At 40.0% G+C, this 60,948-nt stretch overlaps 1 protein-coding gene across 1 annotated transcript; it reads right to left on the bottom strand.

Annotated features, from left to right (window-relative positions):
• Positions 1-12,420: 12,420 nt before the first annotated feature.
• rsu1 (Ras suppressor protein 1) lies at positions 12,421-59,841 on the bottom strand. The gene is made up of 9 exons (XM_041066019.1): positions 59,447-59,841; positions 59,208-59,329; positions 58,951-59,001; positions 54,004-54,124; positions 51,517-51,635; positions 40,165-40,247; positions 38,442-38,556; positions 37,280-37,412; positions 12,421-13,252 (listed from the first exon to the last, which is right to left on the bottom strand). The coding sequence occupies exons 2-9, from the start codon at positions 59,314-59,316 to the stop codon at positions 13,150-13,152; spliced, it is 834 nt and encodes a 277-aa protein (XP_040921953.1). The 5' UTR covers positions 59,317-59,329; positions 59,447-59,841; the 3' UTR covers positions 12,421-13,149.
• Between the last annotated feature and the right edge of the window lie 1,107 nt (positions 59,842-60,948).

Genomic DNA, 60,948 nt, shown 5'->3' on the forward strand with positions numbered 1-60,948 from the left:
GCAACCTGGCTCACAGATATTATTGAATGGTGCACATCAGGGGGATTTAGAAGTGGGTATACGCAATTCTGACTGAAAAATAAGTGGACTACACCACTGCACAGGAGCATACACAGATGAGTAAAAAATTGGGGAGTCACAAGGGGAGCAACAGGAGCATGGTCATCTGTATATGGGGAACAATGGGGAATAATGTACGGGACAGAGGGACTTATACCTTTGAGGTTTAGTGTGGTGCCAAGGACAACCACAGTTGCAAATGGGCTGTGCTCTGACAGAGAGCTTCGTGAGAGACAGAGTAAGGGAGCGTGCATGTATGAGTGTGTGTATGTGGGAGAGCAGCATGGGGAACGATGCAGGAGTGTGCATGTGGCAGAGTAGAGGTGTGTGTGTAGGAGATAGTGGAGCTGTGTCTGTGTGTGAGGGATAGAGTTGGGAGGGGGTGAGTGAGATACAGAAGCAAACAGAGAATCAGGTCTAGGATAAGCAGAACATAAAACAGAACACAATAGGATTTGCACAATTAGAAAAAATGTACAAGCATATTGCACAAAATCTGACACTACACTGTGTCCTTTAAAAGCAGGCAAAAAAATGTTTTTTAAAAATAATTTTTAGAGGTAAAACTATTAACTATATTTTACAAGAAAAGCAAAATGGCATAAAGTAAATTATTGCCCTCAAAAAGAAACATTATTTTGTGAGCAGTGAAAATGTCTATGTTCCTCTATCCTAATCTGCATGTTAATCTCATGACTAAAATATATCTTGTGACCCCTGTGGAGGCCAAGTGGAAACCACTGGTTTAATGAGTTAGAAAAAAAAAGACTTTCATGTGCAGTACCAGAAGGTTAGAAACAAAGAAAAACTCAAATGGGGAATCTGGTGACTTCAGATATTTCAGAAAAGCCAGGAGCCAACTTACGTGTGTATAACTGAGTGCAGCGCTATGAATGTCTTCCAGGAGGTATTGTCTATAAATGTGTGCTGATATCCTGATATTTAAACTACTAATGTGTCTTTCCCTCTCATTTTAAAGTGCATTTTAACAAATAAAGCCCCTTTCAGACATGGAAGATACTTAGTGACTTGTTCAAATATGATATTTCACATGATATGATTAGATATTTCTCAGCTAGGTGGCAGCACAACTGGAACACAGTTTATTTCTCCAACACAGGAATATCTAATCATTTTCATGCTTCATATATCCTGCTGTGCCTCATTTCTCTGCTATATGTGCAAATGAGTTCAAATCAAATCAGGCTTTATTGTCACTTTGCCATACATACAACTGCAGTGCAGACAAAATGAGACAGCGTTTCCTGGGGTCAGGAGAGTGAAGGTCAACATAGAGAAATAAAATAATAATAAAATAGTAATAATAATAAAATAGCAGCAACTGTCAATAAAGTGCCAGTGCTGTGCATAAGAGTGACTCGATCGTAGGTTAAGGCGGGTGGGCGTCTTGTAAAGAAAAAAACTTTCACTCTCGCTGGGTCCCCGTGGGGCCGCTGCGTCCATGCGCGCCGCCATCTTGCCAGTCAGTTCACCTTCACAAAGTGAGCTAGTTAGAAAGTAAAAGTCAGGATATCTTTGCTTTAGCTGCACATTTTTAAAAAAGTCTATCTCTGTGTACTAAATATTAAATCAAACTACTGAGTTCCATAATTCAAAAGTGTTGTTCTGCTTGTGAAGCCTTTCATTTCCCATGACAACAGCAACCACACAATACTTGCAACAGTAAAGTCAGTGCTCCCGTTGATTACAAAGTAAACTTTTTGGTTTTTGCGTATTTTGTGAGCTATTCTGGTCCATAGAGAATTCCATGGTTACCAGCTGCTCCAGAAGTTCTCTGATTGTTTTTTTTTTTTTTTTAATTCATGTATATTCTATTCTATTCTATGTAATATAACAAAATAGAAGGCAGAAGACTGGGTTAAACAACAGTGAATGTGTCACAACATACAGACATTAAGACAGCAATAATCAAAATGTTGTTCAGGTAACCAAATTGTACATTCCGCTGTCAGATGCAGTATAAATGATACTGCATTGCAAAATGATACTGCAATGATACAGCCTAATTGGCTGGTCTTGGTTAAACATGTCACCTCTCCAAGACTGAGGCACCCAGTATGAACACTTAAAATGTTTATGTCACGCATTTATTTACCCATCAAACTAAAAAACTTTGTTTCTTGTAACTATATTACCACGTCTTCTAAATTGTTTGATCGCCTCAACTGAAGCAACATAGAAGGGGCAAAAAACAAAAAAGGAAAGAAAAATGATCTAAGAAGTGGAGGTGAGCTGCGTCATGTGGAGGTAGAGTTTGCAAAGCAAGCCCCTGGCTGTCATTCCCAACCCCAGAGGTGAGGTAGAGCAACCCAATGGCAGGCCCAGACAGTGGGGGCAAGATGACATCCCAGTCATTCCTGAATTATAATATAGGTCCTGCTTTAGTGGTTATTGTGATTATTGATAGCATTGTTGCAGTCACCAACAGGACTTCATTTTGACAAAGTTACTGCAATGGAGTGGGCCTATCTGTAGCTAAACGTCATACCCAGGATTCCCCCCAGATCTCTAGGGAGCTGGTCCGCTGTTGGTTGGATTTTTTTTGTCGTTGTTAGTGTTTGTGTTAGGTAGTTGGTTTGCTTGTCCCTTTTTCTCTTTTTCTTTTTTTCCTTTTTTTTTTTTGGATGGCTCTGAAAACCCCATGGATGCAAGAGAAGATATTTAAGTATTCATTAATGATATTTACATTGTTAATATTTACTCTATATATATAAGTTAGGTATTATTAATAATTACTAATAGTCATTAAATTAAAAAAAGGCATATGATTTGTTAAAGGAAGAGTATTGTAGTACTGATGGATTGGCTGAAGCAGTAGTAACAATGTTAGCAAGACAATGCAGATAAAAACAACACAGTGAAGCAATGAGTTTGTGAATCAACCTCAAAAATGAGTGGAGTAAATGGATATCGGGATTTGCTGTGAGTAAAGCATGGCTGTACAGTTATTGAAGAAAATGCATTTAGAGCACGAGGAAAATTTTTATTTGATTATGTTTGTATGATTTGGGATGATTATTTAACTGTAATGGAAAGTCAGGCAAAAACAAAAAACTTGCTGGATATTGATTCAAATGTCTTAATGTAATTTGAGATCATTTACCTGTGGTTGGTGGTGTTGAAGAAATCATTCAAAGTCCTCTTCAGAGGTTTCCTGTAGTGGAGTGTTTAACTGTATACCAGTAAACTGTAAGCTTACAGACAGACAGTGGGTCTGAGAAAGTAAGCCAGCTAATCACAATGGCAAGGTAACACATTTATACAGTGAACCAGAATTCAGACATTAGGATCTGGTATGCACTTTACAATGACAAAGGGAGTGATAAAAAGGGTTAGAACAGGAGGGGGCAGCAAGCAGTTCCCCAAATGATACTTGATTATCACCAAGTGTTACACTGGGGTTCAAATAATTTCATCAGTATCAGTAGGTTGTAACACTTTAACACTGGTTAAAATGTGTATTCTGCATCAGTAGACAAACAAAAGAGGTAGTAATGGTAAACATAAGGACTACAAGGAGTTAAACACTGGTAACCAAAGTGTTGTATTCTCTAGTTAGATTTTTGTTAAATGTAGACAGGTTTACAATGGAAATGTAGTCAATTAGTAGATTTTTCCAATGAGTAATATATATTTTTAATAGGTATTTTCTTCTTAATTTTCAGTTCATGAGGATAGTTTTCTCTGTTGTAGTTAGAGCCTTTAGAAATAACCTACCAGACAATCTGTCTAGGTTATCTGCTGATGTTTCCCCGAGTAGGCTGAGGGAGGGGGATGGCGGGATGTGAGAGCCCAGGAGGAGAAATATAAAGGCAGTGATTTCACACCAAATGTGTTGGATGAGAGTACAGCGCCAGATAGAATAGAAGTAGGTGTCAGTGGTGTTTTGTGTGCAGTTAGAGCAGGTTTAAACATTTTTGACCATATGATCATAGTGTTATCCGGGGCTGGACTGGGACAAAAAAAAGGCCCTGGCATTTTTGGCTTAGACCGGCCCCTCATAATTAGCGGTGCACAACGGACTAGTTTATGCATGTGTTCCCCAAAGCAATATTTTTTACTTTTGTTACGTCTTGGCCTAGGGGAAACCATGGCGCAACATTAAAAGGAAAAATTCCAGCTCCCAAAAACCACCAGCAAACTCGCAGTAACTACACATTCAATGGTTTATTTAAAATGGATCTTGCACACAAGGTCAGGAGCACGTTGGCTGGCAGTCCACCTGGAAGTGGAGAGAGGAGAGCCCCCAGTAAATGACAGCTTCAAATATTTGGAATAGATTTCAGAAATACTATAACATATTCAGGAAATTATACTCACAACTCAATTTGCTTCAAATGAACTCAAGAAGTAAGGCAACCTTTCACGACTGAAAGAGTAAGAGGATCCTTAAATAAAAATAAAAACATGAAAATAAAAACAGCTTTATGGCCTGTGTTTAGCAAGTCAATATGCTACATATACACACCAAACCAAGGAAAAAAAGACCTTTACATACTACATACATAAAACAACCTTTAGATATGGAGGAAAACAGAGAAAGGGATATTATGGATATTGGTTGAGTGAAATTAAAGCATTACAAAGATTACTAACTAAGGCACATAAAAGTATTGTGCATTTAGTTGGTGAATCATGATTTATGACCTCTGAATATCTATGACAAAATAATCCCAAAAAGAAATTGCATCCTAAAAGAATGACAGACATATAAACAATGAAATTGTCATTAAATGTTCATTTAAAAAAAAAAAATCAGATTGATCTCTACTCACTTCCCCAGAAACCAAATGCCTGTCAATCTCGTGAACAATGCTGAATGAGGATGAGGATAAAAACAGTAAGTAACAGAAAAGGATACAATAAGTGTTGATGGAAAAAATAACTACAAATGTGTTTATTTCAAACAAAACAATTAAATGAATTTTCATACTTATATTGCTTACTTTGTGAAAACAGTCAACAAAACCTGAGAGACAGGGGCTTCCTAAGCGGAAATAAGAGGAATCCATGAAAGGCAGATGTTTTGTGAGTCCCACGACAAATTTTATGTCATTTTGAACATTTCACTGAATAATATAATTGGTGTTAATATTAAAAATATCCTCTCACCTTAGTATAGTAGGAGCTTCTGAAGGAGTTCACTTTTCTCTGCAACTCTGTCAATGACAGTGTCTGTGTCCAAACCCATAAGAATGTCCTTTTCTGCGCCCATCAACATGAAAGCCTCTAACTTGCTTGCAGATAAGCTTCTCCTCAGTCTGCTTTTGATGAATTTAAGGGTCGAAAATGACCGTTCACAGGCTACCTGTGTCACTGAGAGGGTCAGTAAATACTTGTATGCAAGAGCAAGATGATGATATGCATCTGTGAGCAAGTTGAATCTGAGGAGAATTTGGTAGCAACATGGGGCAGTTTTTGCAAGAGGCACAGCTTTTGATGATAATTTTCATGACCTCCTTGTTTCCTCCACAGTCCTGGATGCATATTTTTCCAGTGGTGATCATTTCAGCATTTCCCACTGGCTTGCCAAGCTTTGCAGTTCTGACTGCAGGTTGTAAACTGTTGTTGAACTGTCAAATTTAATCAAGCACCTGCTGAGATCTTGGAGTGCAGAATCAGGAAGAGCACTGGTTTTGATTTGTGGAAAGTTTTTGGGGTCCAGAAATGATAAGTCTGCATATAGACTGCCATGTACCAGGAATCTTCTCTGAATGGCCTCAATAACTGTGTCCATTATTGGGTTGTGGACCTTTACCTCATAGGTTTTAATGCATCACTTGATGTTTCATCCTGAGACATCTCTCCTGGCATGGATTTCTTCTTTTTCAGTCTCCTCTGAGGTAGTGAAGGCTCCACCTCCGTGTCCATCTCCTCATCCTGCTCTTCGAGCTTTTCATTTGCCCAATTGACAAAATTGTCTGCTGCATCCTTGACTGCCTTGAAATCCCTTGCCATCTGTTTTAGGGCCTCATGTGTAGAGATCACCATCCTGTGGGCAGAGAGGATGTCCATCCTTCCTGTTTGCAGGTACTTTGACAATGGTGTTGTCTGCTCAAATATTCTCATGAGTAATTGAGCTGTAAGGATCATCTCATGTCTGAGAAGGCCATCTTTGTATCCCCTTGCTTTGGTCCGAACATTGCCTTTTACTGTCTTCTGCTCTTGAATGGCTGAAAGTGTACACAAAACATCAATGTAGAGACAGTCCTGGGGTTTTCCGAATGAGCCAAACATCTCCTTTAAAACGTCCACCAATGTGTCTCTCCAATGGGTGCTATGCACCTATGTCTGTTGCTGTGGCTTTCTTTCTCCCATATGTCCATCCTCTGATGAGATTCCCTGATGAACACTGCTGTTTCACTCAGAAGATGAAAAAGTGATCCACTCTCAATCACAATTTCAGTGGTGTCAGAGAGAACCAGATTCAGGACATGTGCATAGCACCACACATGAACATGGTGAGGGTACTGTGATGCTAAGAGTGAAAAGAAGCCTCTGTACCTTCCTTGCATGTTGGCAGCCCCATCTGTGGCATTTCCAATACAGAGGCTTTTGTCCAAGTTAAGACTGTCGAGAACATCACTCAGCAACTGAACAAATGACTCTCCTGTAGATGCACTGCATCTTACCACTGCAACAAGCCTCTCATTTATGATATCAGTCACATACCTGAGGACAACTGAGCACTGGTCTTGTACTGTAATGTCTTGTGTGGTGTCCCGATGGACAGAAAACATTCCAGCTTTTAGGACTTCGGTGGCAATGTTGTCTTTGATCAACTTTTGTATTGTGCCAATCACTGAGTTGACAGTTGATTTAGACAGTAGAGTGACAAGGGAACCTCTGCCTCTTGAGCCTGATGCCGATTCATGGAGTTTTTTGCTTTTGTCAATTACTTCACTGAGATGCTCTTTCAAGGCCACATTCCCAGTAAAGTGATCAGCTCCAAAAAATTACCATGGTCAAGGCTATTGTCCTCCAAAGTATAAGCAGCCTCATTCTCTTCCTGTCTGTAGCTCAGGCCCCTCTTCCCTATTACTCTGACAACTTCCACAACACGATCTAAGACCTGGCGACTCCTCTTGATCTGCTCTCTGTGAACAGTTAGCTGTCTTCCCCTAAGTAGACTGTTTATGTCTGCTTTTGAGCAGTTTAAAAAATAAGCTTCAGCACAAGCTCTATGCGCTACGCTTTTTTCATGCTCTTCAGCTCTCTGGTGGACATGTCTCCAGTCTGACATTCCAGTTAGGAATGTGCTGGAATCATTTGGCTTGCTAAAGGCCAAGCATACAAAACAAAATAAAGCATGACGTTGATTACAGTACGTCAGCCACTTCCTGCTTGTGCCATCTTTGTTGGGGAACACCTTCTTCACTACAGGGTTTGTAGCATCTTGCTTTGGGTGGTAAAAATATTTGGAACTACCTGGAAAAACTGTGCAACTATCTAAACCATCAAAACATTTAGTATCTTTAGGTTACATTTTTATTTTTTGATAATAATCAGAAAAATCTCACACTAACTGCAGTGATACTGTAGAAAAAAACTCGCACTGAACGAAAACAAAACACTATTTAAGGCAACTGCTGCGACAGGAAATAACATTATTCATTGCTCACCATTCTCATGTAATTCTACACGATTCACGCAGGTCACCTGTTTTGGTTTCAAAACGGCGAATTTCACCGAAAGGTGAGTGATTTTCATGCCTGTCCATCACCTAAAAGTCCCGGTATTATCCTAACATTACTACCTGCTTACCTGTTGTACCTGTGCTACACTTCCCTGGTCACTCTGTCCCTCGGGTTCCCTGTCAACAGTCTCTGGCTGCTTCTCTCCCTGTTCACCTTCAACCTGGGCTGCAGAGGACGTGGAGGCTACAGCAGCCCCTCCAAAGAATATGTCTGTTATTTTAGCACATTTTGCAGCGTCTATAGCGAGATTTTTTAATCTTTTAGCCCGCAGCTTCTCCGCACCTCCTTTCTTCCGTTTCTCCATGTTTCCACGCTCAACACTATGAAACTGGCAGGGATCAGTGCAGAGAAAGGGGTGGGGCCGCTCTCGTAAGCTACTATATCCTGATTGATTTAGTCCACATCTATATTGAAGATGGACCAATGGGCCACCCCCTCTAAATTGTGGGCCGGTCTCTAAGTTAAAAAAAACAAAAAACAAAAAAAAACAACAGCATCGGCCCCTGACTGTCGGCCCACCGGGAAAATGCCCGGTATGCCCGATTACCAGTCCAGGCCTGGTGCTATCAAGACTTTTGTGCAGAGTTGGATCCAGACGTAGTCACTGGGGTTGTTGTCACTTCAGTGATGATATGGATATTGTTATGCCAGACTGCATTAATTTAAAAAAATCTGGGTAATTCCAGATGGGGGTTAAAACTGATGGTAAAAATGTGTGTAATCTTCAAGCTGTTGCTTTTGTACAAGACTCAATAATAATAATGTCAACCTTTAATCAATCCTCAGTATCTACATGCAGTTTACACTAAAAGGCTATTGCTAACAAATGGTGCAAACTTAGCTTGGTAACTTTCAGGGGGATTCTGGGGTACACTGTATTTTGCAGCCAGGGTGATTGATTTTTGTTAATGGTTTAATATTATGTTGATACACCACTAAATAAAAGATCAATAAAATAAAAATCAACAAATTTCACCCTGGCCTCCTGACACCTTTACTCTTAGTAAAGTTGAAAGGATTTGGAAGGAAATTCATGGCTACTTTTCCTGCCAGAAGTTTGTTTATAACTGAACGCAATTTCTTCCAGTAGTCAGGTGGAGGAAGAAGAGGTAACATAAAAAGAGCAAAATTTAACAGAGGAAGTACATTCATCTTAATTATTGTTACTGAAATTTAGTTCTTCTCAGTCAGATGTAATGGCATGATGATCATAGTGTTCATGGGCTGTTGTATGTCCCTTTTTTCTATTATTATAGAAAAAAAAAGTTGAAGTATGCTCCAAAACATATCTTAATGTGGAGAAGTGCTGTCAAAGCCTGTGACCCAGCTTTGCTGCAGTGCACAGATATTAGCGATAGCCCTGCTCCTCTAACCAATCAGAGAAGGCAAAGTCCAGGGTGGGAGCTCATGGCTGTCAACCAATATGTAAACATGCTTCTGATCTACTACTCCTCACTGAAGCTTCAAGGCAGTATTAGCTGCTGGAAGATTTCTTTACAGCTTACTCACAGGCTAGCAAACTCCTCCCTTCCTTTGGTAGATCTTCTGAAATTAAACCTAGAAACAAATGCTGTCCGTCAAAACTAAAGCAGGGGGATTTACATCGAGGATCTTAAACATATCAGAAAACCCCTTCCCAAAGCTCATGCCACCCAGTAAATATAACCACTTGACCCGATCAAATGCTTTTTCAGCATTCAAGAACAGAATAGTGTAAGAGGTAATCCATGTTAATGAAGCAGTTCACTCTATGTGCCACAGCCCAGTTAGTTATGTAAAATGCAATGCTCATGTTGTGAGTACAGTATTTTCATTCTCTATATGTTCATTACTTGATTGATTAAGGCTTTTATTGTGAAAAATCAGAGAGAGAGAGGGATAGTTCCGGGGTGGGGAAAGGGAAGAGGAAGTGTATTCGGGTGGCAGTTCGGTGTTTTATAGAGTGGACTAAAAGTTATGAGAAAGAGCTCGAGTGTCTGCATGTTCTCTTATGAACCCACACAACTCTACACCCAAAACTCTTATAATAGCACTGAAATAACACGGAACAGCTATTTTGAACATAAATGCAATAATCTCTGTACATTATCTGACACCAGGTATTGCGCGGGTCAGATCAAGAGATCCCTAGTGGATAAGGTTTGAAAGTTTGGCATTAATTTGATCATTACTCTTAGTCCAAACAGCAACCCAGATACTTTTGATACATCTGGCAGACAAAGGATGAGTCCGCTGAGTTCATGAAACCCTTTTAAAACAATGACAATATATAGGAGGTACTTACAAGGGCTCTACACTGTTTATTGTTTTAACAAGGGCTAAAAATGAAGCAAGCAGTAAGAACCTTAACTAGATGAAATTGATCATGACAGCCAGGGAATATGGCTGCTGGTGAGAGCAGGGATAGTTACCAGAGGTGGCATGCAGCTTCACCACACACCAGTGCCCGATACACACAGACACGTACAGCAGCCTAAACACAATACTGGGACAACCCAACACAACAGGCTGCATTTTGTCCACGAGCAGGTCACAGTCACTGCTGGACCTGCGGTGCACAAAATACTGAAACAACACAAAGAAAGGTCAAAGCACTGAACAAGTTCACATCAGTATACAGAGATAATCCTATTCACAAGCAAAACTTCATGCTCCTTCTTGGGGGAAGGCCTTGTAGTATAAGCACTGGTGAGGCCTCACTATAACAGTTAGCCTTAGGGTATGGGCCTACATGAAACCAAAGAAAAGATACTAGAATGGCTAGCACCAAATATCAATACAGAATACATAAAAAACTCAGCAAAATCTAGCACAAACAAAAGTGCCACCAGCATAAATCACCAATACTATGGGCAAAGAGCTGCAATCATGTAGTAGTAATCATGTGAAGTAATGTCCATAATTTGCAATACTAAATGAAAACTTTACATACCCCTTCACCAGCTAAGTCATCTATATTGTTTCATCTTTTCTAACGACAATAAAAATTATGGCATACCCACTATGTCAATGATTCTAAAATATAATACCCCAGGGTTATTTCATTTCATGCAGTCCTAGTGAACTAGTACCACGATCAATAACCAAGAAGTGGGAGGAGCTACAAGCTGCATAATACTGTGGTGGCTCAGAAAGACTTCCACTGCTGGGCTACATGTGTCTCTAGTCTGGTAACCAGGACTTAAACTTTAATGTCTGCATCTAAGAGAGAGACTGGTTGACAACTTGCATAATTTCAAGGCTCTCTATTATTCTTTAGCAATGGGGAGATGACAGTGACAGAGATCCCTTTTGAATGGCAAAGTTAGCCATGGCTAATACTGGGCATCCAAGTAGTGACCAAGAAGATTAATAAAATTCAGGTGGGATACCATCTATGCCAGCGGATTTATCTCTGTTCATAGTTGATATGGCATTCCTGAGTTTATCCACGGTAACAGAGGCCTCTAATGACGCTATCATATATGTAGGTACAGTGAGTCTAAAAGGCTTTACTGTCCTGATTGTAAGGAATCCTTGATGATTGATGATTTCATCATGACTGATAGAAATGATAGCAAAAACTGTAAGAAAAGACCCCAAATGTGAAAGCTGAATATTAAATCAAACCTTTACAGACAGATGTTTTTAGCAGTACATGGTCTGTAAATGTGCTTTGGTCATTTAGTAAAGCAGCAGCTGTAAATTAGCAGCTTATCCTGTGGTGGGGCTTTCTTCTCTGCCTTGTGTCACCACCCTCATTAAAGTGGCACAGTGCAGCCCCCCCTTAGACAATCAAACCTGCCGTAACACAGGCCAGCTATAAATCACCTCATGAAAATCAATGGGCTTTAGTTAGCCTGGGACTCATTGCGTCCTTGGAAAGGTGTGAGATGAATTGAGATGAAGTGAGAATAAAACAGCAACAGCATCAAAAGGAATGGAGTACAAAAACACCAGAGTGGAGCAATGACCATAAATAGCCTAAGTTTAAGGGTGGAGGTGATAGTTATGTAGTGATGACAGGTCACTGATTCATTCTGAGTTTTCCAAAGCTGACCAGTATTCATTTTGCATAATAATGAATTGTATGATGGTGGTGGTGTTTAGGTTTGTTTTTTTTTTTCATCTTTTATTCTTATTATCAACACTGATGTTATCTCATAATGTCACTGTTCCTCTCTACTAGTAAAAAGGGTGTGTGATGCATCTTGATTAATGTCCTTTTAGTTATAATAATCCAGTGTAAACAATAAACAAATAAAAACAGTCAGCAATGAAGCATAGTCTCCACAGGCAGCCATTCTGGTGACATAAATGGACTAAGGGCCCAATGTGTAATCTTTAGGAATCAGTCTGTATTAGAACCAGTCTAGACTTGTAGGCAATAAAAACCCAACCCATATTAAAAATAAATAAATAAAAACAACAACCCATATATCATATTTCAGCACAACAATTCTGTCCTGTGATGTCCCTGAGTTGAGGGAACTGTACTCAGTGTGACAAAGTAAAATAAGAACAACACTCTAATGTTCAAAATGACAATTGGGATAGTAATAGTAAGTTATATTCAAACCATGAACATAACTGTAACAGAGACACAGCACACTTTTTAGGCTTTTATGGTACTGTATATTTATGCAAAATGAATGATACGAGAGAAGATTGTGATTGTTTTATTTGAAATCACTGCAGACAGCACAATGAACATTCTGTATATTTTGCCCTGTGATAAAATTACACTCATGCATTTTTGCAACAAGCTGAAATGTGATTGACACTTGGCAATACTTTAAAACATTAACTTCACAAGGAGAAAGTAGAATTGAAGGTAAAGTGAGAGGTACATTTGGGAGTCATAGTCTCTATTCAGGAAATACAGAAACAAGACAGTGAGGGGTACTATAGTAATTAAACTGAGTAAATAAAGTAAATCTCCAAAGTATTTGTTATCAAATACTGTGTAAAACATTAAAAATAACTGTACATCATTATAAATATGACTTCCTGGATGAAGCTGAACTCCCCTGTGTTCAGTGTTCCTTTCGATATCATTGCAGTTTAACAGTGTCACCAGCGTTGCCTTGCAGGGCTTCTTGATACTAATATAAAATTTGAAGTTACAATACCTCTCTTTACCATCTGGGGCCAACAGCATTTTAAGCAAATGTCTTTTTTTTTTTTAGCACCAAGACTCAAGCATTTAAGAAGAGTTGAAAAAACATCCATCTGTACTCACCTTTGGAGAAATACAGTCAGAACAGTATTCAACAGTACATATTTAGAAAAAAACTTGATAAATTTCCATATAATACAAAAAACAGAAAAAAAAGGCACAAGCAGGGAGGTTGGTTGGCTGAGCGAGCATTCATTTCCATCCTCTGTCTTCTCACTTGTTCTTGGCAGCCAGAGGTTTACGGCTTATCTTCTTACTTTTATCATTGCTCTTCTTTGGAGGTTCTGGGTTGGCCTGCATGTGTCTGCCATAGAGACTGAGGAGGAGGACAGGGGAGAGAAGAGATGAGACTTCTTTCAGTATACACACACATATATCTGTGTCTGTATGGTTCCTAAAAATCTCCCCTGAAATGCTTATGACACATCACAATATTGCGGGACAAATGATATACAGATGATACTGCTATTCAAAGATTTTTATCAGGACCAAAAAATGTAATAAGAATATGAATGTCCAAAATAAAATTTGTGGAATCCGGTTAGTAGGCTCTTAATCTACAGTCATGGAAAAAATTATTAGACCACCCTTGTTTTCTTCAATTTCTTGTTCATTTTAATGCCTGGTACCACTAAAGGTACATTTGCTTGGACAAATATAATGATAACAACAAAAATAGCTCATAAGAGTTTAATTTAAGAGCCATTTTCCATGGTTTTCTTGATAATAACCAAAATCACTTAGGTTCCTACATCAATAGCTATGGCATTGTAGTGCCAAAAACAGTGCTTTTAGGCATTCCATGTTTTCTTTTCTGTCTGTTTTAGTCACATGATATACACAGGAGTTAGTACTTGATTGCATAACCATTGTTTCTGATGACTGCAGCCATGCGTCTTGGCATGCTCTCCACCAGCTTCTGCTGTCACAGCAGCCCATTCCTGTTGCACAAACTCAAACAAATTTGCTTTGTTTTGGGGCTTGTTGTTCTCCATTTTTAGTTTGATGATTTTCCAGAGGTTTTCAATTGGATTTAGATCTGGTGATTGAGCAACATGGCTGCGTTTGTTGCTTCACATTTTTTGTTGTGTTCATTGTATTCTTCAGGTAATATACCTTTAGTGGTACCAGGCATTAAAATGAACAAGAAACTCTTCCTAGTGATATTCTCTTATTTGGTGTTTTGATGATGGTTTTGGAGAGCTTTGTCTTACACATTGATCCAAAATGTGGACTGGTGACTATGAAGGACATAGAATATGATTAACATCATTTTCATACCAAACCATTCAGTGAACCCACATGCCCTATGGGAGCGTCATCACTAATTTTTCAGATTTTTGCCACCCATCTGTATTTTCTGTTGCTGATGTACAGTCATTAGACCCTGCTAGCAGGGCAAAAGACAGGGCAGGGCAAAAGACAAGCTTTGAATGGATTAGTCAAGACTTCCAGTGGTCTGGTCTACAAAACTGAAATTCAAATGACACTCTTACATCACAGTCTTCCTCTCTGCTGTACATCCTGATGCTCTGTGTGTTCCACACACTCTAGAAAGCTAAAGATGCTGCTTCTGTTTGTATTTTTATGGACAACTCTGTCAAGGCTGTTAGAGCAGGGCTGGCCTCTGGCAAAGCAGGAGGTGGCTGTTAAGAGCACAAACCAACCAACCAACAAAACTGACTGTTTGGTTGTGAGCTTGAAGGGGGTACGCATGTGATTTGAGAGGGAAGCAATGTATTTTATACATCAGTCAGTCTGTTAATGTTTCTATCGATGTAACACCTCAAATAAAGCCATAGAAATAACTTAAATGTCTGCTGCTGTATTTAGATGTGATCAGACACAGGCAAACGATAAGCTTTGACATCAAAACTGCTGCTTCCTCTTTGTACTGAATCTACTCTCTGGTGTCTGCACATGCACAGCCACACAGAACCACAGATTTAACTCAACAGCTGCATGTAAGATAAATGTCAAAAGTGTGGTCAACGACATTACTGGCATACAATCACTGTGACAGTTTAACTGGAACAAAAAGAGAGACACCAAATATTAATACAGAATACATATGGTCATCAACAGTGAACTCATACACAGTTATTGAGTCTAGGCCAGTAATGGTGGTCAACATTCACTGTGTTGATTACTGCTGAGGAGTAGACAAGAAGAAAAATGTCCTCAGCCTACCCACCTCCCAACCACCCGCCAAACACAGCCACGGGCGCGCGCACAGACAGACACAGACAGACAGACAGACAGACAGACAGACAGACAGACACACACACACACACACACACACAGACACACACAGACACACACTCCTCACCCCACCTCTGTCTGTCACTTTTCCTCTCCCATGGGTGTCTCTTGCCCACATAGAAGCGAGAGTGCTCGTTGGAGTGGAAAAGACGTTTTCTTTTGCTCAGCCTCTCTGTGCTCCTCCCTGCAGCCTGTTTTACAGATAATTGTGTCTTCGTTTTTCCTCCTCTTACTGTACTTCAATGCTTAGCTTGGGTTTAAAGGACCAGTGTGTGGGATTTAGGGGATCTCTAGGCAAAAACGGAATAACATATTTCTAATTATGTTTTTGTTTGTGTATAATCACTAGAAACTAAGGGTTGTGTTTTTGTTAGGTTAGGATAGGTTAGAATGAGCCCTTCGTATCTACACAGGCATGGGTCCTCTTCCACAGACCCCGTCATGATGCACCACAAAGTTTCTAAAGTAGCACAGAACGGACAAACCACACACTAACTCTAAAGACGGCCTTTTGCATTTTTACATCACGTAAAGGCCTTTGGAGATTCTCCTCTCTGCACTCACTGCTAGATGCCACTAAATCCTACACACTGGTCCTTAAAAACAAGCTCACTGAAAACAGAAAAATGTTGGCGCATTTCAATGGCGTGAAAGACCAGGATCCAGCAATCAGATTATAGACATTATGATCAGACAGTAATTGTTTAGTATTTGTATAGCTTGTCGGTGGTAGGTCAAAGCCTTGGTTAAATACAACTTAAGGGAAACTTTCTTTTTAAACAGGTGTCTCAATGTATCACAGGCAGCTGTAATTAGCTCGTCCAGAAACTTCTTTGACCAAATTAGTATGGTATGGTAATGTATGGTGCTACAAAAATGTTGGCAAGAGGAAAACTAAATAAAAATTTCAAAAAATCTCTGTCAGACTGTGTAAGTGATTCTACAGACACTATGCTTTTTATAGTCTATGCTGGATACTCATACACATACACACACACCGCACACACTCAGGATGTTTATATACAAATCCACAGTGGTGGAAAACTGTCAGTCTATGACTTAAGTGTCTTGTATTCTCTCCTCTCTCTGCCTCTATCCCATGTCAACACTGTCAACTGGGAATTAAATGCTGCCAAACTCCTTAATATCTGCCACCCATCAAAACCACAGCAGGCCTACAGCACAGGGACAGACAGAGGGAACAGAGAGAGGAAAGGAGAGACAGAGATATACCAAGTGGAGGAACTGTTATCATGGAGGAGTCAACAACAGCATTTTTACATTAAAGAATTCTTGCTTTATAGGTGGCTGTCCTCTCTTTGTTCGCATGCACTAAGACTGTTCACCTTAAAAAAAACACAGCCACCCTCCAACTCTGTGTAAGTGTTAACATTACTCTCAGCCATCTTGGTTTATTTCCCAGATTCCTCCTTCATAGCGATATAAATGATATAATGTCTTCTTAACAAAGACAAGGAGACATCGCTGTTCCTGCTTTTTGAATCCTTATGTGTGAATGCTGTATCTTACTAACGTTGGTTATCCCTTGACTTTTCCTTTAGCACCACCATGAGGTCAATATTTCTATTCATGGTCAATTCAATCCCATGAAGCTGATGATCCTTTAACTTTTCATTTATCATAATCATAATCATAATCTCCACATTTTGGTTTATGACCAAATATTTTAAAAATTGAGGGCATTCCTTTCAGCTGCAGCTGTAGTTTTTGTGTATAATATTTAGCAAATGTTAGCATGCAAACACATTAGACTAATGTGGGCGTGAACATGGTAAATATAACCTTCTAAACATAAGCATGTTAGCATTTCACTGTTAGCATGTTAGCATGCCCACATTAGCGTTTACCTGTGCCTAAGGACCAGGTTATAGTAGAAAAGAACTGGTTTGTATGCCATGTTGTCTGACTACGCTGGAAATGAAAGGATTTTATAGCTGTTGTGAACTGCTACACTTCAAAGCTGGGTAAAAAGCTAGCCGGTTCCAAAATTATTTGACATTTGTCAAGAACTTCTGATGAAGCATACTGCCAGCAACTGACTCTCACTCTGATAGCGTGTATATACCGGAGGATTTTTAAGCATGTCTTTCAGTCTTTTGTCTCACGTGTCTGATGGAACAGATACACATCTGTTTCAATCAATTCAGCTGTCTACACATGCTAGGTGTAGCACATGTTAGCAAAAGCTAGCAAAGCACCGATCCACCCCAGTTCCCCAGGTGCCCCAGTAGGCAGCCCTCTGCCGCAGTGTCTTTAGTGCATGTGCATGCTTTGTTCACTTGGTGTGGGTAAAATGCAGAGAGTAATTTAGTAATTTATTAATTTCCCCTGGTTGGGAACAACTTGAGGGACAATAAAGGATTAAAATTAAAAGTATATTTTTAGGCTTTCAGTCTATTTTCTCCTTTTTTAACTACAGTATTTTGGCTCTGTGCCAAAACACAGATGACCTACACTGAATACTGTGCATCAAAAAAAAGAAAAAAGAAAAGGAAACTTGCATCACAAAAAGGGAAAACCCTATTACAGACATCACACATTATATATAAATGAGATCAGTTGAGCTATGCTGTCATTGACAGCCATGATCTGTTTTTTCAGAAACAACAATAAGCAGCTAAGGTTGACTAGTACCGAATGTTTAATCAGGTTTTCATCATGAAACTATGTAAATAAGTGCAATAACTTTACTAACCTTGCTCAATGCAGGCAAACACTTTATACTGACAGATCCTGAGTAACAACTGACAAATTCATAAAATGAAACAAACTAGTGCAGTGCCCGTTCAATATGTGCCTGTTGGTTGGGGAGGGTGATGATTGCTTGGCCTGCATTTATCCAGCTTGCAGCTGTTTTTAAAAGGATCAAACCCTGACAGGTGCGCACTGTAAACTTTCTGGGTGCTGCACTACCCTCCTTGTGTCATTCTGCCTTTTTCTTTATGTCAAAACGTAGAAGAGCAATGTTTGAAGCTTACTTGAGAAGCACTCATCCAAAAAAAACTTCACAGTTGACACCGCACTTCCATGCGTTCTATGCAATACATCCGCAAAGTTTGAAGTTGATAGGAGTGGTTGATAAAAAAAATCTAAATTTAGAGATTCCTCTAAATTGTAAGATGACCATTGCACTATTTGCTCCTCCAACATCTGACATCTGACTGCATTCTCATTTGTAAAGCCTTATCTAAGTTACAGAAAAATTGAACATCCTTATTTCAGTTCAGAGCTAATATTACACTAAACCACAGAATAAGATATGGTGTCTTTAAATGTTCACACCAATTCTAAACAGGTTTCCAGTAACATGCACACAGACACTCATTACTCTGAGAGAGTTCTACTTCCTCATGCCTTTTATATATGTGAATGTGAACACGTCACTTTGTGACTGACTCGTTTTCTTGTTATAATGTGTATATATAATTTTTTATCAGGCTTCTGTTGCAAAGAGCTTTTGATTAAAGACAAATGGAACTCTAAAAACACTAAAATGAATCTGCAATTTCTTCATATATCTTCATAATTTCTGTAAGGACATAATTACATCAAAAACATATTTATATTTTGTCAATAAATGCCATGCCATTACAGCTGTTTGTGTGTGAATTGGAGGTGGCATGGTGTAGTGAACAGATAGCAGAGATGATGGAGGAGATCAGCACTGTGGTGACTGATTGTGTGTGCTCCTTTTAAGAAAAGAAAGATTATTCATTTAGTCAATAAGTGGCCAATGCAGCCCACTTGGTGCTGTCATAACAAGCTAGTGTTCGCATAATTGTGGGTCCGCAGCATTGATGGATGAGTGGAGGAAAGAAGAATGTGGAGAGAATAGGAGGAGCAGGGGAGGGGAATGATCAGTCGGTGTCTCATAGAGGAAAAAATAAATCAATGTGAGGAGGGGAGAATAATGCAGTCTAATTGATGATGGAGTGATCAGTCAAAAAAAAAATCAGGGCGTCACTGTTTATTAATGGTTTTTAATCATTTCTTTCCATGAGTAATATGTATAGTATGTGTTGCTCTAATGTTAAATCATACACTTATGCACCATCTTTTGTCTGACAGTTGAGAACTGACATGGAAGCGAGCATGAACAGAATACTGAGGGCAATAAGAGAATGAGGAGAACTACTACATTTTATTCCAATACTGAGTAACATGACCAGAAAGGGACTAAAGCAAACAATCCCTTTTAAATACAGTAGAGGCTGATGTTTCTTAAGGATAAAAAAATGGGGGGGGGGGGGGGGGGTTAGGGTTAGATCATGTTTTCATGTAATTTTTGATAACAGAGTATATATCTGATTACAGGTCAGTTTATCTCATATTAACAACTGACTCAGGTCTGGAATTGATTTAGGAATTTATAGGCATTTTTAAACTTTTACTAACTTGTTGTTTGTGAAATATAGAATATATGCCATATGGAATATTGTGTGGTGTTAGTTAGGGAATGTGTGGCTGCAGTACGCCTACTGAATTTTGGATGGACAGCGCACCGCACAGGACCCCCAGTCATCAGAGAATATTTTACAAATTGCTTATGTGGATATGCTCACACATACATAAAAGCCACTACTGCAAATATTTTAGACATGACTGCAAGTGGCAAAATGCAAAACTTATTATAATAACCCACTTGATGTGACAGAAAGAAAATGTGTTCTTCTAGAGGAGTTTGGACTTTTGCTGAGATCCCCCCAGATTTGATGGATCTCAGGACAGCCTGGATGATTTTACCATTAGACTTGAAATCTGTGATTAACAGCTTTCCATTGTGATGTGATCACAGATCGTCAATTACTTTTAGATCCTGACCAATCCTGTTGTGGTGTCTGGAGATTTAAATTAATGAATTATTTTAATGAAGTTGTTGCTGCTGTGCCATCTATGTGTAAAATTACTCACAGCCCCTCTCTCCAATCAGAGCCTCTAGATGGAACATTCCTGCTGCTGTATGATGACTACAGGTGTTTAATCAACTACCCAGAAGAGCTCAAACATTCTTCAAGTGGGAAAATCACTTATCAAACAGAACATTAGTACTGATGTTTCTATGGTACAAAGGGGCACCACATTATTATTGAGTGACGTGTGGATGATACTATTGGTAAAAGTCTTGTATTTTGATGCACATCACTCTGCGGTAGATGAATAAAATGATGAAACCATAAGAATTAAAAAGTATGAAGTGATTTTGGAGAGGTCTGTGTGCATGTGGGTTTGCCAACTTAGGACACAAAACTTTGTGCTGCCTCTGGGACAAGAGGTGGTTTGAACTGCGCTAAATGTATGACAAGCTGATCACCTGTATAAATGCTTAAAATGATATTTATAGTTTTTAAAATCTAAAATACAGTTCAATGAGCTTCATTTATGACTGATTTAGGTAGCGCTAGCTCTTTTCTAATCATGTCACTGTGCACTGTATGTTGTCTTTGTGGATAAACAGGTGTGTTGTGTGTTGTGCTTTTAAATTAATTTGCTTTGTTTACCTTCTGCACGGTTATCCCTGTGTCATTCTACTCACTATGTACACAATCTGAGACCTGGAATAAGCGCTGGCGTCTTCCTATCCTATCTTAATCTTACTGAGAGAACACCAATGACCAAAATGGTTTCATTATGCTTTTATACAAGCAATACAGAGCACTAACAGCTAGTTACAGATCAACATAAAGATTTCCCATTTCTTTTAAGTGTGTGTGTATGTGTGTGTGTTCAAGTGCAGCTCCAGTGATGAACTGTTAGGGCCAATTAAATGCAGAAGAAGAGAGGTGAATGGATTCAGATTCCTGATGATGTCTTTATGGAGTTCTGCTATTCCTTACGGCTTAATTAATCACAGCAAAGTTCTGTGTGTGTGTAAAGAGATTGAAAGTTGGTATTTGCTTTCCTTTACCAGTGTGTGTGTGTTACAAAGTTCAAAATATGTATGTGTGAGTGCGTATGTGATAAATGCGCAGGGAGGCCAAAGGCCATTGATCTGATGGGGGCCTTTCTCTCTCAGCCACCTCATCTTCACCAGAGCTGCCAAGCAATTTAGTAGCTTCCTTTGCAGGCAGAGAAATATTAGTAGGAAAGAGAAAAGGGAGGAAAGAAAGAGCAGTGAAGATAAGGAAGGGAGTAAGGAGCGGGGGAGGAAAGGCACTTGAAGAGAAAGCAAAGGAGTAGAAATGATCCTAATTAAGATTCATGACAAACAACTGGGGCTTTTAGCCAATGGTGGCAAAGCCCTCTGCCCTCATCGTTAGTTAGTTACATTTCCTGCTGACCCATGAGTACTCTGAGGGATGTGTGTGTATATGTGAGTGTTATTTTATACATAACTTAAATCACAAACCTCTTCAAGCTTAGTTAACAAACACAGATACACACACAGAGTCCACACTTTTGACTGCATTTGACCTCCAGGTCCTTCCCTGGCAATACACAGAAGGAGCCAACAGTCTAAGATCAGATTAGTTTTAGCTAATCTGTCATTAAATATCTAAAATTTTGGATTGTACATACCAGATTATATGCTCTGAACTACCCACAATACCTGCAGGTTTTCTGTTTTTAAAGAGGATCTGAGATCTGAAGCTAACCTTTATTCTTAACTGGATATATTGTACAGGAGTAAATTCCACCATATAAACTTGTATTAGTATATTAGTATATTTAGTATTGAGCCTTTCCATAGTGCAACAAACATGTATATTAAAACCATTATTATATGTAGAACTTGATTTCTGACTTTGGAACTTATCAATGGCAGTATCAAGAAAAGCACCAGGGCAAACAACAATGCATGCTGTTCCTAGTTTAATAACATACCGCCTTCATTACCTTGTCTGCATCTCTACAGTCAGACCAAACCTCTAGGAAACTATCAAATTTCATACTTGTAAACGCTGTAATGTACGCACTCATAGCAGAGATAAGCTGTAGACTCAAACAGCACATACTTTTAACAGATTTAGATCTTAGTAACACACTGAGGGGAACTATGTTCAAGCTAATACAGCAGAACAGTCTTACAGCAAACATCCTGCATCTCCAACAAGACAAGGAAGCAGTTATGGATGTGATAATCAATTGACCACAAATCATTATATGCTGATGCTTGAAATACTGTATATCTTTGGTGATTGGCTGATCATTATTTGTGCTTTTGTGCCACAGAAACAGTTTATTGAGCTGTATTCAGGACATTTGATGGACATTTTAAGATGTCACTTGGTCAAGACTAGAGGGCAACTGCAAACACCAAACAGTAGGAAGTATTTACTCCTTGTTACTGCTGCTACAAACGAATTTCCCCACGGGGATTAATAAAGTATCTCTATCTATCTATCTATCTATCTATTTCTACCATTCACTTTTAAACAAGTTTTCGGTTCTTAATATGAATTCCAGCTACAATGTGTAATTTTAGTTAACTGAAACCACTCACCACCCTGTTAGAAAATTGTTAATGTTAACCAAAATAACAGATTGCTGATTGCTTCTTAACAAAAGGTGACATTTATATATTTAAACTTAACAGACCTTCCACATGAAACGAACAACTCATCTGGGAAATAAGCTTCCAGCCTTGATTTGTATGGGAAATTGAGCCTTCACCATCTGTGTGAAACTCATACAGTATATTCAGTGGCACAGATGTTCCAGAAATACTAAGTTCTGTTTCTGCTAGGTAATAATGGAAATCCACCCTAACAAATACAACACACATATAACAACACTGATTAATGATAGTTGTTCTGACAATTAAATAACGTACAGAGGTCCCCTCTACTACAGGCTCCTTTAGGCTCCAGATACTATTGATTATGGCAAGATGAGAGACAGACAGAGGTCAGAGGCCATGACTGTTAACAGACGACACAGGGAGAAAGAAATAAACTTGTCAAACAGAGCTAGAGGGTGTGCTAGGGATAACAAGAGAAAAGAACCTATGGGGTATCTGGAAAAAAATAAAGACACAAACAGTGGGAATAAAAAGAACCAATGTGTTCTTCGTTAACGGACAGTGTGAGAGACAGGCTTTAAAGCCTGAAAGGTTCCCACAAGGCTGAAATTGTGGACTCCTCAGTGCCAACATGACATGCCAGTACAATCAACTTATAAACTCGTACACAGATGTATAGATATTTCATATATTTTATTAAAATCATTTTCTAACATCTCTGGCGACCCTTGGAGTCCAGTGGTCCCTTGGCCTTGATTCTTATGTAATGGCCTTGAAACTATATGTAAAAAACTCCTTATTTGGAAATGGTCCTAGAGGTAAATACAAATAGTCAGTGTTTATATGCTTGTATTTTGTAAAGTACAAGGAAAAGTCCTGATGTGTCTGCAAAACATGAACTTATAATGAAAATAGAAGAGGCAGCTAAAGACAGAAACACTCTTGATTTCCCAAAATTTTAGACAGACGTTTCTCAGATTATCTGGCACACTTCAGATCTTTCATCACATGTGACAGACAGAACATACCTCCAACACATAATACTGAATAGAGAATTACTTTTGCTTATGTGTAAACTGCCTTTAGACTGTATCTGATGCTTCTTGTCAGCAACTGCAAAGGAGAATGTCTCTTTCTGTTAATGATGGGAACTACAAAAATACCACTGAATTAATATCAGAACAAGATACAGAGGCTGAAAGCAGAACTTGTTCAAAAGCTGCACTTGAGCAATGACTTCTCTTAAAACAATGGCAGAGGAAAGTTTGCAGTTTATATAACAACTGTTATACTATTGTTAAACAACTGACCTTTAAAGATAAATGATGAATGATGTATATACACATACTTAGAACAAAACAGAACCGAAATGTGATTAATATAATGTGAGATAAGCAGCATCGTACTTGGTGTGTGTCATGTTCAGATCCTGGTGAATGGTGCATTTGCTTATGTATGTGTTAGCATACATATAAGCTATATAAGGCATCCTTAGTAACAATGAATTTGAAAGAATGTGAATATGAAAGAACTAGCACCCCATATTGGAGGATCCCATTAAATTGTATCATATTATGTGCAACAGGTAATATGATACAATTACATGGGATCCTCCAATATGCTGATATTTGACCTTGTGTGTGTGTGTCTCGCCTTAACGTTTTATTGTCTTTATTGTTCTTCTTTTATTATTGTGCTGTTGTTTTAATAGTAAGACAAAGGCAAATTTCCTGCCATAGTGCAACAATAAAGCTTTATTCCATTCTATTTTTGTGTGCATTTCTGGAGAAGCATAGTTTCAACTTAGAATAGGAGCCAATCCACAGCCTGTGTTGACAGCTGTATTAATTAAAATGGTGCATCTGTTCTGTCAGACGCGCATAAGATAGATGACTAAAAACACATCTGAAATGCTTCCTGTGTAGACACACCTTTCGGGTCAAATGTTTCTAGCAAAGCACTAGAACAGCATCCAGTGTATGTTGTGTAAAAGCACTGAGTAAGGTCTGCCTGCAGATACACCAATCACAACTCCCTAATGGGAAGCTAATTGGCTGTTAATGATACATTCTTCTTGAGCCTGAGTTCCCTCATCTGTTTAAACAGCTGCTACATGTGGAGTAGGAAGAAATCTGAGACAGTAGAAGAAACTATACCAACATATTTACAGTGTATATCGTATGGTGGTATTCATTTTTTTCATTTTCTATGATATGGACTATATTCATTAAATTAAAGAGATAGCTTAGATTTTAGTCAGTGAAATGGTTTAATGGTAGTACTAATGCTGGGACTTTCATAAATATTTGTTCAAGACATTTCAAGAGTGTTCTTGAAACCGACTGATTAAAAGTCTTTCCCCCAATAACACTTAACTGCTATGAAATGAGAGAGATATGGAAAGAGAAAGGGAGGCAGAAGGAAATGAATAAAAGATAGTGTATTGTGAGGAAAGAGAGGGGCTTCTCTCTACAGTATGTTAATGTGTCATGAGCTACATAGTCTGGCTGCTCTCCCTGTCAGGATAACAAGACTGCTGATGAAACATGTATGACAGGTAACATATCCCTAGTCTCATTCCATCTCCCACACACACACACACACACACACACACACACACACACACACACACACACACACACACACACACACACACACACACACACAATAATGTAGCAGAATGCTAGTATTTTCTTACTATTATTACTATTACTTTCAGGGAAGCATGCTGTATTTCATTTGTAATTAATTAGTATTAATGTTGCCAAAAGTGTTGTGTTGTTACCCTCAAACCTCATTCAAACAATGCTGCTGAAATAAAGCTGTGAAAAAAGCTGAACTGCTGATTATTCAACAAAGAGCTTCTAAAATGTCCTGGATAAAATGATTGGTATCTCTTATAAGTGGTGATAAATAAGTGGATTGTTTTAAGTGGATGCTTCTGAATCAAACTGGGCCCCATGAAAGAAAACCCAGGAAGACCCAACTTTGGAAAGAGAAACTGTAGTTTTCTAAAGTGCATGTTGACAAGCCCAAAATACTTCAGGGAGAATGACCTTTGGACAGATGAAACAAAAGCAGATCTTTTAGGTGAGTCACATCAGCTCTATGTTCACAGAACAAAAAAAAATTAAGCATTCAAAGAAAAGAACACCAGCCCCACTGTGATACATGAAAGAGGCTCAGTAATGTCACAGAGTTCCTTTGCTGTGCCTAGCACAGGGTTTCTTGAATCTATGTGCACTACACAATGAAATCGGAAGATTATCAAGGCACTCTGGAGCAAAACACATTGCCCAGTTTCAGAGAGCTATCTGAGTCACAAATCATGGCTCCTTCAACAGGATAATGACTCAAAGAATACATCTAAAAACACCCAAGACTGGATGAAAGGAAAACATTGCATAATTCTGAAGTGGCCTGCTGCGAGTCCTGATCTTTATCCAACTAAACATCTTTGAAAACAACTGAAATTCGAAATTGGAGGAGGGCGCCCATTAAACATCAGAGAACTGAAGCAGTTTGTTCAAGAAGAGTGGGTCAAGCTACCAGTTGAGTGTTGAAGTGATTGACTCAAAAGGGTGTGCTACAAAATATCAGGTTAAGGGACCCAACATGTCATTTTCATTTGTTGTATTATTTACAATAATGTGCTACATCAAAAATCGAAAGTTATACTGCTATTCTGTTATATATGGAATATGGAATATAGAATAGTTGATTACATATACTTTTGTCATTTTTCAACTTATTTCAGAAAATTGTTAATCTTTTTTAAGTGGAAGGTTACCAACACTTCTGGTCATATCTCTATACTATATCAATAAAGTTTCTCTTATTTCAGATCAACAAGATTCCTGTCACACTGGGTAGACTTAGGAGTTAAACAATCCTTCTGGAAGCTGTCGCCAGTTGCACTGTTTCAGCTACCAATATCTGCTCCTCCTGACTGACAGAGGATGCCAAACTTACAGGCATTGTGCTTAATTTCAAAGTGGTGAGTCAAAACACAACCTCTTCACTAAAAGTCAAAGGAGGTTTAGAATGCCTGAAACAAAGCTGTACAATGTATCGTCAGATGATGTCGAGGAACAGTGTGGCAGAGATACACAGTGTGTATCTGTCCACATTTGAATGTGGGGTGAAAAGCCTGCTGTTATAGCCTTCTTTTGGCTGCATCCCACTGCCTCCCTAACCTCTCCCCAACAACTCCAAGTCGTTTATGTGTCTTTGTAATCTCAACGCCACGAAATGCACGAAGAGGGTACAGTACACTTTCATTCTTCTCAAAGGCATTCATAGTTTTGCGCTCAGTTGTTGACACAAAAAGGGACAGGAGCAGTCTTGAGAAGAATGAAAAAACAGAGCTTGATAGAGGAGTTAAAGCTCTGTCTGCTCTTTTCACCTCCACACACCTGACCAATCACTGTATGAGGTGGCTCATTTTCAGAAAGGTCAAGCCTTCCCCCCAATTCTGACAACAGAACGGTGATGGTGCCTTAATTGTAGTCAATGCTGGAAGCTAGCTGTTAAATTATGAGCTAACAGAAATATCTAGTATTCAAAATAAACTCGTATAAAGTACTGTGAATAAATAAAAGCACAATGTAAAATGGAAAGTGTACCCAAGAGATACCAAAAATGAACATGTTTCATGTTGATCAGACTTGATGTGTGCAAGTGAAAAAATTTATGGAAATACGACCATTACTTACACACCTCTGGATTGAAAGTGTTGATCAAGGAAAAAATTCTGAACCGTTGGTGGCACCAAAGATCAGAGAATCATCAGAATTAGAACATCACCCACGGAGAGACAACAACACCCCTACTCCACCAGCTCCACCGCAGAGAGAGCAACAGCTGCATGGTGACAACGAAAGGACTGCTTCACTGGCCCTCCACATGGATCTCCCCATCCCACGTCCTCCTCTACAGCCCTGTACCCCCTCAACTGCATCCTCCTCCAACTCCCCAACATCGATCTCCCCGCCTGCTTCACCCCTCGCATTTCCAAGTCATATGGAGAGTTTGGTGAAGTCTGGGATAAAAATGGTTCCCCTAACTCCCAACCTAGCCAGATCAAGGGTGCTACTATCATCAACACTGCAACCCCAACCAGCATCCCCCCAGACACCACCTCCAAAGCCCCCCAGATGCAGTATCTCCTCCCCTTCTTCCCCACAAATTATGCAGCTCAGGTCAATTCAACCCATCCCTCCTTCTTCCACTCCGCTAAACACATCATCTAGGGCTCCTCGACCCCCACCCAGACCACTGGTTGCTATGGCCTTTAAAAGCACCAAGACTGCTATCAGGGACTAGGATGACCAGGGTCTCTGCTGTTTGAGGACGTATAGCCACAATAATCCCTCTATCAACCCGAGGCCCAGGGAGAGAACACTCTCCCACAGTAAAGTAAATGTTTTTCCTGACGTTTCCAAGGAAAAGCCAGGACACAAAGTGCCGATTTTGATAAGCAAAAGGAAAAGAAAGCGTCAATTTTTAAGAAATACATCAACAAACCTAAAACCTATTCCATGTCAGCCACAGTCTGTCCCAGAATATGGACAGGACATGGGTTTTAGTAAACTAAACTTAGCTCTTTTAAATATCAGATCCCTGGCAGGCAAATCATTCTTAATTAATGATTTTATTCAAAAGCACAACCTTGATTTTATGTTTTTAACTGAAACATGGCTGGGGCAAGATAACAGTGCAGCAGTTCTTATCGAGTCAACTCCTCCTAATTTTAGTTTTGTGAGTGAAGCTAGACTGCACAAGAAAGGAGGAGGAGTCGCCATTTTGTTCAATGACAGCCTCCAATGCAAGAAGACATCCTATGGAAAGTTTGACTCTTTTGAATATGTTGTTCCTCAAGTAAAATCCTCCTACCAAGCAATTTTCGTAACCATCTACAAAACCCCAAAGTACAACGCAATGTTTTTTGATGAGTTTGCCAAACTGCTTTCTATTGTATGCATTGATTTTGATTGTGTTATTGTAGTGGGTGATTTTAATATCCATGTTGACAATCCTAAAGATGGAAGTGCTAAAGAACTCAACATCCTGGACAACTTTGGACTTTTGCAGCATGTAACAGATACAACACACAACAAGGGACATATATTGGATCTAATTATTTCCAAAGGTCTCAATATTTCTGAGGTTGTGGTGACTGATGTTGCTTTTTCTGATCACTACTGTGTTTCTTTTAAAACTATCACACCTGCTAATCATAACAAAGCTGAAGAAAAGGTGGTCAGAAAAGGCTGTATTAATGATAACACCTGTGCAGCATTCACCCAGGCATTTGTACCATCACCAACCCTGCCCGCAGCTCCCGTTGATGACCTTGTAAATAGTTACATTTCCAAAGTTAAAACTATTATCGATCCAATTGCCTCATTCAAGACCAAAGTTTTATCAGGAAGGAAAAAGTCACCTTGGAGAAATGCTACACTGGTTAAAGCTCAAAAAAGAATCTGCAGGCAGGCAGAATGCAGATAGCAAAAAAATAAACTCCAGGTTTATTATGACATCTACAAAGAGAGCCTACATAACTACAATCAAGAACTGAAAGTGGCAAGACAATCCTTTTTTCTGACATTATTGATAGAAACAGTAACAATGCTCACACATTGTTTTCTATTATAGACAGACTGACAAACCCAGGAGTATCAGTCCCACCTGAACTGCTCTCCAAAAGATCATGCAATGACTTTGCACTGTTTTTCACAGACAAAATATCAAAAATAAGACAGTTTGTAGTCCCAGCTCAGGTAAAATGATGTCACTTTTGCCTTCCTGTCCACCAGTTAGCCTAGCACATTTTAACCTGCTAGATAATACAGCACTTACAGAACTCGTCAAACAACTAAAATCAACAACATGCTCACTCGATGATCTGCCAACAAAATTTTTCAAAAATGTTTTTAACTGCATAGCTTCAGATGTGTTGCAGATAGTCAACAAGTCTCTTGAGTCAGGGCAGTTTCCCCAAGCCCTGAAAACTGCAGTTATTAAACCTCTTCTTAAAAAATCTAATCTGGATGCTTCAGCTATAAACAACTACAGGCCAATATCTAACCTTCCTTTTCTGGGAAAGATCATTGAAAAGCCTGCTTTTCAACAAATTCATGCATTTTTGGTGCAGAACAATCTTTTTAATGAATTTCAATCTGGTTTTCGAGCACATCACAGCACTGAGACAGCACTTGTGAAAGTCTTGAATGACATACATCTGAATAATGATGCATCCAAAGTCTCTGTCTTAGTATTACTGGACCTTAGTGCTGCATTCGATACAGTTGATCACAATATACTCCTTGACAGACTGGAAAACTGGGTAGGACTCACTGGCACAGTGTTGAGTTGGCTCAAATCTTACTTACATGGTAGGGATTACTTGGTCTCAATGGAATCTGACCGAACTAAGATTACATACGGGGTTCCTCAGGGGTCCATTCTTGGACCACTTCTGTTCAATATCTACATGCTGCCCTAGCTCAGATCATCGAACATCACAATATCTCGTACCACACTTATGCCGGCGACACACAACTTTATATATCAGTGTCACCATACGACTACAGTCCCCTACATTCACTAAGCAAGTGTATTCAGCAAATCAATGAGTGGATGTGCCAGAATTTTCTCCAGCTCAATGCAGATAAGACAGAATTGATTGTTTTTGGCTCCAAAAATGAAAGGTCCAAGATCAGTGCTCACCTTGACTCCATGTCACTGAAGGTTACAAATCAAGCCAGAAATCTCGGTGTAATCTTTGACTCAGACCTGAATTTCACCAACCATATAAAAGCTATCACCAAGTCTGCCTATTACCATCTGAAAAACATTGCTAGGATCAAGGGTTTTCTATCCAAACAAGACACAGAAAAACTTATCCACGCATTCATTTTCAGTAGGCTAGATTATTGTAATGGCATCCTAACAGGTCTAAACAAATGATCTATTAGACAGTTGCAGCTGGTCCATAATGCTGCTGCCAGAGTCCTGACTAACACCAGAAAGATGGATCACATTACACCTGCCCTCAAATCACTGCACTGGCTTCCTATGAGTCAAAGGATACAGTCTAAAGTTCTACTCTTGGTCTACAAAGCACTGAATGGTCTTGGACCAAAATATCTCATGGACTTACTGGTTCCTTATGAAGCATCCAGACCCCTTAGATCATCAGGGACAGGCCTACTGTGTGTTCCTAGGGTCAGGACTAAACAAAGTGAAGCAGGATTCAGTTATTCTGCTCCTCACTTGTGGAATAAAGTTCCGGAATACCTGAGGTCAGCCCAAACACTCAGTTTATTTAAGTCAGGCCTGAAAACACACTTGTTTACTGAAGCATTCTCTTAAATTGTCTTAACTGCACTCTTCTTATTTAATTATTTTACTGTTTTCTATTTTTTCTGCTCCAATGTTTTAATATATTTCTTTTATTCTATTATTTATGATTTTAATGTAATATGATTTGCTTTTATTTTATGATTTTAATGTAATCTGTAAAGCACTATGAATTACCTTGTGTACAAATGGTGCTATATAAATAAACCTTGCCTTGCCTAGAAGTCCATTTATCATGTTGTGAGGATCATAAATATTGATACTATTGATCTGCTCTGAACCAAAATGTTGGACAGCCCGTGTCCCACTGACATCACCATGCCTCATGAATCTGAAACATTAAATGCTTCTGACAATGGTTTGTAGTAATGCAAAATTTCAGTACATGTAATTATTTAATATCCAGACATATTGACTGTATGTCACTCTCCACTAATATCACATTTTAATATACATTACAGTGTTCTAGGGTATTCCATTGATCAGCTGACCTTTTACTTTTGCTATTTTACAATTAATGCACTTCCCATCAATACAAGGGCACTGCCAATCAACTGCGTGCTTTTATCAATATGTTGTTCTAGCCTGATATGGTTCACATGACTGCTGGTGTATAGGTGCTGAGCTGTAATGTTGAACCTACCTTGTGACTGTGGAGAGGGCACTAGAAAATACCATTTTCTACCAACAAAAATAGAACTGTTGATTAATATTACTACTTTTACTTTCACATTCAAGGTTCATCCAACTAAATTAGCCATAAACTGGAGGTGCAGACAGTTTATGTGTTTAGTTGGCAGAGAAAGGACATTTAGTCAGGTGTAAATGAAGCTGTGAAGAAAGATCTCTGTGGGAAATAGTTTAACACCTGTCTAAAGACAGGCTGCTCCTAGCTGTGTGTGTGTGTGCATGTGTCTACATACACACAGTGTGTATGTGTCTGCATACTTCTTCAATGTTGCACTTCTTCACATGCAACCAACACATCTTTCTCATTCGCACGTGTTCTCACAGTCTGTTCATACTGTGTCTAGCAGACTATGGGGGTGTCTTCAGTGTGATGGACATCACAAGGGAAAGAACAAACTGAAATTAACCACATATGGAGATATGAAAGCCCAAGTACTGAGGCAAGACTGCTCCTTCCTGTTCATCCCTTCAAGAGTAACTGAAATTTGTGTTTTTCTTGACATTCAGTGGTTTAACCTTGCTTAAGTGATAATACAAGTGTACTCCCAGACACCCTGGCATCACTGTTGTGATTACAGGTTTACGTGTGAACACTTCTGACCACACCTACTCACACAGGTCAATTAGTAAGTCTTTGAAGGTACCCTGTGGAGTATTTGGTAATGTAGCATTGTGCTTACAAACACCAGGAATAAAAAGACTGAATGCTAGCAAGCATGCATCCAAACAATATAGGATTTCAAAAAACAGCTTTGCAAATTAATGTGGAAGGAAAACATTCAGGCTATGTCTGGGGTATTCTCTTTTAGTATCCTTTGGCACCTCACCTCACCAATATCACTGATGCTCCTTGGCTGTGTACACCTCATGCTCCTATTGCTCCGCTGTAGAAGTTAAGAAGAACCTTGTGCAGGAATTTTGCCTTCTTAGGTTTCCTTGAGAAGTACAGTGATTTCTGAGCTTTCTTTAACAGAGATGTGTGAGGTGGAAATGTATGATGACCATGAGAGTTTCCCTGTGATGCTGATTCCCAGGAACCCAAAACTGTTCACCTTCTCCACCTCAGCTCCTTTTTTGTTCATGTTGAGCAGTAGGTTGTTCTCTGTGCACAACTCTGCAAGATTGTTGATTTTCCGATATGAATTCTTTGTAATCTTTGGTTTGTAATCCCTCCGATGACAGTGGTGTCTGCAACCTTCAGAATAAAGTTGTGTGCTGAGCACTATGGTGGTGTGCCAATCAGAATCATCTGGGGTCTGTTGGTGAGGATCTTCAATGTCCACTTGCACAAGATTGTTCTAAATGCTGAGATGAAATCCACACACATCATTCTGATGTAGGTGTTGTTATTTTGTGGAGGGCAGTGGAGATGGCATCAGCTGTTGGTTCTAATACTAAATGGTGAGGGTCTGGGCTGACTGGTATGTTGTTTGATGTTTTACAGAACCAGTTTTGCAAAGCACTTCATCAGAATGGGAGTGAGAGCCACAGGGCAGTAACCTTTTAAAATAGACATGGCAGACTTTTTTGGAACAAGGATGATGGTGGGTGTCTTGAAGAAGGTGGGAACACTCCTGTGACAAAAATGTCAGTAATAACATCAGCTGGCTGATTGGCACATGTTTTAGTGCACAGCTAGGGATGTTATGAGGCTCAGCAGCTTTACCCATATTCACTGTCAGCAGGATTCTTCACACAACCGCTGTGGATACTGGCAGTGGCAGGTCCTCTGGAGGCAGAACATATTTTACAGCTGACTCTTTGTTGAGGAGTTGAAAGCAAGTATAAATGTGTTCAGCTCATCTGGAAACGTGGCCTCACGCATGGTTCCTGCTTTTGCAGCCTGTGGTGGTCCGGTTAACCCATCAAATACCCTTGTGTTGTTGGTGTTGAAATCGCTCACCAGTCTTCACTGATGTTTCTTCTTTGCCTCCTTGATGCCAGCTTTCAATCTTAATCTGGTGGTGTTGTATGCTTCCTTGTCACCTAACTGAAAAAGGGAGTTGTTCCAGTTCTGGACAGAGCTCTCACCTCTCCATTCACCAAACTTTTTTCATTGGGGAATGATGTATGATGCCACTGATGATGTATATTCCCCAAGATTGATGTAGTTCTCCTGGATGGCAGCATCTGTGAACATCTGTGCACTCAAAACAGTCCTGTAGAGTTGCTGTAGCTTCATCTGTCCCCACTTGTTTTTACTGATGGTTTGACCCTTTTTATAAGCTGGAGTAAGTTTGCAGGAGAAGCAGGGAAATGATGGTGTGATAAACCAAAACGAGGATAGCAGAGGGCTTTGTAGCTGCCAGGAATGTTCATATAAATGTTGGCTCTCTTGGGGACATAGACATGCTGATAGAATTTGAAAGAGATGCGCCTCCCCTGCCTCTGCAACCATGGCTGTGGTGCCCCTGAGCAAGGCACCGATCCACCCCAGCTCCCCGGGCGCCTCACTAGGCAGCCCCCTGCCCCAGCATCTCTAGTGCATGTGCATGCTTGTGTATGTGTTTTGTTCATTTGGTGTGGGTAAAACGCAGAGAGTAATTTCCCCAGGAGGGATCAATAAAGTAATTAAAATTACAAAAAAATTACACTCATTCTCATTATCACTCATTCTCTGGGTAGATAATATGGTTGACATTAAAAACTCCACATCTGGTAAACACCAAACATCACTGAAGTAAATACAGAGTCTACCTCCCCTTGTCCGGACAGAGTCTTGTGTTCTGTGGAACACTGTTCGGCTACCAAGTGCGGATGCTGTAATGGTGCCAGGTCTCTGTAAAGATGTGGCCACAACAGTGTCTGCTTTCCCGCTGCTAAGTCTTATTTCATCCATTCTATTTTCCTGTGACCAGATATCAGCTAGAAGTAGGGTGGAGAGAGGAATAGCCTTAAGTCCAAAGACTTAGCTTAACTCTTATCCTAGCAATCTTTCCTTACTTTCTGGTGTCAACAGCACTAATACTTGAGAAAATAGCAAATTAAAGTAGCAAATTATAAATGTAGCAAAATTTGAGGGAGTTACTGACCACTGCATCTGCATGCATCACTGTAACCATGGATGGGCAGCAGGTGGATAGTAAAGGTGCTGTCCACCATCTAGAGCGGTTAGATAGGTAAAGGTCCACACCCCGAAGAACAGCTGATCAGAAAGAGGTCCTTTTAACATGGCACATGGCACATTGATAGGGACAGGTGGAGGCAGTCGCCATGCTACAGTTTGCCCCAATAAAAGTAAGGAGTCCAAATGTGTGAGGTAGATGCCCGTAGAATGCATACACTGCCAGCTCTGACATGTTTAGACTAAGACCATTTGTTGAGTTGACAGCACCTGTGTGCACGTTCAGTCACAGTTCGTTTTAGATTAAATGTGTTTAACAGGGGTTTATGCCCTGGTTTACAGGACATTTTATCATATATCATTTTATTCTATCTGACATTTATGTGAAAGTTATAGCCAAAAATGCAAGTTGTGAGGTCACAGTGACCTTGACCTGTGGATATTCAGGCCTGAAAAAGAACTTTCAGATACTTTTTATAACAGAGTGGTGAAAATTTATAAATGAATAATAGAAAGACTCTTAGCTGGCTACAAAAAGTATTTGCGAGCTGTGATATCTACCAAAGGGAGTTACTAAGGACTGGCTTAGCAGGTTGCCTAAACTTTTGTATATGCCACAATAACTGTTATTTTTTATTTTATTTTATTTCCATTTTCTAAGTTCATGGAATATGTAACAGAGCATTAACATTTGCTGAAGGAGTTGTATTTACTAATTTTCACTTAAAATATCGCTTCAATCTGTTATTTCTATACAATTTTGCACACAGTTGGTTACTGGCTTCTATCTGCTTAAATAACTCACACAGAAGACTTGCTTGCTCATACACGTATGCAAACATACCAGGGACTGGACTATAGTTGAGACATGGTCTTTTTGTCTCACTCACACACAGTCATACAGTGCAGGGATCAGTTCCAGAGAATGCCTCAGAGCAGCAGTTTGAAGCATTCACACAGAGGATTTGCAGCATCTCTGTCTGTCTGGAACAAAGAATTAATAGGAGCCTTCTGCTTCACAGACAACGCATTCGTTTTGGCTTCAGAAAGTATTAGACCCCTTCACTTTTTGCATACTTCACGTGTTGCAGATTTAATTTTAAATGGATAAAATTGCCTTTTTGCCCTTCTGTCTACACTCAATAAATCATATTGCTAAAGTGAAGACATGTTTTAAGAAATGTTTTAAAAATCAGTAATTTAAATTTCTCTTTCACAAAAATATTCCCACATTTAATTCAGTACATTGTAGAAGCCCCTTTGACAGCAATGGCAGCTTCAAGTCTTCTTGGGTAAGTCTCTACAAGCTTACCTAGATTTGGACAGTTTATCCCTTTTTTCCTTGAAGATCCTCTCTAGCGTTGACAGATAGAATAGGAAGCATCTGTGAACCGCTTTATGTACAATCTTCATTTCTCTAAACAGATGTTCTGTGGGGTCTGGGCTTTGGTTGGGCTACTCAAGAACTTGTTCCAAAGTCTTTCCATTTCCAAGCATTGGTTGTATGCTTCAGGTCACTGTCTTGCTGAAAGGTGAAACATCATTCAACTCACAGGTTGCATGTAGGGTTAGGGTTAGGGACCTTTCTGTATGTGGCTGCAATCATCCTTCCCTCAATTTTGACCAGTCTCCCTGTCCCTGATGCTTAGAAGCACCCCTATAGCATGATGCCCCACCATGCTTCACCATAGGGAGGGTATTAGCCAAGTGATGAGCAGTGCCTGGAGTTCTGTGTCCTGGCTTCCATTTTTCTGTCAAACCAGACCAGAGAATCGGATGCCTCATGCTCTTAGAGTCTTTCAGTGCTGTTGGCAAACTCCAACCGGGTTGTCAAATGCCTTTGTTGGCAATGTCAAAAGTCCTTCAGTCCAGCCACTCTAGTGTGAAGGCCTCACTGATGGAGTGCAACTGAGATAGTCATCCTTCCAGCAAGTTTTCTCATGTCTGCAGGACTGCTGAAGCTATCTTCGAGTGACCGTTGGGTTCTTGGTCAGCTACCTGACCAAGGCCCTTCAAAATTATTGAATCCACTGTGCTCCTGGGAACACTTAAAGCTTTAGAAACTGTTTTATACCCTTGCTCTGATCTTTGCCTCTCCACAATTTTATTGTGGAGGTGCACAGAAAGTTCCCTGTCCTTCATGGCTTGGTTTTTGTCCAGCCATGCAATGTGAATTATGTGAGCTTATGTGCAAAGTTGTATGCCTTTCTAAACTATACCCATTCAACCAATTCAATCCAACCCTCTTGTCAATGGACAACCTGCAAAGACTAGTCAATCACATATTTCATTTCAAGATTTGCATTACAGTGTCCAGAACCTGTGCATGCGTGGCCCCTAGCCCCCTTGGGCGTAGACCCTTAAAAATCTGAGCGATTGATTTTATTGAATCTCCAGTAGCTTTGTTGCTTGGAACCCTTTTGGAAACCCTTTGACACAGTGTGTGTGTGTGTGTGTGTGTATGCGTGCAAGTTAGTACTTACTACTTATAGGTCTCTGAGCGAACATATTCAAAAACATGAGAGACACCCAGCTGGAACTGGTCTGCAATGGGAGTGACCCAGGGATTATTCTCTGCTTTAAACACCTGTTTAGGACCAGTCAGATCCAGATTACCTGCAGCCAGAGAGACACACAAACATACAAATGAATTGATCACCCTCATCACCTGGTAATGTGTATAATACTGTGCCCTGATCACATCCAAATTTGAGTTTGAGCAGTCATCAACAAGGTGTGCACGAATACACCTTGGTGATTAGAGAGGTCAGAGGAGAATTGCCATGTTTACAGCTGTGGTGAGCAGAAAAGCATCTCAGAAGCATCAATGTCGGGTTCCTGTCAGCCAAGAACAATTGAGTCTTTAGTGGGTACAGGCTCACCAAAACTGGACTGGTAAGGACTGGAAAAACATAGCCTGGTTTCATAGTCATAGCCTTGCATGTCACAAAGCAAGTCTTTCAAACTGGTTTCATGAACATGACAATGGGTTCAGAATAATTCAGTGGTCTGACCAGATCTGAATCCAACACTTTTGGAATGTGACAGAATGGGAGATTTGCATCATGAATGTACTGCTGCCAAATCTGCAGATATCATGTAAGTATGTCAGCATCACAATCTCAGTGGAATGTTTCCAACATCTTGTGGAATCCATGCCACTGAGGCTTTTTTGTGAAGCAAAGTGAAGCCCTACACAGTATAATTATGGTGTTCCTAATAAAGTGCTTTGAAAATGTATATTGTAATTTTGTAATAATTTTTCATCTTTGACGTAATCTTTAATTTTTACACTTATTCTAATTCACATTGGTACACAGTCTTACAGTTCATCCATCTAAAGTATGCCACACCTACATTTCACTGCATATACTGAAACTATATCTGTGACAAATGACAAATTATTTGAAACTCTGAATCTTAATCCTACACAGATCATTATTTTTTAACTAGTATGGACGGTCACTGATTTGTGGATGCTGAAACACCACAGCTGTAAAAACCAATAGCCAGAGTGTAATACAAAGTGTCTGTAGATATTAGGTAGCTGTTTTGGATTTTGACTGAATTTTTTCAGGATAGAGTATGTGTGATTTTGCATATACATAATGTGTGCGTGTGACTGTATGTGTGTGTGGTCAGTACCAAGTTCAGGGGGCAGAACGGTCAGTCTGTTGCCCTGGATGTGAAGCTCTTTGAGTTGAGCTAACTCCCCGATCTCCTTAGGCAATGAGATCAGATCATTATCCCTCAGACTCAACTGGACAGGACATAAAAAAAACAGAAGAAAAAAGGGAAACACTCATTTAATGCACACAATCTGAATCTGGGCCACTTAATACACAGCTGCATAATTGTATCATGTCATGCCTAGGTAGTATCTCTCCCTCATTCCTAGTTTGTCTGCTGTTTTCCCTGCCTTGCATATGTTGTTTGTCCTGTTTGTCATCAACTCCACCTGAAGCTTGAAGTATTTAAACCCCGGTCCTTTGCTCCTCTCTTAGCCAGAGTGTACCGTTATACCATAAAGTGCAAATATTTTCCTTTAGCTGTTTTGATCTTGGCTATCCCTTTGTCAAATTGTATGTCAGGTTCATCTCTCTCTGACTTCATGATTTACCCACAACACTCAATTTGTCTCCTGTGTCTGCTGGAGATTCAGATCTCTGCCTGCTTCACTCTGCTGTTTCCTATGGTTCAAACCTGCAATCCCACCTGCTCAACTCTTCCAACATAGATCGCCTTCTACAATACATTACAACATTTGTTTGAAATGTATTGCTTCTTTATTATCGAAGAACTTAACAAAAATGGGCTTGAGCAACTGTCCTTTTGCTCTAAGACTTGACAAACTTTGCAATATAGCATCATCAGGGTCTTAAGGCTTTTCTGACCTAATGTGAAAAGGATCTGGTCAAAGTGTCATTTTCTGTTATCAGTGGGTGGTGCTACAATTATGGCTGAATATTGGCATATTGATGACTTCAGGCTGAGACTCTTTTCAAATATTTGAAGTTTGAAGGCCACATCAATTCACATCATCATTTCATCATCATTTTTAACTAAAAAGCTTCACAATTTAGTATTGCAAAGATCTTTAAATGCAACCTACCAAATTTAAAGTTGCTTGGGATAACTCTCTAGGAGGAGTTTGTTAAAATACAATGCCTTTAAATGCCTTCAATCTGCAAACACCCCAAGAGCCATATAAGATATTAAGTAACACCACCTCTGATGCCTGTGCATTCATTTGAAGTCTGGAGCAGATTTAACGACGTATATTTGAGTTACAACAACTTCCTGTTTCACTGCGAAACATCAAAATTTGCTGCGCCACCACAAAAACCCCATCTAATTAAATGTCATGTCAGGGTTGTTGGCGGGATGCCGGTTGACACAGCTGAGCACTTTCACAACTACTGGGCACTGCACGAACAAGTAAGATATTATTTCCTGTGTGGGGTGCATGGGGGCAGACATGACTTATTGCAGATTTTGTATCACTTCCTGTGTCCAGGATAATAATAATAATATTAAAAATAATCTCAACAAGGTTCCTTGCGCCTTTGGTGCCAGGGACCATTCCGGCCCAGGCACCATCAGTGCACGGGTACTAAAGAAGAATAAGCAGACAAATTCTTTATTGTCCAAGTGTGGAAATTAGAGCTCTCCATTTAACCCATCCATGAGTAGAGAACACTAGGAGCAATTAGTAATAAGCATACAAACAGACATTAGGAGTAGTGAGAACACACACCTGCAGCAGTGGCACTCTGTGGTGAACAGCACCCAGGGAGAAATAAAGGGTTAGGTGCCTTGCACAAGGGCACTTCAGTCATGCATGTTGCGGCTGCCCCAATTAACTTACTATTTGCAACTTGGCCAGCTTCCCGATGTCAACAGGCAGGACCTCGAAGTCATTGTCACTCAGATAGAGTGCACGAAGAGTGGCTGCAAAACAAGTATCTTTGTTAGTCTGTGTGTGTGTACATATCTTTCCATGGTTGTGTGGACAAATTCTGGTTTGAAACAATCATTGTGAGGACATTTTTGCTGGTCCTCTCAACTTCAATTGGCTGTTTCATAGTTAAGACTTAGTTTTAAGGTTCAGGTTAGAATTAGGTTTAGCTTAAGGGTTTAGGGTCAGGGGCTAGGGAATGCACTATATCATTGAGAGTCAACACAGCTGTAGAAAGACCAGTATGTGTGTGTGTGTGTCTCCCAACTGGGCTGGACTGATCAATACCACCAGTCAAGCCTGATTAATAATACTGCCTCACAAACTGGACAGAATCAATCTCTGCAGACCTTCTGCATGTCGGGCAAGACAACAGGCAGACAGGGAGATAACTTTTGTCAACGTGAAGTAAAAAAAAAAAAAAAAGGGGGCCCTCTCTTTTCTATTCACAAAAAGACACCAGTGAAGTTGTCTCCTGTAACTGTTTCAACATGGAGCCAAAAGGCTGCTTCTGCTGTAAAATCCTATTCATCTTTTAATGTGAAATCCATAATACACTGTACATGACTAATGTAGCATAAGGCCTGGCCCCTTTGCCTCCTGGTTCATCCCTTGGTCCCTTCAACTCTGTTTCCACCTGAGCAAAAACACTACGTCAGATAATTTTCAGCCAATTGTGCTAACTAGCAAGCCTCAGGCTAGTCTGCAGAGTGGTCTATCCAAAACATCATGGTTATGATACACTTTAAAACAAAACAGTAAAACCATCAACTTCAGGACAAATGCACTGGAAGCTACAAGGCCAATAACTAAAACATGTTCAAACTTATAACCATAGGAACATGAATATGAACAAAATAATCAAATCCATGAAAGTTTATTAATTTTAGATATACATTTTTTTTTTTTTTGTTGCTGGACCTAAGTCCACAGAGAGTGATCTGTATAAGCTGGGATATACTGATAAATACAAGATTTCCCAACATGTCAACTGTATTGGGAAACTGGTTTGTGTACTTTAGTTGAGTGGCTATACTTAAAATAAGGCAAGAAGTTTGCTGTTATAGTGGCAGGATGGATTATTAACTCATCTAGTTTAGGACTGCTATGCAGTCCTAAACTCCTAACCTGTTCTCTGAGAGAAGACCACTACTCCATCACTGCCAGCAAGTGGACATGTGCTGCAGGTGAATCCTAATAACCAACACTGAGCAGGCAAAGAATGTGGAAAACAGAAATTGGTCAGGTTTGTATTCCTCTAATGGCTCAGTCACACCTCCATTTGTAACAGTGGAATTGTGGATCTGCTTTGATTTTACCAGAATCACCTGTATCAGTGGAATAATTTACGCTTTGTGCTCTGGTTTTGCAACAAGTTCAACATTCTTGAACATGATCAATTTGCAGACCTGTGAGTGAATGGAATAACTTACCCAAAGTGGAGGACTAAATGACTCCTGAGAAGGTCTGTTATTAATTTCAGCCACTTCCTGTATGCTTTTATTCTTTTAATGCCATTTTTTTGTTTTATTTTGAAGGCACTTCCTGCTTAGTTGCACATCTAGCAGACAGACATTTGACTGATTTACAGACCAAAGGAAGCTTAACGGTTAAATACACCTCTTGTTAGGAATTTAAGCACCTGGCTGGAATGGGAATAAGGTATTTTCCCTTTTGTAACATTGTGTTCCTTTGCATGTAAATGTAATTTAAATGTATTTCTGTTGTAAAATTCAAGCTGAAAAGCTTTAGCATTTTAGGCACGTGTCTGCTAAGTGGTTTATACTAGCAGTTCTGTAATTAATGCTGATTTATACAGTTAATGCAGTGTACGCTTTTTTGTGTTTGCTTTTGTGTATCTGTAAGAGCTTATTTTTTATTTGTCTGTCCTTTAGCTCTTATGTTGTTTACAGAAGGAAGGAGTTTAAGGAAGGAAAGGTATATTTGCGTAAAGGCTAAAGGCTGAACATAAATAGCAGCTTCGGGAGAGATCAGTACGATTCACCATTGTCTGGCCGGGGTTTGCTACAGTACGAGCTTGACCCTCATCGATCTGACAACTTGCTGCCTCCATGACAGGCCATAAGGAAGAGTCTCCAGTGTGGCTGGTGCAGTCTGATGGGTTCGGTGCAATGGTCAAATACAGTCTGATTCACTAACACAACAGTTTCTGAGACTGATCCAGTGACCATTTACTACTCATCTGTTCAACCACAGCAAAGGAAGAAACTGTCGTGAAAACTTACTGACATTTTCATATGATAAATGGACTCTTTATAATCGAGGGCATTTTTTCATTTTGAGAACTTTGAAAACTGTTATTGTGGTGTTTTCATGGACACAGTTACTATACTTGTGTTTATTTTGAACTGATATTCTGGACATTTTCATAGTATCTGGATTTTACATTTAAGGTACTTTAAAGAACACTGAAGAACAACTGAAGGTTAATGTTTATCTGTTCTGCAGTTGAGTGTCTAGGTTTTAATGCATCCCCACTAGTCATTTTGTGTTGATGCTCTAATGCTATATGTTTATATTGCCTATTGCATGGTTTTCTTCTAACTTGTTGACAATGTCAGAGTCAGGCAGTGTGAGAGAGTTGGAGGAGCAAATAACTGAACAAGAGCAACAAAGTCTGACGCATGTCCAAAGACACTGTTCCACCTGAATACCTCTGACGCTTTGAGCATACCCGTAACCCTATAGAGAGGATGCGTGTTCTCCAATATGAAGAGGCCAAGAAAAGGGAGAAAAGGTTGCTCTCCATGTATGAGAAATGGAAGTCTCAAGTATGCGAAGAAATAAATAAATTAAAATCCTATATGCCTGAGACCAAGCTCCGGCCCCTCGTAGAAGATCTTAAAAAGGGTAAGGAAGACATAACGAATGCATATAGTGAAATCCAGGACCTCATCACACCCTCCACTGACATAAGAAGGCAAGTGGATACATGTGAATCAGTAACCAAAGAAATCATAAGCATTGCTTACAGCCAAGCTATAGATGCAGAAAACAAGTTCGATGAAGAACAGGAAAGAAACCGCCTAGATGAGCTACTCCATCGCGACTATGCAAAGTCTGTTTATGAATCTGCAGCTTCTCTGACAAGTCACGACATGTCTGATCATCAGTCCATAGCAGCCGACCTAAATTATGAGATGCTAAAGGAAGAGGGACAAAAGGAATTGATATAAGAATTAGAGGAACAACTACGGAAAGCCTTAGAGGTACAAAAGCGTGAACTGGAGCGAGCAGCTCAAGCCAAGTTAAAAGCCTACAATGAGGAAACGTGAAGCTGTGAACTACATTAACAGTGAAAATACAGAGGAGAGAAGCAGGTTTGCTTATGGTTCCCAGAATCTAGAAAAAAAAAAGTAGAATGGGAGGCCGAGCTATCAGGAAGCAGACACCTTCCCTAATTTTAAAGTTAGGCTTAAAACCTTTTTGTTTGACAAAGTTTATAATTAGTTGTAGTTATAGTTTTAGTTATTACGATTAAACCTATAGTTAGTCAAAATTATTTCTATAGACACTGTTACAGTTAAGGATAAAGCCCATAGTAGGGCTGGCTCAGGTAACTGAATCATCTCTTAGTTAACTCTGTGTCCTCTCTCTTCCGTAGTTCTGTGCTTGTTTCTCTCTGGTCTCTCTTTCTCTGTACCTTTCTGTAGGTATCTCTGGCTCCACCGACCTGCTGCTGTTTACTGTCTACAATTATCCATTTCTAACATATTACTCTGCTTAATTTTCCACTCTGCTTAAAATACATTTTGGATGTGAATCAGTATATATATATATATATATATATATATATATATATATATATATATATATATATATATATATATATATATATATATATATAGTTATATTGCAGCCATTTGCTAAAATAATTTAAGTTAATTTGTTTTCCTCATTAATGTACACACACAGCACCCCATATTGACAGAGAAACATGAAATTGTTGAAATTTTTGCAGATTAAAAAAGAAAAACTGAAATATCACACTAGTATTCAGACCCTTTGCTCAGTATTTCGTAGAAGCACCCTTTTGAGCTAATACAGCCATGAGTCTTTTTGGGAATGATGCAACAAGTTTTTCACACCTGGATTTAGGGATCCTCTGCTGCTCCTCCTTGCAGATCCTCTCCAGTTCTGTCAGGTTGGATGGTGAATGTCGGTGGACAGCCATTTTCAGGTCTCTCCAGAGATGCTCAATTGGGTTTAAGTCAGGGCTCTGGCTGGGACATTCAAGAACAGTCACGGAGTTGTCCTGAAGCCACTCCTTCGTTATTTTAGCTGTGTGCTTAGGGTCATTGTCTTGTTGGAAGGTGAACCTTCAGCCGAGTCTGAGGTCCTGAGCACTCTGGAGAAGGTTTTCGTCCAGGATATCCCTGTACTGGCCGCATTCATCTTTCCTTCGATTGCAACCAGTCGTCCTGTCCCTGCAGCTGAAAAACACCCCCACAGCATGATGCTGCCACCACCATGCTTCACTGTTGGGACTGTATTGGACAGGTGATGAGCAGTGCCTGGTTTTCTCCACACATACCGCTTAGAATTAAGATCAAAAAGTTCTATCTTTGTCTCACCAGACCAGAGAATCTTATTTCTCACCATCTTGGAGTCCTTCAGGTGTTTTTTTAGCAAACTCCATGCAGGCTTTCATGTGTCTTGCACTGAGGAGAGGCTTCCGCTGGGCCACTCTGCCATGAAGCTCCGACTGGTGGAGGGCTGCAGTGATGGTTGACTTTCTAGAACTTTCTCCCGTCTCCCAACTGCATCTCTGGAGCTCAGCCACAGTGATCTTTGGGTTCTTCTTTACCTCTCTCACCAAGGCTCTTGTCCCCCGATTGCTCAGTTTGGCCGGACGGCCAGCTCTAGGAAGGGTTCTGGTCAGTATAATCAAACACAGCTGGACTCCAATATAATCAAACACAGCTGGACTCCAATGAAGGTGTAGAACCATCTCAAGGATGATCAGAAGAAATGGACCTGAGTTAAATATATGAGGGTCACAGCAAACGGTCTGAATACTTATGGCCATGTGATATTTCAGTTTTTCTTTTTTAATAAATCTGCAAAAATTTCAACAATTTCGTGTTTCTCTGTCAATATGGGGTGCTGTGTGTACATTAATGAGGAAAAATGAACTTAAATGATTTTAGCAAATGGCTGCAATATAACAAAGAGTGAAAAATTTAAGGGGGTCTGAATACTTTCCGTACCCACTCGATGGCAAAAGGAATACCTTGCCAACATTGCTCTCAGACAGCATTGGCATAAGTCGAGAAGGAATGGAGACATTGTGATGCTGAAAGCAGAGGATGTGCACCGAAATGAATGGAGGCTGGGTAGAGTTTCAGAAACTATTGCTGGCAAAGATGGACTAGTAAGAGCTTATTTTTTTGTTATTTGTCTGTGCTTTAACTCTTACAGTGTGCAGGTGTACAGAAGGAAGGGCTTTTAGGGAAGGAAAGGTATATTTGTGTTCACATAACCCCTTAACATTCCTGGCAAATTTGCCAAAAACTCCTGTCAACTTTCAACACAAAACAAAGGTGACAAAATGAAGAAACAAAGGAGAAATAGTGGGCTATATTTTTGAACTGGAACGATCCAATTGCAACTTTTGATCATTTATGGACCTAAAAACATATGTTTTTGACTGTATTTTTCCACTGAGCGTGATTCTTTGGACATTTCTGGACAAAACAAGACCATTTTTGTTGTTGTTGCTATGTGTGTTGGAACCGCAAGGTGCGTAGAGGAAAAATAAAAACAATAAGCGTTGACATTATTACTTTGATGTTTTTTAGAAGATGGTTTAGTTGTACCTACAATTGTTGTTGTATCTTGTAAATGTTTAAATCACTGAAAAGATAAACTTCTCAGCTTTCACATGCTGTGCTGCATGTGCACCACCTGAAATGTAGTAGTTATGTAGGAACGATAAAACACAGAAATGTCAGAGAAATAGCAGGAATTTTAACGGAATAAAGGCTAAACATAAATAACTTCTGGAGACATCAGTATGCTTCACCATTATCTGGCCGGGGTCTGCTACAGGACTGCAGCTAAAAACTCTGAACTCTGATGATGCTGACTTGACAAAAAAAAAATCATACAAATGATTCTCGAGTGCTTCTAGAATTATCATAATAACAATTGTTGTACAAGTTTGGGAAATACTTTCTTGTTCAGATTTTGAAGACTGATATCACTCTCAAGGAGTGGTTTAGCTAGACATTCAGGAGAGAGAGGACGCTGGCGCACCTGGCTGTAATTTTTTACTTTTTTGCTGCCTTTTCTACCTGGTTCTGGTGGTTTTGGACTGTATCTCCTGCCTGGTCATCGCTTGTCACGGTGTGGGTCTCTCGTTGTGACCACATAAAGTCTGCTCCGGTGTAGACTATCGTCTGCTTTGGCGTAATAAGCTACATCCATACAGCAAAGCCCGGCGGTGTACACCGGTTATGTTTGTGCTGTGATTCAACATTCGTCACAAGCTCGCTCTCCCGGTGTTGTTATGTTGTGGACCACTTTGCTTGGACTTGCGGCGGCCCTCCTTCTCTGTGATTCCAGCCTGCGGTTGACTGTTAGCATCTGGCTAACACTGTCCACCATCGGGATGTCGCTGACATATTCCGCTTCACAACTGCTGAAATACAACAACTCCTCCACTCCAGTCTGCATCTCAACAATAAAACAGCTGGGAATTGTGCGCAGACCCCGCTACCTTCACAGAAGTTCCCGGCGAAAGTTTGTTTACTCCCTGCCTGATAACTCCGACTCCATCCCTTCCATCTGGACTGTCGAGCACATCCGACACATCATCAGAAACTCGCCACTATTGTAGGTATTTGTGCTGGAATCATCGTGAGACCGCCGGACCACAAGTCGGCCAGGGGGCGGGGAGTAAATCTCAATGTACTTCGACCCCTACAGAAACTGTCCATCTAATATCAAAGCAGAACTGTTTAATGTACAGTCACTGACAAATAAAGCATCCCTTATACATGATCACATTCTGGACAAAGGGCTTGACTTCATGTGTCTGACTGAATCCTGGCACCAGCCTGAGGTGTACTCTGCCATTAATGAAGCCTGTCCTCCAGGATACAGTTACCAAAGGCCAGTGCTACGCAAAAGGCACGTAGCACTGGCCGTGGTGGTGGTCTGGTGATAATACACCGAAATGAGATGAAGCTGTCTCCCCTGGCTCTACCTGAACCCTCCTCATTTGAATGCCTTGTTTTCAAATGTAAATCCCCATTTCCAATGACAATATTACTCATCTACCGTCCACCCAAACCAAACACAGTTTTCATCTCTGAAATGCATGAGTTTCTCTCAACACTTTATTCCACATCTGCCAACACTATAATACTTGGAGACCTGAACATTCATGTCGACACCCCCTCTTCCCACCTAGCAACTGAATTCTTGCAATTACTGGACTGCCTAAACCTCACACAACACGTTGATCTCCCTACACACACTAGGGGGCACACTCTAGATCTTGTCATCACTGACTCTGCCCCCATCAGCAACCTACTAGTATATGACCTGGGCATCTCAGACCATAAAGTCATCTCCCTGGAACTGCCATTTCTGTCTCCTCATTGCAAGTCAAAACGCCAAATACAGTTTCGGAACCTCAAAAACATAAACCTGGACAACATGGCCTCAGATCTCCAGCTTCTCACCACCTCTGTAAATCTTTCATCAGCCAGTGAATCAGTGGACTATTATAACAAATCTCTCTGTAGCCTTCTGGATCTTCATGCGCCCATCAAGACCAGAACAGTGACATTCACACGTTCAGCCCCTTGGTACACCACTGAACTGCGGCAAATGAAGGCAGCTGGCCATGTCCTTGAGTGGCGTCTTAAAACATCTGGGCTTTCTGTGCATAGGCTTGCCTATCAGGAGCACCAAAAAGCTTATGCAAAATTGCTCAAGGATGCACGGTCACAGTACTATTCACGAATCATCAACACTCACACACATCAACACTCCTGGAAATTCCAAGCAGCTGTTTTCCACAATAAACCATCTCCTTAAGCCCCAGTCTGAAATTCATACAGAACACACAGAGGAGCAGTGTGATAAATTTCTTAATTTCTTCAAAGACAAGATTGACACCATCCGATCGCATCTCTCTGACTCTCAGCCTCCACCTGCCCTGCCAGCCAGCCTGCGGCTTGGGCCATCAGCCATTTACTTCCATCCCTCTAATTCTTTGTCTCCACCTGCCCTACCAGCCAGCCCACGGCTTGGGCTCTCCTACTCTCTCCACTGCTTTTCGGAGGTTTCACAATGTGAAGTTGAGGCCATCATCAGTAAAATGAAACCACTTGTGCCCTTGACCCCTTCCCTACAACCCTGATAAAATCAAACCTCTCTGCCATAAGTCCCCTTATTACAAAAACAATAAACCACTCCCTTCAGTCCGGCCTCGTTCCATCTGCACTTAAAACTGCTGTCATCAAACCACTTCTCAAAAAACCCACCCTGGACCCAGAAATGCCTGCCAACTATAGACCCATCTCTAACCTCCCATTTCTCTCTAAAGTGCTGGAAAAAGCTATCGCTATTCAGCTTCAGGACCATCTACACCGTTACAATCTGTTTGAAAAGTTCCAGTCAGGTTTCCGCTCCACCCACAGTACAGAAACAGCTCTGGTCAGGGTCACAAACGATCTTCTGATGGCGGCAGATTCTGGCTCTCCCTCCCTACTCATACTTCTCGACCTAACCGCAGCTTTCGACACAGTGGATCACCACATTTTTCTTAATCAGCTCCACTGCATTGGACTATGTGGCACCGCCTTAGATTGGTTCAGGTCTTATCTTTCTGGGAGGACAGAATATGTCAGCCTGGGTGGTGCTAAGTCCCGGTCGCTTCCTGTCACCTGTGGAGTCCCTCAGGGGTCCGTCCTTGGGCCAATTCTATTTATTTTATACATACTTCCCCTCGGTCGTGTCATCAGCCGGCATGGAATCTCTTTCCATTGCTACACTGATGACACACAGCACTATATCAAGACCGACTCAACCCCTTCTGCTGCCCTACCATCTTCATCACTGCCATCACCACTGTCCACCCTTACCACCTGCCTGGAGGAGATAAAGGCATGGATGAGCCAAAATTTCCTCCAATTAAATAGCTCCAAAACTGAAGCCATACTTGTTGGCACCCCACATCAGGTCCAGTCATCCTCCATAAATACCGTCACTTTTTCTGGACGTGACATTCCCCTCTCATCTGTAGTTACCAACCTTGGTGTAAGTCTCGACCCTCACTTAACATTTAATAATCACATTAAACATCTGTGTAAATCATCCTTCTTTCACCTTAAAAACATTGCCAAACTTCGTCCATCTCTCACCCTTTCGGTTGCAGAAAAGCTCGTCCATTCCTTTGCCTCCTCCAGGCTTGACTACTGTAACGCACTACTCATCGGGATCCCTGGCAAGAGTATTCAAAAACTTCAATATATACAAAACAGTGCTGCCAGGATCCTTATGAGAGTGAGAAAACATTAACACATCACACCCATCCTCAAATCCCTTCACTGGCTCCCCATCTCCTCCAGAATTCAATATAAAATATCCATCCTCACACATCAGTGCATCCATGGCAACGTCCAGTCTACCTCAAAGAACTCCTCACTCAGCAAACATCATCCCACAATCTCCGTTCCACCAACAGCAATATCCTCCATACCCCCAGAACTAAGCTCCAGTCAATGGGAGATCGAGCTTTCTGCTCAGCTGCCCCCCGCCTTTGGAACTCCCTTCCAGACCATCTGAGGGCCCCACAGACTGCGGCTTCTTTTAAAAAGGCCTTGAAGACCTTTCTCTTCAAGAAAGCATTTTAAACTTGTTTATGTTTTTGTTTTATTATTGTTTGTGATTATGCTCTTTTAATTTTGTAGCACTTTGAGATTTGCTTTTAAATGAAAAGCGCAATATAAATAAAATGCATTATTATTATTATTACTCTCAATTCTGTCCATTAAATATGAAACTACATCCACCCCAGCTCCCCGGGCGCCTCACTAGGAAAGCCCTGCGTCTCTAGTGCATGTGCATGCTTTGGTGTGAGTTTCGTTCACTTGGTGTGGGTAAAATGCAGAAAGTAAATTTCCCCAGGAGGGACTAATAAAGAAATAAACTTAAACTGTTTACTGTCTACTTTTGTCCATAATGTCCTAAAATATTGCTATGCGTAACATTCCACTCTGCTTAAGATACATTTTGGATTAATATTTTATGCTGACTATAATGTAAAAAGTTACCAATTATGACAGTTTTTTGCTTCTGTGCTCTGTTTACTATCATAACTGTAATCTGCTGAGCACACAGTATCCACTAACTATTCTGTAATTTGATTGCTGGCCCTCACACACTGTCCACTTCCAACCCTGTTTGTATCATGTTTTATGTGCTTCATGTCCTTCTCAGCTGTCCTATCTTCCTCCTTTTTCTCCTTTCACCCAGCCCAGCCATCGGCAGGAGGTTCCGCCCATATGAGCCAGGTTCTGCTCATGGTTTCTTCCTGTTTAAAGGGAGATTTTTCCTGCCACTGTCTCCTTGCTTCCCTGTGCTTGCTCTGGGATCAGGCTCTGGGTCTCTGTAAAGCGCTTTGAGACAATTTTGATTGTGGAAGGCGCTATATTAATAAAAGTGAATTAAAAAATCGTTACTGCTCAGAAATGAATACATATACAATATTTAGTTTGTTTAATCTGTACAAAATTTGAGGTCTTACCGGGAAGTGGCATACTATTTCTTGGTTGGGTGCAGCGATTTCTTGCCTTGTGGTTATATTAAGGTTGTAGGATAGCCAGCGTAGACACTCTCTACGTATTCTACTTCGTATGATTCTACTTCGTATGACATCTGATTAGACAGATAGATATTCTTTACTGATCCCTTAAGGGAAATTGCTGAAATTGCTGACTATTAGTATACATACACTAAAGCTAAAGTATAAGTTAAAGCATCAGTATATACAGTACAATTCAGTATATACTCATAAGTAATACTAAATAGTGTCAAAGTCAAAGTCCACTACAGTCCACAGAGCCACTTAGTGGGTACTAGGCAACTAGTCAGTTAGTCAGTGAAACTTGTGGAAGGCAGCATCTACTTTCCACCATCTAAGTCAGACAAACTTATTTGTTGAGGAAATAATATGAGATTGAAAACTTAAATTATGTGTGTAAATGATTGGGAGTGTGCACTCACTGAGGTAGAAGAAGTTTCCAGGCAGGGAGTTCTGGGTCAGGTTGTTGTAGGTAAGGTCCAACACTTCCAAAGCTGGCAACGAACCAAATCCTCTGGGCAAGCTGCTCAGACGGTTCATACTGTGCTCACAAACACACACATGCGAAACATACCTTATATTTATAAACTCACCACTTTAAAAATGTCCATAATTTGAGCCATTTGCTTTTCAACATATCACACATGGAGTATGTACGTTGGCAGAATAGGCTACACTGCATCAGTTTGTCGGCTTTCAGCTGGTCACAGTGTCAGGTATCTAAAGCCCGGTAGTTCTCTGGCAGTCACAGGTTAAATGATGGCTGAGCTTTATAGTGCTTGTCTCCCGAAAATGCAGAATAGTGGCAAAAATGTATTTTCAAATAGAATAAACAAAGTTTTTCTGTTTTGTTTTGGTTTTTTTTTACTTTTTTGGATTTTTTACTGTAAATTACAATACTCTGTAACTGTATTATATTATTTGCTGTCTCTAATTTGGCGTTATATAATTAAAATTGACTTGACTTGATTTGTAGTAGTTACATGACCATTACATCAACTAAATGTGCCCTACTATTATTCCCATTTTAAAGATGACTGGATTTCACCTGGCCTGGATATACTAGAAACTCAGCAATGTCAGCTCACAACTGCACCATAACCCGAAGCCATGTGCACAGAAGCGCCATTTTTGGTTGTTTATGTGCGCAACTACAGTGACCACTGATCTAATAATGGTTATGAGCAAATGTTCTTACATTGACCCCCTTGTATCTGATGTACTTCATCAGTACAAATGTGAACACTTGCTGAGTATTGTATAAACACTGTAGTTCATTAACACAGCCTATGTGGTCCTGATGTGTGGCTTTCAAAAGGTTTGATATATGGCAGTCAAAAAAAAAACCTTTTGCCAACATTTAAATAATATTTTAAAACCTGACTGACTTGGTCAAAATGTTAGCAATGGAGGCATGATATTTCTGTAGATGGGAATGCAAATCAGCTTTATTACCACCTTTCATTATGACTTTAATCCTGCAGTGTTTACACGTAACCTCCGCAATGTTTTTCAGCACACCTCTATCATTTGCTTCAAATTAAATGTTACCATATTGGCACAGTTGCCCCCCCAACTGAAATTTGATCTCCTTTATGTTACTGGTCTCGGTTCAGCAATTAACTGCGCACGGCTCGTCAGATACTAATGGCTCTGTTAGCCCATTTATAAACAAACACAAAATTATATTATTCACATTGTCAAATTGCTTATTACTAATGCAGTACAAGATTGATTTAGATCCATGATGCCATCGGCCCAGACTGTTGATGTAGGCTACTTTTTAATTAGTAACAATGACAAATGCCATTACAATGATGACAAATGATGACAATCAAACTGAGTTAAGCTCCTGCACCGGACCAGATGAGCAAAACTGTAAACTGACCCAACTCAGTCATGTTTCCAAACTCATGGTCCCTGGTAGCTCAAATAGTATGTGTAGTTTGTTTGCTTTGTCCATACCATCCTAACCATCACTGACATCAATAACCAAAAAAAGTAGGAAGAAGCTCAGAGGTCTAGACAGACAGATGCGCAGAGAGGGAGGATTTGATGCTGCAATAGTCACCAGCTGATCTTATGCACAAATATACCTGTGTGTGCAAGCAACTTACAGGTCATAGGGACTATTCTGTTTCACTTCCACTATGTGTGACAAATGAGATTGAACACTTAAAGGGTTCCAACACAGAGACGCAAATACACAGACAGTCAACAGAAAAATAAACAGGCAATGAAAAGTGAATGCACAGACTGAATAGCAGTGTGCGGCTTACACTATCCAGATGATGTTTGCCTGTGGATCAATACACACCAAGGCTCACCTCCTAATCCTCCTGCCACCAAAATCCTGCCTGTGTGAGCCTGCACTCATATCTAAAAACACACATAAAGCATTTGTAGCTAACAAGTTGAGAAAATGAACCTCCCTCCTCAATTTGTTATACACATCCATGTAATTTTGAGGTTGGATCAGTTATTTATATAATACAACTCTTAGTGTCAGTATATGTAAATTGGTTGTTATGCATGTTTGATATTTACTTATGCTCAAACTTGCTGGTGATACCACCACTGCAAAGTCAAATGAAGTGTATTTTAGCTGAGGCTGATCAAGCCTGCATTAAGACCACCCTTTGAACAAGCTCTCTGTCCCATTGATTTGGTTGCTCTCCAGACATACAGCCTCGTTAACCAAATCAAGCAGAAAGGCTTAAAGTTTCAAAATAACTGCTCTGCTGAAACCAAATCTGAGCAGGAACTGCCTGAGGGAGCGATTTGAGTTTCAGTGTGGAAATAGCCTGCAGAGATGGAAAAGGGAATCTAGTGATCAAGGTAAAACCTTGTTGTGTGTGTGTGTGTGTGTGTTTGAGTGTGAATGTAAACAACCTGAGAGCAGGACATACCCGAGGTTGAGGTGTTTCAGCTTCTGAAGACTGCTGATCTGAGTAGGCAGCTCTTCAATCTGGTTGTTGAACATGTTTAGAACCTCTAGGTTCTTCAGCTCAGAGATGTTAGCAGGCACAGCTGGAAAACACAGGCACAGAGGAGAGAAATGACAAGCACATCAGACACATACAAGGACGTCTCCAAGAGGTTCATCATCTATTCATCTCTAAATCACACAGGGCTCTGACAAACCTTGTGTAATTAATAACGCCATTAGCTGCTCTGTTGGCCCTGTTTCTACATGTTGGCATTTGAACAGCACACACATTGCAGTTTCTCTATCCACTACCATCTACAGTTTTATTCCCCCGCGTTCTGTGGACACTGAGCCGGACACAGATCAATGGCTGATAACAAGAGCAGGAAGTTTAATGGATTATCAGGCTGATCAATGGAAGACAATAGACACAGAAACAGTGGGAGGAAGAGGAGAAGAGTAAAACAGGCCCTGGCCTGAATGTTACAAAGAGGATGAGTGTTGGAGAGAAGAGGTCTGGGAATACTGATGCTTTATCAGTCGGACCTGTGTGTGTCCATGTGTGTTTGCGTGTGTATGTAAAATGCATACTACATAAATTTTAAGACTGTCAAACACTGTGCTTCTCAGGTGACAACTGCCACAAAAACACATGAAAAGTTGAAATAAAGAAAAAAAAAGAAAAAAGATCAGTCAGTAAGGTAGGCGTTAAGATCAGCTGCTATCTGTAGACACACACACACACACACATCAAAGGCAAAACCTCCACCTCTCCTAAATATTATTGTGTCTGGGGAGCTGATGAGTGGAAGACAGGGATTGATGAGGCCCAAGAGGGAGAGAGAGAGGTGGGAGGAGAGTAATGACTCTTTAGTAAAGTAACAAAGTGACTTAGGCATTTTTGTACTTGGGGAGGCAAAACTGTGATGAAGAAATTAAACTGTTCAAGCAAATTGTACCACTGTTAACTACAACCATAAAAGATCCTGAGTAATATTAGACTGACCATAAATGTGCAATTTTTATCAAAGCAATCAGCACTTTGATAGGTGACTTTTGAAAGCAACAGCAGATGAGTGACAGAGGCCCTGTTTATACCTGGTATAAACATGCATCCTAGATGATCTAATCACAACTGGACAGCTCTAAAGATAGGTGTGAATGCAGAGATCTTTGAGATCCAGTTGCTCAGACCACATTCAGAGGTGGTCTGGGCCACATAATAGTGCCACATTCTTTTATAAGCATGTACCCAAATGTGTCCTGGGCGACATTAAGTAGATTTAAGTCTTTATTTATATTCAAACAAATACAGGTCGTACAAACTGCAGAAGATGGCCCTTTCCATGGTGTCTGAAAAATCTGAAAAGCCAACAGAGATACATTATGGGTGCATCAAACATTCTCATCCAATGTCCAATGTCCAAAGTCGGACTGGCTCCAGTACATTGCCCACTGCATTGTCTATTTATGTGCAGATGGGTGACAATAATGCATAATGTCTGTTTTAAAAATTAAAGCACTTCATTAACTTTTCCAAAAGTCTATTTTCAATAATTCGCAAGATCAATGGCATAGAACCGACAGCAAGCAACTATTACCAACCAAAATTACCAACAGGTGTCACACTGTGTGAACCTCCTCATCAGTAGCTTTGTAACGAAAAAAAAAACAACAACAGACATCTACAGATGGCATTGTACAGTGAACAATCCACAGAGACAGTGGCCTGCCCAAAGAGAACCAATGAAAACACTGAGTGGTAAATGTTATTGTAGGTCAAAATCATATGCAATATGATAAATTATTATTCAATTGTAATAATTATTAAATCCTAAAAGGCATCATGGACGCCAATAAAAGTATGGTCTGTGATCGTAGTGCAGCCTTCACTTTGGAAAGGTAAAGAGTTAGAACCTTCATTTTGAAGAGTACAGTGCAAACATAATTGATAGAGCGCACTGCTCACAAGTCAGAAGCAAGAGGGTGCGGAAGGCCCACCTATAAATCAAAACAAAACATTCATTGAGTGGTAAATTTGTTTTGTCATTAAGAAAAAAAACAAGCTGAATTTGTGTTCGTCCAAAATTTAAATAATGAAAAAACAACAATTATACTGAAAAAAATATTATAACATATCTAGGTAGAATGTGAGACCGTCATACAGCCTATGTTTGTAATCCAGCAAAGGAAATAGGGGATATAAATAACAGAGTCAGCATATTACGTGATGATCATTTTCTTGTTTCTGTTGCTAAAACAAACAAAAAAAAACCATTTTTTTATTTCCCCTGCTGTCATCTTAGTGGTACAATGGGTTACATTTAACAAAGTAGTACAATGGGTTACATTTAACAAAGAACAATATTTCAGAATGGACTGTCTGGCCAAAAAGTCAGTGTTAAAGATGGGCTGAGGACATCCAAACTGTAGAGGTAACATTAGTGTCGACAAAGTATTCATACAGTATTTGTATATGAAGTGGAACAGGGACACAACAACCCTGCAGCCCAATCACAGCGGTAGTGCCTACAATACAACAGCCAACAGACAGATCGTCTATCGTGTGTCTGAGAGGCAATAGAGACTGTCTCCCCAGAGCTACTGAATTCAAAGGTCCCACTACTTCACTGAGGATGTCAGAAATCAATCTCATTTAGCTGGTCTCTCTCTCTCTCTCTCTCTCTCTCTCTCTCTCTCTCTCTCTCTCTCTCTCTCTCTCTCTCTCTCTCTGTGGACCACTGACTAGAGCTCAGTCAATGGAACACCACAACCTCATATTCTGGTGAACAAACCTACAGTCCTCTGTACAGTAAATGGTATTGATTTTCATATAGTATCCTTGGCCCTGTTATGTGTTAGTGTGACCTGGGGAGCTGCTGGATTATCAAGTTGTGTGTTGATGTGTTTGAGGATGAAAATCACTGCAGCCCTATGTGAAGACAATGACATGGCAAGTGACATTTAGTTTTGGTGTGTGATGGGAAATGGTCACCTGCACCACCTGTTATGACTACAGTGCAGGCATGGTAGCACTGGGCAGCAATCAGCAAAAGCCCTCCCTCTGTCCCCTCCAAAGGAAATGTCACTATAACTCTTGACCACCTTCACACAGCAGCAATATCACCTCCTGTACTTGCAGCATCACCAAATGATACTGGTTAGGTTCGTGGAGAGGAAGAGATGGAACAAAGTGCACAGAAACATTCCCTGCTGCTTTTACATGCTGTTGGCTGAGTGGAATAACCGAGAGTTCCCTTACAAGGCTGGAGTTACTGAGCATACCTTAAGAGTGCCTGCAGGTGGGTAACTACGCTGATTATGTTATCCCCATTTCTCTCTGATCTGGGCTATAAATAACCCAGGAGAGTGAGATGTGTATAATCTTTTCATCTCCAGCAGCAGATTAGAAAACACATCAGAAAGTGCATACGTCACTGAATCAGCAAGCACTGATGAAAAGGTGCATAAAAAAAGGGTTTTTAATCTGATAAACAAAAATAAGAAATCAAATGTCCACCTCAACATATCATTGGTGAGTTAATGTATTTGATCTAACAATGTCCTTTAGCTGGGGTCTTTGCTTCCAATACCAATATAACCAACCTATAAAAGGCCATTTTATGTCTGCATTGTTCAAAATAAAAATAAAGTAAAATAATGTTCGTTAATAAGCACTGATAAAATAAAAACTGTAAGACTTAAGTCACAGCAGAGAGTGTTGAGGAAACCAGGAAGAAAGGTTTATCACCCTATTGTAAACATCACATAGCTGCTTCGATGAATACTAATTTGAAAAGTTCACTGGTGGCTCACTTTCATATTTTACTACAAGCTCGGCTTTCCAGGAAAATAAGGGGAACAGGAGAGGAAAAATAAGTTAGAGCTAAAATTAACCGCACTGAAACTTACATTATATTCTTAATTGTATAGCTTTATCCTAACAAATTGTTTATAATTTCCTTCATGATCAATGCTCAAATTGTACACAAATTATGTTAATACACAACCAAAATGTTAATTTGATATTCAGTCCTTTAAATGTTGCTTCATGACACAATTTAAGACACAGGTTAGTGTGAGTGTGTTGATGGATCTGTGATGACCCCTGCTGGTACAAAACACCATTACATATTTTCATTCCAATCACCTAGTTTCTGAAGATGTCCACTTAATATGCACATATTTCATGTTCAATGAGAAATACAAAAACTAAGAAAGAAACACATGAGCTGCTATATTTAACACAAGCACACTGTATTTGTAACAGACTATGATTGTAGCAAAACAATATGACTATATGAATCTCAGTCTCTCAGTGGGGCTGGCTCAGGTGTAAAACATCAGTCACATGATAGTAAGTGGTTGTATATGCAGATGTTCTTCAGAGCAGAGCCAACAAGTCCACCTAGGACACTGATAAATCAATGGAAACACCACAAGCATCCCAGTGGGACTTGAGGTCACCACTTTCTAAACATCACTCATCACCATAAGATCTCTGCTGAAACACCATAAACACAGACTCCAATGCCACATCCACATCTAGTGCCACAGACAGGGGTTATAGTCGTCCCCCATGTAGAACTGCTTATCTAGTGACTTCAATTTGGACCCAAATAGCTCTGAATTTAAGTCATGAGACAACATCTGGACAGCTGTACTGTAGAAGACAGTGAGATGTGACTAAAAGCTACAAAAGCTAGACACACCCAGACTCATTTTACTGCTGAACAGTGCTTGCTCATGAGGGAATACTGAGTCTTTGTAAATGATATTGTAAAGAGTAAGGTTTTGAACTACTCTATAAGAAAAGTGCCCTGAGAAAACTTCTGTTACAATTTAGCGTTATAAAAACAAACTTGACTTTCTTTCTGATAGTTTTAACTGGTGTCTTTGGGAGAGCAGAGGACAAAGAGTAGCTTACCTGTGAGCTTATTGTGGCTGAGGACCAGCTGAGTGATGTTAGACAGAGCGACTGAAACGACATAGAACATCAAGTCAACACAGCTCTGCAACTGCATAGTTTGTTAACTCATGCATCTTACTGGTACATACTATTTTAAAAATGACTACAATTAATAATTGGACATAGTTGGAAATACTTAATTTCCTATTTGTGTGATAACGCCATCAAAACCTATTACAACAGCAACAGCTGGCACATATAAAACATTCTCTTACACAGTCCTGGAATGTCCAGCATGTTCGAAATGCCTCTGTCGCACATATCCACCTCTGAGAGGTTCTTGTCCCGACTCTCCTCCACTATCTTCTTCAAAGACTTGGACATTTTTCTGAAAACACTGATCAAAAAAGCACAGCTTGTAGTTAGAAAACCCGTCATTCGCACACTATAATGTTAAGAGACAATACGTTTCGCCAGCTGTTCTGACACAAGGAAGAGTAGCGAAGAGGCTTACCTTCTGAAAAAGTGGAATGAAAAAGGTACGATAGTAGCTTTTTAATTCCAGATAGACCCTTCGTTTCAAGCTCACACCCTACCGGAAGTTTATGTGAGAGCCACTATTCCATAATAGGACACTTCCTGTTCCTCGATCTGCTCAGCCCATAGATTGTTTAGGCTCAGCCCATAGACTGTACGGTGCTGCCACATCTCCGTGTAAAATGGAGACCTTCCGAAACTCTAGCGGTCTAACTGAAAAACAGCCAATACACTGCAACTCCAACTAATTGTCATTCTAAATATGACCAAGAGCTACACCGTGACATGCAAAGAAATGTGTTTTGCATCTAATATTACAGTACGTTTTGCTGGTCTTTTGGTTTGTCTGTCTTATTTCAAGTCATAGTTTTTCCTTTTTGTTTCTCAGTTCCTCCGAGTTCGGCCATTACGGTAAATGTACAAACGTTAAAGAGGCGGGGTTTCTGTGTGGGGGTGGCTCTGCTGTTTTCCTATTGGTCCGATATACTGTCGGATATATCTTGCAAGGAATGGTGGGAAATGACCGCAGAAGTAGGATTCCATTTGCACCCGATTGGTGTGACGCAGTGCAAGGGGAGTTTTTCCCAGTGAGTTATGAAACTTTACTGCTGACATCGACAGCGGATGAGCAGCTCATTTAAAAATTTTTTCTTTCTTTTGTCAAACAATAAAGAGAAACACTGATTTGATTGTTGTATCCCATAAATACTAAATAATGACAGTAAACCGTAATAAGCACTTGATGTTACCTGGAAAGGTGCTACATAAAGATAAATTCAGACCTTCATAAAGTACAGAAGTATAGATTTCATCCCAGTTAAATAAAGCCTTAACAATATCATGTTTAGAATATTGTTCAAAGTCACACCACATACGGATTGCCTTCACACAAAAAATCTCATAATTATGACTTTTCAAATTATAACGATTCATTTCATAATTACAAGATCTGAACCTTGTAATTACGAGAAAAGTTCTCAGTTACCAGAGCCTGATGTTGTAAAGGTGGTTATCAGTTATCTGTACTTGAAAGGACAGCGGCAATGGCCTATCTGTTTTAATCCACTTTTTCTTGGTTTGAGACACTGAGAGATATTAACGTCACTGAGTACTGTGGGGGGTGTTATTATTAGTATGTCAACATTGTGTAGGCCTCATGGCATAGTTCAGGTGGAAAGCACACTCTGACCTACGAAGTTATGCATTTGAAATGTATCAAAGTTGGCTTTGTGATGTCACCATAGACCGAATAAAAAAAATTGTCAGAGAACTGCCAAGCAACTGCTTAAAGTTCTTGTGATGTTTAGGTGAGACACTGAAGTTTTCTAAGATGACATCTTTACAGACACCCAGGTCACACCATCTTGCATCATGTAGATTAATATGACAAACATGACTCTATTGGTTACTCTATTTTTGTTGAATTATAATAAAATAACACTTTATTAGAAAGTAGAAAAAATATTGTTTAAAAAAACT

This window comes from Toxotes jaculatrix, chromosome 20 (genome assembly GCF_017976425.1).
Source record: "Toxotes jaculatrix isolate fToxJac2 chromosome 20, fToxJac2.pri, whole genome shotgun sequence".
Taxonomy (NCBI): Eukaryota; Metazoa; Chordata; class Actinopteri; family Toxotidae; genus Toxotes; species Toxotes jaculatrix.

What these genes read in the sequence shown, in the direction of transcription:
- rsu1 (XM_041066019.1), bottom strand. Translation starts at nt 59,316, where the DNA reads ATGTCCAAGTCTTTGAAGAAGATAGTGGAGGAGAGTCGGGACAAGAAC. An exon ending in CAGCCACAATAAGCTCACAG is followed by an intron (nt 54,125 to 58,950) that starts GTAAGCTACTCT and finishes TGTGTTTTCCAG; the next exon opens with CTGTGCCTGCTAACATCTCT. An exon ending in AGCTGGCCAAGTTGCAAATA is followed by an intron (nt 38,557 to 40,164) that starts GTAAGTTAATTG and finishes TGTCCTGTCCAG; the next exon opens with TTGAGTCTGAGGGATAATGA.